The sequence below is a fragment of the Triticum aestivum genome, chromosome 6B, assembly GCF_018294505.1.
Source record: "Triticum aestivum cultivar Chinese Spring chromosome 6B, IWGSC CS RefSeq v2.1, whole genome shotgun sequence".
In the NCBI taxonomy this organism is placed as follows: Eukaryota; Viridiplantae; Streptophyta; class Magnoliopsida; order Poales; family Poaceae; genus Triticum; species Triticum aestivum.
In genome coordinates this window covers 257,510,122-257,582,210 of record NC_057810.1, presented here as the reverse complement: position 1 = coordinate 257,582,210, position 72,089 = coordinate 257,510,122, and the positions used below count along the sequence as shown (strand labels likewise).

At 43.2% G+C, this 72,089-nt stretch overlaps 1 protein-coding gene and 1 long non-coding RNA gene across 20 annotated transcripts; one reads left to right on the top strand and one right to left on the bottom strand.

The window, feature by feature from the left end:
- The first annotated feature begins 35,536 nt into the window (after positions 1 to 35,536).
- On the top strand, positions 35,537 to 38,243 carry LOC123134049 (uncharacterized). The gene is made up of 5 exons (XM_044553400.1): positions 35,537 to 35,674; positions 36,240 to 36,717; positions 36,807 to 37,008; positions 37,675 to 37,745; positions 37,900 to 38,243. Exons 1-5 carry the CDS (start codon positions 35,605 to 35,607, stop codon positions 37,901 to 37,903), a joined length of 825 nt encoding a protein of 274 aa, XP_044409335.1. The 5' UTR covers positions 35,537 to 35,604; the 3' UTR covers positions 37,904 to 38,243.
- A 1,513-nt stretch (positions 38,244 to 39,756) lies between these two features.
- LOC123136852 (uncharacterized) lies at positions 39,757 to 45,731 on the bottom strand. 19 transcript variants are annotated; one of them, XR_006467355.1, is made up of 12 exons: positions 45,617 to 45,720; positions 44,125 to 44,187; positions 43,404 to 44,009; positions 43,237 to 43,305; positions 42,924 to 43,027; positions 41,922 to 42,073; positions 41,120 to 41,819; positions 40,823 to 40,888; positions 40,603 to 40,730; positions 40,405 to 40,476; positions 40,112 to 40,172; positions 39,757 to 40,020 (listed from the first exon to the last, which is right to left on the bottom strand). It is a non-coding gene; the product is annotated as an uncharacterized lncRNA (long non-coding RNA). The 19 variants fall into 19 exon arrangements; XR_006467358.1 differs by having other exon boundaries at positions 40,603 to 40,888; positions 41,120 to 41,312; positions 41,455 to 41,819; XR_006467361.1 differs by having other exon boundaries at positions 41,455 to 41,819; positions 45,617 to 45,719.
- Between the last annotated feature and the right edge of the window lie 26,358 nt (positions 45,732 to 72,089).

The following is a 72,089-nucleotide window of genomic DNA, read 5'->3' as shown; positions in this document are numbered from 1 at the left end:
TACTAATTGTGCACACACTTCACCCATACTCACATTATTGTTTTTTATGCATGGGTATTTCAGAGTCTGACGCAGTGTTGATGAATGCAGAAAAGAAAATATAGAAGTCGCTCCAGTGTAATTTGAAGATAAGCACTAAGCATTTCAGCACTCTAATGGGTGCAGTGTCAGCAGTTGGAGACAATAAACATAGCTCTGTAGTTGATGATCTCAATTGCCACACACAACCATCCCAGGTGCTTGCTTTAACTTTGCGCTGTCAAATGTGGTTGCATGTTGCAAATGGTGTCTAGCTTGTATTGCTTCCAATTTGGTTAAATTGCATCTGTTTACTTTACACATTATACCTTTGATAATGACATGCCTTCCTGTTTTTGATACATACTACATATGTGTATTAAGCATGTTCATACATAAAACTAATGCTCTTTTGTATCCCTCGTCAATCACTTATGATGAGACAGTCACCCGAGTGTGTTACTGTGAGACGCCCTACCCGTTTAAAGACTGCAGTGTCATCCTCCCCACATGATTCTCAAGAAACAACAAGGCTAAATGAAGATAGTCAACATAGCTCTCTAGTTGATCACCGCAATTCCCCCACACCACCATCGCAGGTGCTTTCTCTTACTTGGCACTGTGATATGTGGTTGCATGTTGCATATGGTATCTACCTTGTAATGCTTCTAATTAGGGTAAATTGCATCTTCTTAGTTAACACATTATACATGTGAATACGACATGCCTTCCTGTTTTTGGTACACACTACGTCTTTCTATTAACCATGTTCTTACATCAAACTACTTTTCTTGTGTATCCCTCATCAATCAATTCTGATGATACACCTTCAAGTTGACTATGTAATATTGGTTGCATCTTGCATATCATTTCAAACATGTATTGCCTCTAATTTGTTGAAGTGCCACTTATAATAAGACATATCTAACTTGGTAGAGTGATTTTGGTTGGATCTTTCATATGGTCTCTAGATTGGATTGCTTCCAATTTGTTGAAATGCCTTCTGCTTTGCGTTTTTCATACATATGCCATCATCCTATAATGTGGTTGCCATACATAAAAGTTGTGTTCGTCAGTATCATGCATCAACGAATTTGGAAGTGCGAATTTCATTCCTTTTTCTTGTGTGTTTACTTGACAAGGCAAAATCTGAAAGGACGAAGGCACAGAATGATGGTGGTCCTCTAGAGCAACCGAAACATATGATCTCTGCAGATTCTCCTGCTACTCATACTGCAGTGATAGTTCCAAATCTCATCTCCCCTAATCCACAACCCAAAGTGCTTGCTCTAACATGGCAGTGTGATATCTGGTTGCATGTTGCATACGGTGCCTAGCTTCTATTGATCCTAATTTGTTAAATTGCATCTCCTTATCTTACACATTATACATGTGAATATGGCACACCTTCCTGTTTCTGGTACATACTACATCTGCCTATCACACCATGTTCTTACATCAAACTACTGTTCTTGTGTATCCTGCATCTATCGCTTATGATGAGACAGTCACGTCCATGGGTTAATATGAGACACAATACTCTTATAAAGAATGCAATTTCATCCTCTCCACATGATTCTCAAGAAATAGCAAGCCTAAATGAAGATATTGAACGTAGCTCTGTACTTGAAGCCCGCACTTCCCCTACACCACCATCACAGGTGCTTGCTCTAACTTCGTAGTGTGATATGTGGTTGCATGTTGCATATAGTGTCTAGCTTGTAATGCTTCTAATTAGGGTAAATTGCATCTGCTTAGTTTATACACTATACCTGTGAATATGACATGCCTTCCTATTTTTGGTACACACTACATCTATGTGTTAACCTTGTTCTTTCATGAAACTACCTCTCTTCCGTATCCTGCATCAATCACTTACGATGAGTAACCTTTATTCGTTGCATATTGCATATTATTTCTAGCCTATTGCCATGTATTTCTTCTAATTTGATCAAATACATTTGTTAGGGCACCCTTTTTATTTGGTAGAGTGATATTGGTTTCATCTTTCATATGGTTTCTAGCTTGCATTGATTCTAACAAGCTCAAGCACCTTATGCTTAGTTTACACTTTATACATCATACATGTCAATATGTCATGTCGTCTTGTTTTTCATACATATTCCATCCTCCTATCATGCGGCTGCCTTACATGAAAGGAGTGTTCGTCAGTATCATGCATCAATGAGTTCTGAAGAGCAAATTTTATTCCTTTTTCTTGTGGGTTTGACTTGACAAGGCAAAATGAAGAAAGAGGAAGGAAAATAGTTAGAAAGGCGATGATGGTGGTCCTCTGCAGCAACGTAAATGGGGCATCTGTACTGGTTCTCCTTGTACTGATAGTTTATTACAAGTTCTAAGTCTCCGCTCCCCTACTCCACCATGCAAGGTGCTTGCTCTAACTTGCCAGTGTGATATCTGGTTGCATGTTGCATATGGTGTCTAGCTCGTATTGCTCCTAATTAGTGTAAACTGCATCTGCTTAGCTTACACATGATACAAGTGAATATGACACGCTTTCCTGATTTTGGTACATACTATATCTATCTATCACACCATGTTCTTACATGAACCTACTCTTCTTGTGTATCCTGCATTAGTCACTTATGATGGGACACCTTTAAGTTGGCAGTGTGATATTGGTTTGCGTCTTGAATATGATTTCTAGCATGTATTGCTTCTAGTTTGATGAACACCACCTATGACGAGACAGTTTTAACTTGCCAGAGTGATATTGATTGCACCTTCCATATGGTGTGTAGTTTGCAGTGCTTCTAATTTGTTGAAGTGCCTTCTGCTTAGTTACCACATCATAGGTGTGAATATGTCAAACCGTCTAATTTTTCGTACATATTCCATCCTCGTATCATGACTTTGCCTTCCATCAGAGTAGTGTTTGTCAGTATCATGCATGAATGAGTTCTGAAGAGCAAATTATATTCCTTTTTCTTGTCGGTATGACCTCACAATGCAAAATCAATAAAGCTGAAGGAAATGGCAAGGCATTGGATGATGGTGGTCCTTCCGAGCAACTAAAATGGAGGTTCTCTACAGATTCTACTATGCCATCCTCCCAACTAGATCCGCAAGACAACGCGAGGCTAAACAGTCAACGTAGCTGTGTAGATGATGAGCACATCTCCCCTACTCCACCATCACAGGTGATTTCTCTAACATGGCACTATTATATGTGGTTGCATGTTGCGTATGATGTCTAGCGTGTATTGCTTCTAACTTTGTTGAATTGCATCTGCTTACTTTACACATAATGCCTATGAATATGACATGTGTTCCTGTTTCTACATCAGACTACTGTTCTTGCATATCCTGCATCAGTCACTTATGATAAGGCACCTTTAAGTCGCCACTGTAATATTGGTTGTGTCTTGTATATGATTTCAAGAATGTACCGCTTCTAATTTGTTGAAACACCATACAGTTTGAACTTGGCAGAGTGATATTGGTTGCATCTTTCATATGGTGTCTAGCTTGTAGTGCTTCTCATTTGTTGAAATGCCTTCTGCTTAGTTACCACATCATAGGTGTGAATATGTCACGTCATCCTGTTTTTCATACATATTCCATCCTTGCATCATGTGTTTGCCTTTCATCCGAGTAGTGTTTGTCAGTATCATGGATGAATGAGTTCTGAAGAGCGAATTTTATTCCTTTTTCTTATCGGTTGACCTCACAATGCAAAATCATTACAGCTGAAGGAAATTAGTCCGGCAATGGATGATGGTGGTCCTTCGGAGCAACTCCAACAGGGGGTCTCTACAGATTCTACTCCGCCATCCTCCCAACAAGATTCGCAAGACAACACAAGGCTGGACAGTCAACGTTGCTGTGTAGATGATGAGCACATCTCCCCTACTCCACCATCACAGGTGCTTGCTCTAACTTGGCACTATTATATGTGGTTGCATCTTGCGTATGATGTCTAGCTTCTATTGCTTCTAACTTGAGTTGCATCTGCTTACTTTACACATAATGCCTGTCAATATGACACGTGTTCCTGTTTCTAGAACATACGTGTACATGATGAGCACATCTCCCCTACTCCACCATCATAGGTGCTTGCTCTTACTTGGAGTTGTTATATGTGGTTGTGTTTTCCGTATGCTGTCTAGTTTGTATTGCTTCTGATTATGTTGAATTGCATCTGCGTAGCTTACAACTTATACCTGCAACGATCACTTACCCATAACCTTCAAAAAAACGATCACTTACCCATAAGACACATTTAACTTGGGACTGTGATGTAGGTTGCATCTTGCATTTTCTTCTAGCTTGTAATGCTTCTAATTTCTTGAAATGGCACTTACGACGAGACACTTTTTACCTGATAGAGTGATATTGGTTGCATGTTCATATGGTGCCTAGCTTTCATTTCTTCTAATTTTGTTGAAATGCCTTCCGCTTACTGTTTTTTCATACATATTCCATCCTCCTATCGTATATGTGAATATGAAACGCTGTCCTTTTTTGTATATATTCCATCCTCCTATCCTGCGCTTGCCTTACATCAAAGTAGTGTTCGTCTGTATCATGCATCAACCAGTTATGCAGAGATAATTTTATTCATCTTCTTGTGGTTTTGACTTCATAAGGCAATATCAGAAAATAGGAAGGAAAAGAGTAAGTTAGGGATGTTGGTGGTCCTCCGCACCGACGCAAACAGAGACTCTCTAGATTTGCCACTACTACTGTTAATGAAGTTGAAGTCCCAAGTCTACATGATGAGTTCATCTCCCGTACTCCACCATCGTAGGTGCTTGCTCTAAGTTGATAGTGTGATAATTGGTTTCATGTTGCATATGTTGTCTAGCCTGTATTTCTTCTATTTTGATTAAATTGCACCTGCTGAGTTTATACATTATACATGTGCATATGACATGGCTTTCTGTGTCTAGAATACACTGCATCTATCTATCATACCATGCTCTTACATCAAAGTACTGCTGTTGTGTATCCCGCATCAGTCACTCATGATTGGATGCTTTTAACATGGTAGTTTGATAGTGGTTGCATCTTACATTGATTTCTACATTGTACTGCTTCTAATTTTTCGAATTGCCACTTATGACAAGACACTTTTAACTTGGCAGAGTAATATTGGTTGCATCTTTCGTATGTTGTCAAGCTTGCATTACTTCTATTTTCTTGAAAATCCTTCTGCTTAGTTTGCACATCGTAGCTGTGAATATTTCATGCCATCCTGTTTTTTTTACATATTCCATCCTCATACGGTTGTCTTACATCAAAGTATTGCTTGTCTGTATCATGCATCAATGAGTTCTGAAGAGCGATTTTATTCTTTTGTGTTGTGGGTACGGCTTGACATGGCAAAGTCAAAAAAGAGCAAGGAAAATAATACAGTAGGGAGTGCTGTTACTCGTCGGGTGAAACGGAAAAGGATCTGCCGTCGAGATTCTGCTGGTACTTATAGTGCAGTAGAAGGTCCAAGTCCACCGGCTAAATCTACAAACACAGTATCACCTGCTCCACCAGCTGCAGCATCCGCTTCAACTGTACTAGCATCTCAACGAGTTACTCGTTCGTTTGCTCCGGAACTGGCCAGTTCCCAAGCTGCCTTCACAAATAACACTACTTCCGAAGCACTGCTGACACAACAGGACTTGGCAAGATCATATGAACCTCATGAGCATCAACACCAAGATGGTACCTGACCGAGTCAAGTTGCAGTTGCATGCTCCTTTATATGTACTCTCACAGTTTGATGTACACTAACACTTTCCATATTCGTTGTTGAACTAGCACGACGGTGCAAGCGGAAACAGACATCAGGGATAATGCTTGATAGATTAATAAAATCTAAAGGAGGAAGAATGGAGAACCATTTTGCGGCAGGTTTAAAAAGGCCACGTGATGCTACAGAGTCAGCCAAGTTAGTAACAGAGGCAGCCGTTGTTGTTAGGTGTTATGGACGTATCCTCCCAATGTGGATCCAGTACAGGAATGAGAAAGACAATACCCAGTTTAACACCTTCCTTGACCATTTATCTGTAAGTAATGTTATTCATCGCAATTAGTAATATTGTCTTGCTCTGTCCCATACTTTCTAGCTTCCTCCTAATAAGACTCACATTCTTTTTTCAACAGATGAGGTTCAAGTTGGATCCGAAAGATGATGCAACTAAACAAGCATGCACTCAAGTTTTTCAGTCTGCTCTACGACAGTATCGGTACCACCTTAGAAAATCTCACTTTGAAGGCAAGGCTAACAATGAAATCACCAAACATCTCCAGTGGAATATATTACAGATGAAGACTATACAGCCCTCGTTAAACACCGGTCTGATCCAAAGTATCAGGTAGGCTATATATATTTGATCAAACCACATATTGAACTTGTATTTATGTATGTGCCTTACAAGTGTATCTTCTTCTAGGCTAACTGTTTGAAGAACAAAACCAACCGTTCTAAAGTGATATTCCAACAGACAACAGGATCTCGTAGCTATATTGCACACTGCGAGGCTCTTGTAAATAGCTGCTACTTCCTTCTTTTTTTGTGCCATATTATCGTATCTATATTGACTTGTTCCAAATACAGAGGAAAGCCCGTACAGACCAAAAAGAACCTGAACGGAATGCAGTGTAAATCTTCAAGAATTGCCACACCAGCAAGATGAAGGGCATGAGCACACCAGTTCAAGCCGCTGTTGTAAGTTCTTACTCCTCCTCCCTTGAACTGATTTTGTATTGTGATGTGTTCATTTAACTACTTGGTTTGCAGCCAATGTCAGTTACTCTGTTCACTTTTATACACAGTTGTCTTAACGTATCATTTCACCTTACATGGTTTAAAAGAGATGAAGGATATTCTTTTGGTCTTGATCTGTAACCTAGTTGTTATGTTCACGTGCGCACATAATGATAAAATAGCCTGCTTGTCTTATATCTGTTTGCCCATGATATGAATGATGTCATACTATGTTCATCCTACTTTAAACCATGTCTCTTTATCCTTAGATATCAATGAATGTGAGGAAATAGACAATAGAGTAGGCATGCTACATGGACATATGTTCCAAAAGTGATTTTATTATGTAGTTGGCACTACAATACATGCTAATGTATTATAGTAGTTCACCAAAATAAGTTATGTATAAACGTTTAACCTACTTTGTTTGTTCTTGTCTCATTAGTAACTTATCTGGTACACTAATCTACAAGTTCAAACTTTAAGGAAGCTATGGAACAAATGATTGAACAACCACAACCACCTCTAACAGTGCGTCAGTATCTCTTGCTGCACAATGTCACCTCTTGCTGTAGTGCATCAGTATCTCTCCACTAACAGTGCAAAAAGCACCTTCCTGCGTAATTCTGGGTTGGTTGTCAAGGTAACCTTGTCCAAATCGCCTACTGAACAAAATCTTCCTGCTAGATAAAGTGATATATCTGTCCTCCAGACACAAGTCCAATCCCTAATGGACGTCATTTCGGAAACAAGAATAGTGGTTGACAGATGTCGTCAAGATATGAATGGTTTTGAAACCATACTTTCAGACATTCACTTCGTTGTTCAAGAGCAGTGGCGGAAAATAGGTGAAGATCGTGCTGCTTCATCAGATTCTACAGCCTGAAATATTAGCACTCAGGTCAAATGATCTGTGCTTCTATTCATCTGATGGTGCTTTTATTTGGGAGGACTGTAAACTTTATGCCAACAGGCCTTTTGTTGTATGGTTGGAATTTATTTTGTTGTGATACAACATTTATGATGCTACCACGGGCTGCAGTAATTGCGACGCTATTTTTGTATAGTGTAGGTTTATCTTAGTAATGTATTCGGCCGAAAGCTTCGTAGGAGCCCAACATGCCAACATTCGTTGGGCCCATTCCAATTGGGCTAAAAACGATTACGGGCCGAAATTGGCCTGTAGCCCACTCAAAATATCTGGGCCTAAATCAGCATAAGCTTTCATATTTTTTTGGTAGGCATGTGCCCATAGTGGGCCTTTAACATGCTTAAACATAATTTGGGCCCTAAGTAAAAATAGGCCATTTATAGGTGTAAATATCTCGAGCCCATAAAAACATGGGCCTTTAATAGACCGAAAGTGAGATTGGGCCCTGATTGTGCCAAATAACCCACTGATCTTTGCAGGCCAAAATGGTGGCCCATTTACGATGCAGATCTTTGACAGGCCAAAATTCGGACGGGCCGTAAATGCGCCGACCTAATACACGGGCCCTTAACAGGCCGGAACTTCGGTCGGGCTAGTTTATCATCATTTTTATATGGGTCGTTAATGGGCCCGATATGACGTTGGGCCACATATGGCCCATGGTTTTCGTTCGGCGTTAACAAGATGAAAATGACAACAGGCCGAAAGTGCCCCAAATCTGTAGTGGGCCTCTAACAGGCCGAATGTCGGACATGGCCAAATATGACCCAAATCATTCATGGTCGTTTATGTGCCGAAAGTTTTGTTGGCCTGTAAATGGGCCCAAATAAAGCAGTGCCTTTAACAGGCCGGAAAATACACCGGGCCGTAATTCGGCCCAATTACTGAGCGGACTGTTAATGGGCTAGAAGTGACCATGGGTCGCGTTGATGACAAGTTTAGGACAGGCCGTTGACAGGCCGTTTTGACAGAGAATGTTGGGCCTTTAGCCGGGCCTGCCCATTATGGTCTGCAGAATCTTGTGGGCCTTTAGCTGGGACGGCCCATTATGGTCCACAAAATCTTGTGGGCCTTTAGCTTGGCCGGCCCATTATGGTCTACAAAATTGTGTGGGCCTCTAGCTGGGCCGGCCCATTATGGTCCGCTAAATTTTGTGGGCCTTTAGCTGGGCCGACCCATTATGGTCTGCAAAATCTTGTTGGCATTTAGCAGGGCCGGCCCATTTGTTGGGCTCTACGGTAGGGTGCGTCGACTGCAAATTTAAATTTCCTACGCGCAGAACAACCAAGAACATGCTACTGGAGATGGATCACAATTCGTTACCACTAGACGCGCAGTGCCGTGCAACGGAAGAAGAGTTGGGGCAGTGCGTCCGCGTGGATCGTCTCCTCCTCGTCCGATCTCCCTTGAACAGCCGGTCGTCTGATCCCACGTACAAGTTCGCCGGTGCGGCACAAGTGCACCACCTCTAACGGTATCCGCGCGTGCAGGAGGAACACCATGCGGCGGACTGCTAGGTCCAATCACATAGTCGGCGACGAGTGGAGGAGGCTATTCGCAACACATGCAAACCCTACTAATAGCGCCAAAGCGATCAACCGCATGAGTGTGCCGCACCTCCACTTTATATAGGCGTCAGTCGCAGGCTCAACACTTGGGCCTCGCACGGACCCTAAAGCCCAAAGTCTACTCGGTCATGTTCCTAGTCCAGTTCGGATCACATCCGACCAGTGTCCTATGAACCGACCTCGTAGGTTCCTTCCCTTAAGCGCGCGAACCCTTAGGTTCAAGTCGGCTTGGTCGCAGTTCGGATCACCTCCGACCTGCACGGCTGGTAGCGGCCTCTAGCATGGCATGCCGACCACCAAGCAGACTATGAAGCTGGTTAGGCGAACCTGTACAACGTATCACACTTCTGTTCCCTTTGCCGCACGATATATGTTGTCGGGCTCAAGGCGAGACTGTCATCCTTGTGCTAGCCCGACCTCTTTCTCGTTCCAGTGATACGGACCAAAAACCAGATTATCTCATAATCCCTGTCGCATGGCCATGCTTATCCTGGTCGGATCACACGAGGGGCCCAGAGTATATCTCTCCTGATCGGAGGGGCAAATCCCATCTTGCTCGACCACGTCTCGCAGCATGGGTTTGGACAAGCCCCAACCTACCTTTGTAACTACCCTGTCACGAAATAGCGTTTGGTCGGCCCAAAGCAAGTCTGTCACCATCCCGAGTAGATGCGTCAGCTCAGGTCTTAGGACACAGATGGTATGTTGTACTAGAGACTCATAGATGACATATCACTGCGTCTCATAGTTGGGTCTGTCCAACTCAGACCTTATCTCGACTCGGATCCGACTATGTCGAATCTGAACAGACCTTTCCAATTCCATATTATCCGGTTAGCATCCAATGCTCCATGGCTAGTGAGACCAAGCCATCGACCGTGTCATATGCTAGTCTAGTCGGCTGCGCGTCCACACAACCCTTTCGACTAGGGACCTTTTAGGATAGTCATCATACAATGCATAGTCCCACAAACAAGTCACGTACTTGCTGATACACATCATTGATAATGTCCAAGGACTATCTTTATTCATAAACACATAGGAAATATCATCATACATGATTGCCTCTAGGGCATATCTCCAACACCATTATGGTCCGCTAAATCTTATGGGCCTTCGGTTGGGCCGGCCCATTTAAGCTTTATGGGCCATTTTTGGGCCGGTCCACGTGTCAACATATCATAGGCCCATCTCGATCATTGGATGAGTGACACCTGCGCCAACGTGGAGCCGACACGTTTTTCCTCCAGCCAATGATGATTTTACACATGGAAAATCGGCATTGGTCGTGGCTGTTAGCGGGTTATCGGACCCAATAGGTTAACGGCGGTTAACACCGTCCTGTTACGGTGGATGCCACGTGCCGGTCACCCTTGACCAAAGCACTTCTATGACGCGCGATTTATCATCATGGAAGTGGACACTTCTGTGATGATAATTTTGGTAATGTCATGGAACACTTCTACGACAGCATATGTATGCATATCTTGATTCTGTCATAAAATCGTCATGGATGTACATGCATGATAGAAAACGCGACCTACTGTGACAAACACGTATCATCATGGAAGTCTATTTTTTTTTGTAGTGTATACCTTGAAATTTCAGTGAGGGATCATCTTATAATGCTACCGCCGTACCAAGCAAAATAAGATGCATAAAAGATAAACATCACATGCAATCAAAATATGTGACATGATATGGCCATCATCATCTTGTGCTTTTGATATCTATCTCCAAAGCACCGTCATGGTCTTCATCGTCACCGGCTTGACACCTTGATCTCCATCGTAGCGTCGTTGTCGTCTCGCCAACTATTGCTTCTACAACTATCGCTAACGCATAGTGATAAAGTAAAGCAATTACATGGCATTTGCATTTCATACAATAAAGGGACAACCATAAGGCTCCTGCCAGTTGCCGATAACTTTTACAAAACATGATCTTGTCATACAATAACGTATATCACATCATGTCTTGACCATAGCATATCACAACATGCACTACAAAAGCAAGTTAGATGTCCTCTATTTTGTTGTTGCAAGCTTTACGTGGCTGCTACGGGCTTCTAGTAAGAACCGTTCTTACCTACACATACAAAACCACAATAGTGATTTATCAAGTTTGCTATTTTAACCTTCAACAAGGGCCGACCGTAGTCAAATTAGATTTAAATAAAGTTGGAGAAACAGATACCTGCCAGCCACCTTTATGCAAAACAAGTTGCATGTCTGTCGGTGGAACCGGCCTCATGAACGTGGTCATGTAAAGTTGGTCCGGGCCGCTTCATCCAACAATACCGCCGAATCAAAATACAACGTTGGTGGTAAGCAGTATGACATTCACCACCCACAACTCTTTGTGTTCCACTCGTGGATATCATCTACACATAAACCTGGCTTGGATGCCACTGTTGGGAATCATAGCATGCAATTTCAAAAATTTCCTACACTCACGTAAGATCTATCTAGGAGATGCATAGCAACGAGAGGGGGAGAGTGTGTCCACGTACCCTCGTATACTAAAAGTGGAAGTGTTAGCTTAACATAGTTGATGTAGACGAACGTCTTCGCGATCCAACTTATCAAGCACCAAACGTACGGCACCTCCGAGTTCTGCAAACGTTCAGCTCGATGAAGTCCCTTGAACTGTTGATCTAGCAAAGTGTCGAGGGAGAGTTTCGTCAGGACGATGGCGTGGTGACGGTGATGATGATGTGATCCGCGCAGGGCTTCGCCTAAGCACTACGACAATATGACCAGAGGAGTAAACGGTGGAGGGGGGCACCGCACACGGCTAAGAAACAATTGATGTGATTTGGGGTTCCCCTGCCCCCGTATATAAAGGAGGAGAGGGAGGAAGCTGGCCATAGGGGCGCGCCATGTGGGGGAGTGGGGGGAAACCGACTTGAACTCCTAGTCCTAGTCGGCCCCCCTTTCCTTCTTTCGGATGGGGAAAGGGGAAAGGAGAGGGAGGGGAGAAGGAAAGGATGGCTGCGCCCCCTTCCCTTGTCCAATTTGGACTGCCCAGGGGGGGTGGGGGCGCCACCCCTTGTGGGCTGCCCTCTCTCTCCCCTATGGCCCATGTTGGCCCATTACTTTCCCCGGGGTTTCAGTAACCCCTCGGTACTCCGATAAATATCCGAAACCCTCCAAAGCCGTTCCGGTGTCGGAATACTATCGTCCAGTATATCAAACTATCGTCCAATATATCAATCTTTACCTCTCAACCATTTTGAGACTCCTTGTCATGTCTGTGATCTTGTCCGAGACTCCGAACAATCTCCGGTCACAAAAACACATAACTCATAATACAAATCATCATCGAACGTTAAGCGTGCGGACCCTACGGGTTCGAGAACTATGTAGACATGACCGAGACACATCTCCGGTTAATAACCAATAGTGGAACCTGGATGCTCATATTGGTTCGTACATATTCTACGAAGATCTTTATCGGTCAAACTGCAATGACAACATTCATTATTCCCTTTGTCATCGGTATGTTACTTGCCCCAGATTCGATCGTCTGTGTCTTCATACCTCGTTCAATCTCGTTACCTGCAAGTCTCTTTACTTGTTCCGTAATGCATCATCCTGTAACTAACTATCGGATATCGGGTTCTGCCAAAACCCTTAAGGTTTGAACACTGGAGTGCGCACGAAGATTTATTCCTATCGAAACATGCCTTCAGCCTCGCTGCGATCCCTAAGCTAGATCGATGAACTCACAGCACAAGAGACACAAGATTTATACAGGTTCGGGCCACCATTGTGGTGTAATACCCTACTCCTATGTGTGGTGGTGGATTACCTCTTGGGCTGATGATGAACAATACAAGGGAAGAACAACCTCGCGAGGAGAGGTGTTCTTGAGCTGGTGTGGTGTGCTGCTTCGGAAGGATTCCCTCCATCTCCAGATGAGATGCCTTTTTGCTGTGATGGCTAGCCCTATTTATAGAGGCCCTAGTCCTCTCCCCATGGCACAGCCCTAGAATTTGGTTGCAGATAGTGGCATTGCATCCATGCATCATGTTTAAATTCAAGAAACTTGAATTGAGGTGTCGGTGTCAAAACCGGCGGATCTCGGGTAGGGGGTCCCGAACTGTGCGTCTAGGCGGATGGTAACAGGAGACAAGGGACACGATGTTTTTACCCAGGTTCGGGCCCTCTCGATGGAGGTAAAACCCTACTCCTGCTTGATTGATATTGATGATATGGGTAGTACAAGAGTGGATCTACCACGAGATCAAGGAGGCTAAACCCTAGAAGCTAGCCTATGGTATGATTGTTGTAATGGTTGTTGTCCTACGGACTAAAACCCTCTGGTTTATATAGACACCGGAGAGGGCTAGGGTTACACAGAGTCGGTTACAATGGTAGGAGATCTACATATCCGTTCGCCAAGCTTGCCTTCCACGCCAAGGAAACTCCCATCCGGACACGGGACGAAGTCTTCAATCTTGTATCTTCATAGTCTTGGAGTCCGGCTGACGATGATAGTCCGGCTGTCCCGACACCCCCTAGTCTAGGACTCCCTCAGTAGCCCCTGAACCAGGCTTCAATGACGATGAGTCCGGCGCGCATATTGTTCGGCATTGCAAGGCGGGTTCCTCCTCCGAATAATTCATAGAAGATTGTGAACACCAGGATAGTGTCCGGCTCTGCAAAATAAATTCCACATTCCACCATAGAGAGAATAATATGTACACAAGTTCAATCTGCTGACGTATTTTGTGGCATGACGTCACACCACTACCAAGCCTTTACTTGAATCGTTTTCTACTATACCACCTCAGCGCATTTAGCGAAGCGGTTTCCTTGGCACGTCTTGTCGAAGCAGAGATCGTGTTCCCCTTATTCCGGGATTCTCATCAATACGGACGTGGGTAACCCAACCGCGCCATTGATGGTGGCGCTTGGGAGATAAGCGATTTTACCAGGCTGGTGGGGACGCATAGTCTTCGTCCGCCCATATATAAGGGGATAAGGATCCACCCTTTTTACCTACGCCTTCTTCCTCCTTTGCTTATCCATCTCCGCGCACTCGAGCTCCAGCGCCCAAGTCTGCACATCTCGTCTCGACCTTCTCCGACCATGTCCGGAGCGGGAGGCAAATGGTTGGCCTCCTCCGTTACGGAGGAGCACATCGCAAAACTGCACAGCGCCGGATACCTTTCCGGCGACATCGCGCACCGGCTGCCCGATAAGGGGCAGCTCATCCCCACCCCCAGGCCCCATGAGAGGGTCGTATTCCTTCCCCACTTCCTCCGCGGACTGGGCTTCCTGTTGCATCCTTTTGTCTGGGGGCTCATGTACTATTACGGCCTAAATTTCCATGATTTGGCGCCAAACTTCATCCTCAACATCTCGGCGTTTATCGTCGTGTGCGAGGCCTTCCTCTGCATCCAGCCCCACTTCGGCTTGTGGCTCAAGACCTTCAACGTCAAGCCGAAGGTAGTGAAGGGGAATCAGGCGGAGTGCGGAGGCGCCATGTTGGGTAATATACCCAACGTCGTCTGGCACGAGGGTGCCTTCGTGGAAACCATCAAGGGATGGCAATCGGGGTGGTTCTACATCACCGAGCCGCGTGACCCTAAATGGGTAGCGGCCCCCGAATTTAGATCTAGTATCCCGATGCAGCTCACCTCCTGGAAAGAGAAGGGCTTGCTATGAGGCAGTTCGGAGGAGCTGACAGGACTCCAGTCCTGTCTTCAGACCCTGGTGAACAAGAAGCTTAGGCTTGTCAATGTGATCCAGGTCATGCTCATCCGCCAGATTCTCCCCTGCCAACAACGGGCCTTCAACTTGTGGGAGTTTGATCCGGCACAGCACCGGACTCTGAGTGGGCTCTTCGACACGACGTATGAAGCCGTCTGGAGGGTGCTATTCAAGGGCGGAGAAGCCCCCGCGTCTGCGACTGAAGATCGCGGATTCAGCACCAAGCGCCCGGCCGGTGAGGTAAGCTTCATTATCCTCTATGGGACATTTGTTTTCTTTCATAGTTTGACTCTATGTGGGATCTAAAACTCTGAATACCTTTGACAGGACTGGCAGAGGACATCCGGACAGGTAGACTGTCCGGCTCCCCTTCTTGAAGACCCAGCGGATGCCCGCTTAACGGGGCTGCTGGTCCCGGCACTCTATGTGGTGCCAGAGAAGAAGGCCAAGAAGAAGGCCACGGGAACTCGAAGAAGTTCCCGGCGCCAGGTGATATCGGACTCATCGTCTGATGGCTCCGAGGTGGACTCCTCCCCCGAAGACGAGGAGGAGAAAGAGGACTCTCTCCCAGAGGAAGGAGAGAGGAAGAGGAAGGCTTCCCCAACAGGGGAGGCCGAAGGGTCCAAGAGGGGAAGGACTATTCCCCCGGACAGCTCCGCCAACACCAACGTTGGCGATGAAGAGTGGCCCTCAAGGGCCAGGCCTCCGGCAAGATTGTAAGTATCCGGATTCCTAAATGATTTATAATTTCTCTTTTGCTTCACATAGTGTCCTTCTAATGCCGCACACTGCCTGTAGTCCGGCCGACGATGATCTCCCCGCTTCATCGAGCAGGTCGTTGGCTCCGTCGGATGTAGATTCCATCCCGACTGCCTCCACCCCTCGCGACGCTAAGGACGCCGAGGTGGGATCCTAGGAAGGGACCCATCAGGAGGAGGCTCCGGAGGCGCCACAAGGCAGCCTCCCGGACTTTGCACCAGACTCCACGCCGGAACCCGCAGTGGTTCCGGAGTCCGGCAGGCGGCCCCTTCGCAAGAAGGGCAAGACCGTGACGCCGGCGGCTTCCGTCCAACCGGAGGCGCCGGATAACTTGTTGGAGGCGCTCAAAGGCGCTTCCATCGAGGAAGAACACCGCACTATCATGAGTGCGGTGATTCAGAAGGTTCAGCTCGCCAAGAGCGGGCTGACCGAAGCCTGCAGTAGCCTTCTAGCAGGCTTTGAGGTAAGAAATTTAAAATATGTAATGTAATACCGCATAGACAGTAGCCCCTGATGCTCGGTTCAGTGTTCGGGAAGAAAAACCGGATTGAGGATCTAAAAAAGATATACGCAGGAGTACTAAAAATTGTGTCAATATGGGTTTGCAGGCTATGCTGCTGACCTCTGCCGCACTGACTGCGGAGGTCGGTGCTTTGAAGCAGGAACTCGAGCGGTCCGAGCAATAGCTCGGCCTTGCCAAGAAGCAGCTCGAGGACAAAGAAGGTGAGTAACACCACTTTAAAATTTGTACCTTACAGAAAAGGATTTTGGTTGCAAATAAAAATAACAAGGATAACGTGGGTACTGCAGGGGCCACGAACGAGGTGGCAACCCTGAAGGAGGCTGTATCCGCGGCCGAACACAATGCGGCCGCGGAACGGGCAGAGCGAGAGAAGCAGGAGGCGCGGGTGGCGGAGGTGCGGCAAGAGCTCCAGGCTCTCATGGAAAAGCATGAGAGTTTGGAGCGCGACTCAAAGACTCGAGAGTCCGAGCTTGCCTCGGCTCTCGAAAGTGCCAAATCCGCCAAGGCCGAGGCCCGTAAGGCCCTTCAGGAGGTTGAGGATGTGAAGAAAATAGCGGCGGGCAAGGCATTTTTCATGCAAAGCAAGCATGTTAGTGTAAATTACCTGTTACTTACCCAAATTCGGAGCTCTCCAGGGGCATTTGCAGATCTGCCTCGCAGCGTGTCTGATGCCGCCGTGTTCTACCGTGGCGAGGAGGGGATCTCAACGGAGAAGGTCTTCTGGTCTCAGTACGCTGAGGCCGGACATCCGGTGCCCCCTAGCGACCAGCTGAAGCAGCTGATCGAGCTCCACAAGGTAGCCGAGCAGGCCATGAAGGGCCTCATAGCCCGGCTGTGGCCTGGAGAGGCCATGCCTAGGAGCTACTTCGGCCTTGTGCGGCGGCTGGTGGATGCGTGCCCCTGGGTGGAGGTCATCAAGCGCTCCGCCTGTATTGAAGGTGCTCGTCGGGCCCTTGCCCGCGCAAAGGTGCACTGGGGCAGGCTGGATGCGGAGAGGCTTATCACTGACGCGCCGCCAGCGGGCAAGGAATATCATACGCCCGAAATGTACTATAAGACTGTCCTGAAGGGTGCCCGCAAGATTGCGGATGAGTGCCCCGGAGATGTAATTATTGAGTAAACTCGCAATGTGTTATCCTGTGCGCTGAAAACTTTGTTCATATGCGCTAAGCAACACTTATTGATTTAAAATATTACCTTCTGTGCGGCCGTTTATAAAATCTGAGAGATGGCAAGTCGTCGGCTTCAGCCCCCATGCCACTAATGCAGGGGTGTTCGGGATAAACTTGAGCACTCTTGTTCCCATTTTTGGGTCCATCTAGGGAGGCGCTCAACACAATGAACAAGGCAACCGGACTTATAATGCTTGAACACTCTCACTTAGCCATAGAATTCTATAATTTTAAATTTCGGCGAAGCCCCTAGTATTCGGAAGACCGAGTTCGGGGCGCTATCCACGCCTTGGCCGGACATTATCCGGTTCTTCGCTCGAGTGGGCATAAGTCTTTAGGGACTCAAAAAGCCCTCTCGAACAGCGACCAGTCTCTTGCCTTATCATGACAGTCAGTTTTAGCTTTCTCCACTGAGGCGCTCGCCCAGCTCAACTGGGGCGCAATCGCAGTGGTTCTCCCAGTGCTACCTTAGCCGACAGGATGGAACGTAAGGTACCAAAACATGGGAGCCGGGAAAACCCAACTATTGACCCAAGACATGATTCGGAGCCGATTCATATAATGCTATAAGTTCGGGGTGCCGCACTTGTGAAAGTGTTCAGACTTATCACATGGAACATAAGCCCCTGGTGTATTCGGCCGTACCAAAATATACGGATGCGAGATGTCAGTGATGAACATATATATAACGTAATGCAATTATAGGCAAAAAGTGCTGCATTGTTTGTTCAAAAAAAAATTCTGCTATTAGCGCAGAGCGATACAAATAGTGCGGTAAGCAAAGGATTGGACTAATTAAGCGTGTCCCCCTCCAGGGGTAGGCTGCGGAATGGTGTATTTAACAAATTTAATGCTCGTAATGGAGACCACCTGAGTGTTCGTCGCAGCCTTTGTCCCTCCCTGGCTGTTGCATCGTGAGTTCGGCAGGTTCGCCGCCGGACAGAGCCTCTGGTGAACGGAGTCCTGTGTATAAATAGAAGGAAAATAAAAATAAAAAGAGCGACACACTTGGGAGCCACTGGTGTGGTCGAGCCGCACTCTTGGTCTGTTGTGGTCGTGCCCCTCCCCCTATGCCCATGGTATCTCCAGAGCGTAATGATGTACGCGGAGGGCTGGACTTGCAATCATGCGAGGGCTGGGGTTGGGGTCGCATTGCTACGCATGCTCGGAACGTGCCAGGTGGTCTTGATTGATGTTGCTCCGGCGCGTTTGGCCGTGTCCGGTCGTTTAACGGCCGGACTCGAAAATTGCCTTAGAAGGCTGCTCTGTGCTTCTGCCGCGAGAGCCGCTGTATGTTGCTCCGTTCGGAGGGAGCGTTCCGTATTTTCGTTGACCGTGATGACTCCATGAGGGCCTGGCATCTTGAGCTTGAGGTATGCATAATGCGGCACCGCGTTGAATTTTGCGAACGCGGTTCGTCCGAGCAGAGTGTGATAGCCGCTGCGGTACGGGACTATGTCGAAGATTAACTCCTCGCTTCGGAAATTATCCGGGGATCCGAAGACCACTTCCAGTGTGACTGAGCCTGTACAATTGGCCTCAACACCTGGTATGACGCCTTTGAAGGTCGTCTTTATAGGTTTAATCCTTGAGGGGTCTACGCCCATCTTGCGCACTGTATCCTGATAAAGCAGGTTCAGGCTACTGCCGCCGTCCATCAGGACTCTCGTGAGGTGAAATCCATCGACGATTGGGTCTAAAACCAATGCGGCGAATCCGCCATGGCGGATACTGGTGGGGTGGTCCCTTCGATCGAAAGTGATCGGACAAGAGGACCATGGATTGAACTTCAGGGCGACTGGCTCCATCGCATATACATCCCTTAGTGCGCGCTTCCGCTCCCTTTTGGGTATGTGGGTTGCGTATATCATATTTACCGTCCGCACTTGTGGGGGGAAACCCTTCTGTCCTCTACTGTTCGGCGGTCGGGTCTCTTCCTCGTCGTCGCTGTGCAGCCCCTTGTCATTGTTTTCGGCAATTAACTTGCCTGCCTGCTTAAATACCCAACAATCTCTGTTAGTGTGGTTAGCTGGCTTTTCGGAGGTGCCATGTATCTGGCATGAGCGGTCGAGTATTCGGTCCAAATTGGATGGACCCGGAGTAGTTCTTTTGAATGGCTTCTTCCGTTGACCGGGTTTAGAGCCTCTGAATCCGGCGTTAACTGCCGTATCCTCATTGTTATCGCCGTTAACGCGGCGTTTGTTTTTGTTTCGACGCGACCTGCCATTGTGGTCCTTGATATCCGGACTGCCAGCATTTTTGCTGAGGTTGTTGCTGCGAGCTAGCCAGCTGTCCTCTCCCGCACAGAAGCGGGTCATGAGTGATGTGAGGGCTGCCATGGATTTCGGCTTTTCCTGTCCTAGGTGCCGGGCTAGCCACTCGTCGCGGATGTTATGTTTGAAGGCTGCGAGGGCTTCTGCATCCGGACAGTCGACGATTTAATTTTTCTTGGTTAAGAACCGTGTCCAGAACTGTCTGGCCGATTCATCTGGCTGCTGAATTATGTGGCTTAGGTCATCGGCGTCTGGTGGTCGCACATATGTGCCCTGGAAGTTGTCGAGGAATGCGGCTTCCAGGTCCTCCCAACACCCAATTGACTCTGTGGGCAAGTTGTTAAGCCAATGCCGAGCTGGTCCTTTAAGCTTGAGTGGGAGATACTTGATGGCGTGGAGATCGTCGCCGCGGGCCATATGGATGTGAAGGAGATAATCCTCGATCCAAACCGCGGGGTCTGTTGTGCCATCGTAGGATTCAATGTTGACGGGTTTAAACCCTTCAGGGATTTGATGATCCATTACTTCGTCTGTGAAGCATAGTGGGTGTGCGGCGTCTCTGTATTTACCGTCCGCACTTGTGCCTCTGCAAATACGGTGCTAATCCTATTCGTGGATGTAAAGTGTGCTGACATGACATTCTATTTTGCTGACGTGGCATGGGTCCACTTGTAGAGACGAAACATGATTTTAGTTGAATATATACTATGTCTCTATGACTGACAAGTGGGCCCTGTATGTCAGGGCAGAAGAAAACTAAAATAAAAAATTGTGAACAACAGGGTTCAAACCTGCGAACTGAAGAGTGCGTGCAAGCTATGCTAGCCACTACACCAGATAGAATAATATCCATACATTGCCCCATCATATTTAATGTACAGTGGAATTAAAAGTTTGTGCTATTTAAATTGGTTGGAGCTATTGCGGTCTATTTAGCACATTGTTCATTTAAAAAAACTGGAAAAAAGTCTGTAAAATATAAATCACAGCAATACAATTAAAGGTCAGTTATTTGTGTGGTATTAATAGTTATAAATATTATACATATAACTAAAATAACTAAATTTTAAAAAATGTTCATATACCATTTAGAATATTCATGTATCATTTAAAAAACTTTAACACAATTGAAGTAATAGATATGAATTATAACAATGTTTGTATAATATAATATAATACAAATAGTTTTTAAATTATACTTCATAAATATTATTTTAATCATTCAACATTTGAGTAACTATACAAACATTTTTATATTTCATAAGTATGTTGTTTAAGAAAAGGTTTCTATAATTAAATATTATTCATAATTTAAAATTTAAAATGTATATATGAATATTTACTCGTGGATTATTTTTATATTATATAAAAATTAATAATATAAGCCATGAGCGAAATTATACACCAGTGAATATTTGTAAGTATTTAGTAAATGTTCTTATCCTTAAATTCCTTCAAATTAAATATAAGCCATCCATGTACAAAAATGTTTGTATTCACTATATTTAAAATAGTATTTTATAAATAATATATTAATATTTCTTAAACTTACGGGATCATTTTTAGTAAGTTAGTTTATTGCATACATCTATATATTTATTTTGTGTGACACGAATATTTGTGTACCACGAGGTTATTATTTATGTAACACAAATATTTATAACCCGTGATATGTTATGGGGCTTGGTTTATAATTTTTTTAAATTGTATATGTACATAAATATTTGTATACCATGAGGTAACTATTAATACCACACAAATATTTGAATCAAACTTTATTATTACGATTATAATCTACAGACGTTAACGTGTGCAAAATGCAGAGTGGTAGCATGTGTATTAGTGTGATTATTTTTTCAAAAATAATATGTGCTAAACGGGCCGTACTGATTGCAGCTCACTTAAGTAGCACAAGCATTGAAGTTGAGGGGCAAACTTTGGCTACATTAAGGCTGAGGGGCAAAATTGTAGACATCACGTAATCGGGTGGAGTGGCTGGCACATGGCCACCGCACGCTTCAGTTCATGTGTTCGCGGTATTTTTCATTTCGGTTCTCTTCTGTACTGACAGACGGGCCTTCTAGTTATAGAGACATAATATTCAACTAAAATCCTATTTCATCGCTACAAGTGGATCCTATGCCACATCAACCAAATACAGTGCCATGTCAGCACAATTTACGTATATGAATGACATTAGCACCGTATTTGCATGCTCGCGTAAGTTTTAGAACCAGTTCGGTGTATTTTTCAAGTTCAAGCACTAAAGTGAACATCCGTGGCAAGTTCAAGCACCACCAGTGTTATTACCTCGCTAGGGTTTGGTGACGCATCGGGGTTAAGAAGGGGGGCGGCCGGGCGATGGCCGGCGCATGGCCGGCGTCACCAGGGATGGTGGGCTGCTGGGCCAGCTGGCCAACTGCCCCAAGTGGCCCAGGGGAGGGGAGGGGCCTTTCTCTCTTATTTTTATTTTTGTTTGCTCTGTGTTTTTTTCCTTTCCTTTATTTATTCTTTTCTGTTTTCATTTATAGTTTCTTTTATGTTTAGTATCATAAAGTAAAAAATAGTCTCTAAGTTAGCATTACTAAATATAATACTGCCACTACAATTTGGGTGCCCAATAGAAAATAGTTTATTATTTTATAAATTATAAGAGGCTTTTAATAATTGTTGTGTTGTTGTTTTATTTATTTTAAAGCATTTAAGCATTTTATAACAATGTGGTTTCTTCACCATATTTACTTATGAATTATTTGGCACATCCAAAACATTTTAGTTTTAATATTTGAAAACTTTACCGCCTGACTTGATTTTGAATTTTTGGATCTGAATTTGAATCGGTTTCGTATCATCGCGAGATTAACAACAGTAATCGTGGTGACGTGGCATCATTAGCAGGGAATTTCTGTAAACGCGCGTGTGATAATGTTGTGTCGGTTGAATTAGTACTTTCTGTAAATGGTACCGTTAAACTTTTGTAACGGTAGTTAATTAGTTGGGGTACGATGAACCTGTGTACATCTAGTTAATTAGTTTGGGTACGATGAACTTGCGTTGATTATGTTTACTATATGTTGCGTATTTTTGCTAACTCTTTCTTTATGTGTTGCTCAAGTATATTATGTTGCATAATATCCTTGAATTCTCTTGATGAAGATGCACACATCTCTAACAGGTACATAGGTCATGGATGGTAAAGAAGTGCTATGTCGTGTACATAGGGAGGGTAATGGGAGTTTACAACGAGTGGCTAGAGTGTCAGGGTTCTCGTGTGGCAGCCAGAAAGGGTTCAATAGAAGACAAGAAGCGGAAGCTAGTTACTTGAGGTTCAAGCTAGCGCGAGAGAGGAATACCGGCGCCTCATGTACTGCATAATTCTGCTCTTGCTCATAGTCATAGCTCTTTTCCTATATATCATGATATAGACGGATGATGAAACATGTGTATATTCGAGACATATCATAACTTGTATTGCTATTTCCAAATCGATGATGATGGGAGACATCACTTGTGTTGGATGATGATGACATGATTTAATGAGACTATTTGTATCTGTATGATATGACGAGATATTGTGTTTATGATATGGTAGAGACTATTTTATAAAACCTATACAAAAATAGAGTAAATATGATGCAGAAAAATACATAAAACAATAACAGTAACGTGGGATATGTGTGAAGAAGCAGCGCTGCCTTATCAGTAGAGCGTGTTAAAGAGGGGCATTGCAGCTTTTAGCAGTAGGGAGGTTATGCCACGCTACTGCTAATCATGGATAGCAGTAGCGATGGGCCACTACGCTACTACTAAACGTTAGTTGTAGCATCATAGCAGTAGCGAGGGCACCCGCGCTATTGCTAAGCGTTAAACCCGCGCTACTACTAGGGTTTTCCCTAGTAGGGTTTTCCCTAGTAGTGTTATGGGTTGTGGCCGTAAACAGGCAATGTGCAGACATGCCATTATTGGGCCATCCTTTGTAACTAATGAGGCTACCATTGGGCCCTACCACGTGTCGTCGTTTCAATGGCGCATATCATCCATTGGATGGGCGGCACCTGTTGCAACGCAGAGTTGATGTGTGGTTCTGTTGGCGAATGAGAATTCGACACGTGGAAAATCATCATTGGTTGGAGCTGTTAACGGGTATTGGGTCCAAAACCCCCGCCCAATGGCTTAATAGCGTCCTGTTACGATGGCTGCCACGTGTTGGTTACCCTTGATGAAAACACTTCAATAACGCGTCATTTATCATCACGGAAGTGAAAACCTCAGCGAGAATGGATTATTGTCATGGATCACTTCCGTGATAGCACACATGTATGACCATCTTGAGTTTGTTATAAAATCGTCACGGATGTATATACGTGACAGAAAACGTGGCATACTATGACAAATGTGTATCATTACGAAAATGTTTTTTTAGTGATACCCTCGAGAAAACTCTACTTCCTGAGTAAAATACCGAAATACCTATGAAACAACCGGCTCGCGCGAGCAGAGGACCAAAACGTGATAACGCTCACACTCCAAGCAGTCTCGTGCGAACAAAATAACCTACCAGAAACCGAGTGTGCTGCCACGTCGCCTACCCAGGCCGAGTGAAGAAACAACCCAACGTGTTGCGACCGACAGGGACGTTGAGCCATGCACTGGTGGAAAAAAGGCCTTTGGTCGCGGTTCGCAACTGCCATTAGTCGCGGTTGCGCAACCGCGACCGACCGGGCGCGACTAAAGGCCCCCCCCCCTTTAGTCGCGGTTGCTTAAGAACCGCGACTAAAGGCCCGTCCACGTGGGCGCCAGGTGGCCGTCGGGGCGGAGGACCTTTAGTCGCGGTTCTTCTGGCCAACCGCGACTAAAGGCCGCCGCAGGTTTAGGGTTTTAGCCCCCCCCCCCTAAACCTCCCCCCTTAAACCTGTTTTCTGTTTAATTTGTATTGTTTTATTTCTTTTGTGCTTTATTTTAATTTAGAAGGAGTTTCATATATTCTACGGTACTACATACATGCATATGAATGTACAATTTCAAATAAATTTGAAATTAGAACCGAAAAGAATTCAAGAGGAATATACAATATATATTCAATATCATCGGATGACCATATACAATTTTGAACAAGTTTCCATACATGATTTAATGCATATAAAGTTCTACGTCCTCGTAATAGTGTTCTCCTTTAGGATGGAGGACTTCCCTGCTGAACCATCCAGCTAGTTCCTCTTGAAGTGGTCGGAAGCGAGCTTCTGGACTAAGCATCCACCGGAGGTTATTCCTCTTAGCATTGGTATCACTCGGAACCCGCTCAGAGGTGTATCTCCGGATCATCTCACAGACATAGTATCCACATAGATTGGTCTCCGGTGGCTGAATATCCCCAGCATTCTTAGCCTTTAACATTTTGAATTCTAGCTCTTTTTTGAATTCACCGACCTTTGTATCTACGAACCGTCTCCAAACCCTACGAGGCAAAGAAAATTAAATGAACAAGAGAGTTATTAATTAGTTACTTGATATTAGGAAATGAACGAAATAGGCCGATCGATATAGAGCGCAAATGAATGAAAATAATTACTTCTGCAGCATTCTTCTCATGCCGCCCCAAAGCTTTGGATCCATATTCACAGAGTCGTGGACGAGACATTCTGAGGTGTTAACTTTAATTACTAGCAGAATCCAGTGGAACCTGCGGACACGATACATGCACAGTACGTCATGCATAACTCATCGATTAGCCGGCCACATACCATGCATGGAGTAAACAAAAGAGAATGTGCTCAAGACAGAAACACTCACTCAAAATGGTAAGGAAATAGAATATCACTTTTGAGTTCCTGCTTTGTAAGAAACTGCCACAGGTCTGCCTCCACGTCGGCGGGGTAACGCTCCAACACATGTCCATTAACGATGTGTGGGTCAATGAACCCAACATCATGGATGTTCCTTACTCTGCATTCCTTAATCTTCATTCTGCATGTATAATAGCGGACACAACAATATAGTTAGGACATATATATAGTGCAGGCAATATGAACGAGATGGGGTAGAAATTAATAAATCACTTACAGAACGTAGCAACTGATGATAGATTTATCGAGCTCGCGCAGATTGAAAAGCTGGAACAATTCACTCAGTTCAATTTGTACATAGTAATGTTTGAAGTGATGCTCATGTCTAACTTCCGCATAAATATATTCTTTGGCGTTTTTATTTTTTATGTAACCCTTGTACCATTTCAGCAGACCTTTCATTTGTGGAGGTAGATCCTTTTCCTCCGCAGGCTCGACGAGAGGCCCATTCTTGACATATGTAATTACTACCTCCTTCACTGGCGCCTCATCAAGGCCTAACAGTTCACGAAGAGTAATACCTAAGTTGGCCGCTTGTTCTCTGGCACTCGTTACAGTCAATCCCTGTGCTGCCGCAGCTTGTATGATCTCGGGGTCATCCGGACAGAAGGCTTCCACTATAAGCGGGGCAATCGATTGTTTACTTTGTTCCCCGAGCTGGGCAACTTGTTTCCCGCTTTTTTTACTTTCGGCCTTCTCCCGCTCTTTGTTCTCCTTGAACATGAGTGCCTGCCTGCGAAGTTCACGTGCATAGTCGTTAGGCAGATTCTTCGCGGCTTGGGACGGTGTGCTCAAAAATGACTTAGCCCACTTCTTTTGCTCATCAGAAAATACTGGCTTGGGCTCGGGCTCTGTTTTCTTCTTGCAGTCCGCCTTCCATTTCTCCAAATCAGCAGCCGCGGCCGCGTCGACTTCCTCGGCACTACGTTCCCAAGGCCTTGTGGGGAGAGGCTTCAGTGATGGCTCCGGTACCTTTGTGGTCTTAGGTACATAAGGGTCCGGGTTAATAATCCAGGACTGCTTCTGCTTCTTTGCCGGAGGTGGATTGGGGGGCGGCGTCTGATCACCCGCCGGACGAGGACTGGGGGGCGGCGGCTGATCACCCGCCGGACGTTGTGGACTGGGGGGCGGCGTCGGCTGACGTGACGGAGGTGTAGGTGAACCGCCACCACCACCACCACCACCACCACCGCCACCGCCACCACCACCACCGTAGGGTGGTGGACTTGTTGTCCTTGGCGCCTCGCCTGGAAACTTGATAAACTTCTTTTGCCATAGAATGAAATGGCGCTTGACATCTCCAAGTCTTTTCTCCCCTTCAGGTGTAGCAATGTCAATCTCCAGGTCCTCAAACCCTTGGACTATGTCCTCCACCGTGACACGAGCATAGCCATCTTGAATGGGGTTGTTGTGGTGGAGTGCTCCAGGTAAACATGGTAAAGCACTGCCGATGGCTACCTTCATGGACATGTTCCCGATAGGATAATACAGATGACATTCTTTCATCTCCTTTATATCGTCCACGGGGTAGCGAGGAGGCTCCGATGAAGTAATTTCGACCACCAGAGGCTCCGGTGCAGTAATTTGGACCACCAGAGGCTCCGGTGGGGCCTCCGTGGAAGCCACGCTGCTTCTCCGCTGCTGGCTTCCGAGATCCGCTGGATGATCTTCATGCTGCACCCGAGCTGCATCTCTTTCGGCTACTAGTACACTCATGGTTTTCTTCATCACCTCCATTTCCGATGCCAACCGCGCCACAACATCTGCTTCCTGATCCATCTTTCTCTTACGGCTTCTGTAACCGTACGGGTCATCGTTCTGGGGGAACCCTATTTTCCACGGAATGTGCCCCATGCCTCGTACACGTCCTCCGTGTTCAGGATTCCCGAGGGCTTTTGTCAGCGCGTCGTTCTCTCTGTTGAACTTGATCTTCCCCTGTTGAGCATCCCTCATTGCGTTAATAAGGGCTTGGGTGGGTTTAATTAATTTGCCCCGGTAAACACACTCCCCTGTCTCCGGGTTCAGCGTTCCCCCATGCCCGTACCACCAGCTTTTGGCCCTTGGGTCCCATCCCTCCGTACCTGGACGGATTCCTCGCGCCCTCAGCTCGTTCTCCATCTTCTCCCACCTAGGCTCCCAAAGGCGATACCCTCCTGGCCCCATAACATGATTGTACTCCTTCTTAGCCGCATTTTCCTTATTTTTTTTCGATATTTGAATGAACTGCTCCGATTTCTTTTGCTTCACAAATTCTGGCCAATCATCTTTCAGTTTCTCATATTGTCCTTTGAAATCCGGAGTCTTGTTCTGCTTGACAAAGTCGTGGGCTAGATTTTGCTTGAATTTCCGGAATGCGTCGGCCATCTTATGAAGAGCGAACTGTTTGACTAGCCTCCTCCTCTCCTTGTTTTCCTCAATCTTGTTACCCTCCTCATCGAATTTGTTGTATTCCGGAGGTAGAACGAAATGTTCCATAAGCTTCTTGAAGCAATCTTTTTTTGTTCTCTTATCGACAAAAGTGAAACCATCAATTCGTGCCTTCTTTGGCTCATTCCACTCCTGGACGGTGATCGAGACGTTGTCTCTAACAATGGCTCCGCATTGGCTGACAAACTTGGTGGCGTTCTTGCGGGGCTCCAGCGGCCTGCCGGTTGCACTGTCGACAACCTCGATGGTGCATGTTTCTCCTTGTTTCATCGTCTTGGTTGCGCCACGCTTTGACGACGTACTCGATTGTTTCGACGATCCGGCCGAGGGCTAAAATAAGAAAGAGTCGCGCGCGTTAGTACACACATATTTATTCAAATCAGTTAGTTTGTATCACCAGAGGCTCAATGTATATATATACCTCGGCGCCGGAGGTGGTTGCTACTTCCATTTGAAGATCGTCGTTTATCGACGTTTGTTCGGCATCATCTTGCTGACGGCGCCCTTCATCTTCACCGTCAAGGTTCAGATAAGAAGAGATATCATCTTCTTCTTCTCCGGTCGGCACATATTGAATATCGCCGTTTATGATGCCGAACATATGTGCTTCACCGTCCGGATCATAGTTGTCCATAATCGGGTCAGCTCTATCGTCCGCCATTATGTCAGTCCTGAAAACATGTAGTAAAAACAAATTAATTAAGTGAAGAAGGGGGGCGGTGGCGGTGGCGGTGGCGAAAGGGCGGTGGCAAAAGCCGGGGGCGAGGAAGGGGTGGGAGAGGGTGTCGCGGTAGAGCGCGAGACGGGGCGGCAGACGACGGCGTCACGGAGAGGGGAGGCGAGGACAACACATTTATAACCCTCGCCCGTTGTACTGCTGCTAATGCACCGGCCCGTTGTAGCCGACGCCGAAACTGTCGAGCGAACGCACCTACGAGGGTTCCCAACCATTTTTTTATTTTCATTTCTTTTCCTTTCTTTTTCTGTTTCGTTTTTCTTTTCTTTTTTTGTTTATTGTTCTTTTTCTTTTCTTTTCTTTTAAAAAATGTTCTCCTTTGTTTATTTTCTTTTTCTTTTTCTTTTTTTTATTTTCATTTCTTTTCCTTTCTTTTTCTGTTTCGTTTTTCTTTTCTTTTTTTGTTTATTGTTCTTTTTCTTTTTCTTTTTAAAAAATGTTCTCCTTTGTTTATTTTCTTTTTCTTTTTCTTTTTTTATTTTCATTTCTTTTCCTTTCTTTTTCTGTTTCGTTTTTCTTTTCTTTTTTTGTTTATTGTTCTTTTTCTTTTTCTTTTTAAAAAATGTTCTCCTTTGTTTATTTTCTTTTTCTTTTTCTTTTTTTTATTTTCATTTCTTTTCCTTTCTTTTTCTGTTTCGTTTTTCTTTTCTTTTTTTGTTCATTGTTCTTTTTCTTTTTCTTTTTTTTACAAAATGTTCTCCTTTGTTTATTTTCTTTTTCTTTTTCTTTTGTTTATTTTCATTTCTTTTCATTTCTTTTTCTGTTTCGTTTTTCTTTTCTTTTTATTAGACACAAAAAATTCTTCTTCCTTTTTTTTCTTCTTTCTTTTTTCTTCTTCCTTTTTCCTTTTTCTTTCTTCTTCTTCTTCCTTTTTCTTCTTCCTTCTTCTTCTTCTGCCGGCGCACGGGCGGCGGGCAAGGGCAGGGCGGCGGCGGCGGGCAAGGGCGCAACGCACGGCGGGCAAGGGCAGGGCGGCGGCGGCGCTCACTGGGGACGGGGGCGGCGGGCAAGGGCAGGGCGGCGGGCAAGGGCAGGGCGGCGGCGGCGCTCACTGGGGACGGGGGCGGCGGCGCTCACTGGGGACGGGGGCGGCGGCGCTCACTGGGGACGGGGCGGCGGCGCGCAGGGCTTCGGCGTCGGCGTCGGCGTCGGGGCAGGGCGTCGGCGTCGGCGTCGGTCGGGGCAGGGCGTCGGCGTCGAGAGAGAGGAGAATGGGAAGTGGCAAAACTGCTAAGTGCAGTATATATAGACGCACCTTTAGTCGCGGTTGGAGAGACGGACCGCGACTAAAGGTACCCTTTAGTCGCGGCCCGCCACACCAACCGCGACTAAAGGGTTTTGGCGCCGCCTCCGTCCCCGCGCAGAAAGACCCTTTAGTCGCGGCTGGGAAGGCGGGCCGCGACTAAAGGTACCCTTTAGTCGCGGTCCGCCTCCCCAGCCGCGACTAAAGGGTTTTGGCGCCGCCTCCGTTCCCGCGCAGAAAGACCCTTTAGTCGCGGTTGGAGAGGCGGACCGCGACTAAAGGGTACCTTTAGTCGCGGCCCGCCTCCCCAACCGCGACTAAAGGTCTGTGCTAGAACTGGCGCGGTGCGGTGGGATGTTTAGTCCCACCTCGCTAGCCGAGAGGCTTCGACAGTGGTTTATAAGCGCGGCTGCGCTCACCACTTCGAGCTCCTCTCAAATGCAGGCTTACGGGCCTATTCTGTCACTATGTGCATGTGGGCCTACTGGGCCTTCTGCGGGCCTGAATCCTGGCCCTTTAATGGGTTTCTAGTCGTATTCAGGCCGTGGTGGCCCAGTAGGTGGCATTTTTTTTTCCTTTTTTCCTTTTTTCTTTTTTCTTCTGTTTTTTTCTTCTGTTTTTTTATGTTTTTCTTCTGTTTGTTTTTTTCTTTTGTTTTTCCATTTTTCTTCTGTTTTTTTCTTCTGTTTTTTTCTTCCTTATTCCTTCTTTCTGCTTCTTCCTTTTTCCTTTTAAAATCAGAAAAATAAAACTAATTCATTTTAAAATCTTAAAAATACAATTATATATCAAAAAAATCAGAAAAATAAAACTAATTCATTTTAAAACCCCTTGAAGGTTTGACAAAAGGTTTGATACAATAAATTATTACACATCATTTCTTCCCTTGTGTCCCTGCTTGCTTACGATTGTGCCGTATCCATGGAGCATCCTCATCATTTAACTTAATGCTTGGGTCGGTGTTCACTTTGAAGGGCGGAATTTCAGCAAACATATTATAATCTTCTGACATGTCTGTCTTGTCCTCCACTCCCACGATGTTTCTTTTCCCTGAAAGAACAATGTGGCGCTTTGGATCATCGCATGATGCACTGATCGTTTTCTTATCTTTCCGTTTCCTCGGTTTGCTACTCATGTCCTTCACATAGAAAACCTGAGCGACATCTTTCGCTAGGACGAATGGTTCGTCAAGGTAACCAAGATTGTTGAAATCCACCATTGTCATTCCGTATTGCTGGTCCACCTTTACCCCACCTCCTGTTAGCTTGAACCATTTGCACCGGAACAAAGGGACCTTAAAGGAGGGTCCATAGTCAAGTTCCCATATCTCCTCTATGTAACCATAATATGTGACCTTTTGCCCATTCTCGGTTGCTGCATCAAAGCGGACACCACTGTTTTGGTTGGTGCTCTTTTTATCTTGGGCGATCGTGTAAAATGTATTCCCATTTATCTCGTACCCTTGGAAAGTCGTTATAGTCGAAGATGGTGTCTTGGCCAACATGTACAGCTGATCTACAACATCATTGTCATTCATTAAATGTTTTCTCAACCAACTGCCGAAAGTCTCCATGTGGGCCTTCCTAATCCAGGATTCAGGCTTCCCCGGGTTCTCCGAGCGTAAAATATTCTTGTGTTTCTCAAAGTACGGAGCCACCAAGCTGGAATTGGTCAGTACAGTGTGGTGTGCTTCAGTCAGAGAATGGCCGTCCATACATATCGTTGATTTCCTTCCGATCGTGCCTTTTCCACTTAGTCTCCCCTCGTGCCGCGATCGAGGAAGACCAATCGGCTTAAGGTCAGGAACAAAGTCAACACAAAACGCAATTACCTCCTCATTTCCATAGCCCTTGGCGATGCTTCCTTCTGGCCTAGCACGGTTACGAACATATTTCTTTAATACTCCCATGAACCTCTCGAAGGGGAACATATTGTGTAGAAATACAGGACCGAGAACGAAAATCTCTTCGACTAGGTGAACCAGGAGGTGCGTCATAATATTGAAGAAGGATGGCGGGAACACCAACTCGAAACTGACAAGACATTGGATCACATCGTTCTGTAACCGTGGTAGAACTTCTGGATTGATTACCTTCTGAGAGATTGCATTGAGGAATGCACATAGCTTCACAATGGCTACTCGAACATTTTCCGGCAGGAGCCCCCTCAAAGCAATCGGAAGCAATTGCGTCATAATCACGTGGCAGTCGTGAGACTTCAGGTTTTGGAACTTTTTCTCCGCCATGTTTATTATTCCCTTTATATTGGACGAGAATCCAGACGGGACCTTCATACTGCTCAGGCATTCAAAAAAGATGACCTTCTCTTCTTTGGTCAGAGCGTAGCTGGCACGACCTTGAAACCATTCCGGATGCCGGTCATCAGGGTCTTTCAAACGTTGCTGGTCCTGCCGTGCTTCCTTTGTATCATTTGTCTTCCCATACACGCCCAAGAAGCTTAGGAGGTTCACGCAAATATTCTTCGTAACGTGCATCACGTCGATTGCAGAGCGGACATCTAGGACTTTCCAATATTCTAGCTCCCAGAATATAGATTTCTTCTTCCACATGGCTGCGTGCCCGTCAGCTCCCTTCGGAACTGATTGTCCGCCAGGACCCTTTCCAAAGATGACTTTCAAATCCTTGACCATATCAAATACCTCAGCACCAGTGCGTTCCGCAGGCTTCGGCCGGTGATCTGCCTTGCCGTTGTAATGCTTGCCTTTCTTTCTTACTGGATGAATTTTCAGAAGAAATCGACGATGCCCAAGGTACACGTTCTTCTTACAATTTGGCAAATGTACACTTTCAGTCTCATGTAAGCAGTGCGTGCATGCATTGTATCCCTTATTTGACAGTCCCGAAAGGTTACTAAGAGCAGGCCAATCGTTGATGGTTACGAAAAGCAACGCTCGTAGGTCAAATTCCTCTTGTTTGTGCTCATCCCACACACGGACACCACCCCACAGCTGTAAAAGTTCATCAACTAATGGCCTTAGGTACACATCGATGTCGTTGCCGGGTTGCTTCGGACCTTCGATGAGCACTGGCATCATAATGAACTTCCGCTTCATGCACAACCAAGGAGGAAGGTTGTAGATGCATAGAGTCACGGGCCAGGTGCTATGGCTGGAGCTCTGCTCGCCAAAAGGATTCATGCCATCTGTACTTAGAGCAAATCTTATGTTCCTTGCGTCAGCTGCAAAATCTTTGAACCATCTGTCGATCTTTCTCCATTGCGTTCCATCTGCGGTGTGTCTCAACTCCCCGTCCGACTTACGGTCCTCTTTGTGCCATCGCAACAACTTGGCATGCTCTTTGTTCCTGAACAGACGTTTCAACCGTGGTATTATAGGAGCATACCACATCACCTTGGCGGGAACCCTCTTCCTGGGTTTCTGGCCCTCAACATCGTCACCAGGGTCATCGCCTCTGATCTTATAACGCAATGCAGTGCATACCGGGCATTCATTCAAATTCTCGTATTCACCGCGGTAGAGGATGCAGTCGTTGATGCATGCATGTATCTTCAGAACCTCTAAACCTAGAGGGCAGACAACCTTCTTTGCTTCGTACGTACTGGCGGGCAACTCGTTATCCTTTGGAAACATATTCTTCAACATTTTCAGCAAGTTTTCAAATGCCGAGTCAGCTACACCTGCCTCTGCCTTCCATTTCAGCAAATCCAGTGTGCAGCCCAGCTTTTTCAGACCATCATCGCATCCGGGGTACAGCGCCTTTCTGTGATCCTCTAACATGCGATCCAAATTCTCCCTCTCCTTTTCAGTTTCGCAGCGTCTCCGTGCATCAGCAATGGTCCGACCAAGATCATCAACGGGATCATCACGTGCCTCTTCTTCACCTTCCCCTTCACCTTCAGCATCCTCCATGAAAGTATCACCGAAATGAGCAAGATAGCTTTCATCGATGAAATCATCCCCTTCTTCATCTTCTTCCATTATAACCCCTCTTTCTCCATGCTTGGTCCAACAATTATAGCTTGGCATGAAACCGTGCCGAAGCAGATGCATGTGAACATCTCTTGAGGAAGAGTAACCCTTCTGATTCTTACAGATAACACATGGACAGATAACAAAACCCCCCTGCTTGTTCGCATTAGCCACTACGAGGAAATCTTTCAAACCCGTAGTGAACTCGCCGGAGAGTCGGTTACCGTACATCCATTGCCGATTCATCTGCATTATTATAATATAAAATATATAATTAACCATCATGCATTTGTTAAACTAACTAGCTACAAATAATATAAATTAAACAATGAACTGCACACATGCATATTTTATCAATGACACATCAAAGGTTCATCAAGTTGCTAACCGCGATCGAGGAGTGTGGCTCCAACACTTCATGTCATGTTTGTTTCGCGGTTGGCCTGGCCAACCGCGACTAATGCCCGCGAGCGCCCTGGGCCCAGGCATTTGGTCGCGGTTCATCTGCCGAACCGCGACTGAAGACTTCATTAGTCGCGGTTCCTACAGTTTCGCGACTAATGAGGCTGGACGGAAGTCTCTTTTTCTACTAGTGATGAAGCAGGGTGTGAAAGATGCGCGTGCACAACTCTCGCGAACGACACATACCGACCCGGTTGCGGGCACGTGGCCATCTTGTGCAAGCGACGGAGTTCGTGGGAGGTGAACGAGGCTAATAGGAGGACTCATGTTGGCCAGGCGTCCATGGGCCATCGCGCGAGACCTCAGACGCAGGTGTGACCAAAATCACCACATGACGGTGGCACCCTCAGTCCGCCCGTCATGCACCCCCGGGGCAGGCCGCCCTGGTGCACACCATTCGAGCAAATCGGACGACAGAGCACAGGGAGCAATCCGCCCGCCTGGCATGAACAAACTAGCCGACACGTGACGAAGGACGTCAACAGGCTGGTTCGGCTAAGCCGTCGCACGCGACCAAGAACACCACAAGACGGTGACCCCGCGTGTGCTGGTGATCCACCTGTTGTGGACCCCCGTGGCGGGCGCGCGCCGGCCGTGCAGGTAGGATGGCATGGAGAGCCCCTGAGAGGCCCATGCAGCACGCCACCAGGAAAGAGATGGCGCAGAGTGCACTCTCACCCATGAAGCACCCCAGGAGGTGGGTACTCCAACATCCTTTCTAGGAGTAATTGTAGCATATGTATTCCTCATCTCATGGACATTATTTCATTTTTTGCGGTTGCATGTACGCTTTTATTTAATTAAACATTAATTTTTAGTGATGATACTAATAGATAATCATTATAGCCTGACAAGAGAAGAATTTTTTTTTTGGGGGGGCATGAGAAGAGAAGATTGTTACATGCACGTCTTATAGGAATGATAAGGGGCTCAACACCAAACGACTAAATGTGTCCGTTCATAGTCCACGAATAATATCCGGCTTTCATCAAATAGATAAAAGCTTGGCTTGTAAAAAATAGAGTGAATATGCAAGACCTACCGCCCTTCAATGCCCTTGCGATATTTGGATGCATTATAAGCGCAGATAGCCAGAAGCAGTAGCTGGACTTTTCCCAAATGGGAAACCATCAGTAAATGTAATATTAACTTCTCTTCCGGTGAAGGACGCTGTCCGGTGCATCACTATACTTCAGTCCCTAGCTGCCCTCCTTTCTCCCCGCACTGGTGTTCAAATCTAGAGAAGAAGAAAAATGGAGGACAATGGTGGAGGTGCAGTTGCCGCGGGTTCAAGTGGAACAGCAGCCGGTAGTTCGTCGGCCGGTACGTATATAATCTCAACAGATGTGTTTTCGGAGGTAATAGTAGGTGTTCATTGGTGAACGATGTGGGAAAAGTGTTGTTTTTAGGTGGTCTGTATATCCTTGCAAATCGGACTTTCTTGTTTTTCTGGTCAAATTGCTTGCATGTTCTTTCTTCTCTGTTTCGATTTGTGTGGTGTAGAATGCCGGAAAACATTTCTCTGTTCCATGTATGGACGGAAGACTGGATTTTCTTGAGATTAATTCTCAAAGATTTTACAATATTAGCCCGCAAAAAAGAAGATTTTACAATATTACATGCAACTTCGTATGACTAGGTCTAGCAGAAACGGGGACTGATTCCGTATTTTGTAGAGAGCCCGCAATTTTTTTGATACGCCCCCGGTACTATTAGGTGTGGGCGTAGGATTACCACGACTCCATGTTTGACTTGATCCAAAAAATATTTGCTGGCCTATTTTTTTTTTGCCTTTTTTTGCTGGGTTTGCCAGTAGTTATGATACAACTTGCACTACTTAGCTCATTAGCTTAAGAGATTATATATACTTTTTTCACATCATATGTAGGTACTCGTTCTTGCTTGACAGAAGATGAATACCAAAAGCTGGTCAACGCAGTACGCCCATGGTTTCGTAGTGTGGTGAGGATTATCCGGACAAGGGGGACTAAGAAAAAGAAGGAAGCTATATACACTAGCAATGCTCTCGTGGTGCTTTCACGTGCAGAGAGGAGTTTTTTTGTCACGTGCAACCATAATCTGGGTCGCAATCCAAAAGATGCAACAATTAGATTGTACAATGGAACAAAAGACTATCCCATTGACATGATTCACTACCGAGATTCAGATCTTGACCTTTTATTATTTTCGGTCAAGAATGTTCCCGTATTACAAGAACTTCCCATGTTCTGTCCCAAATCGGAAGAACCATCGCGTTTTGACCTGGTTGCAGTACTTGGGTTCAGCTGCCCAAAAGTACAAGTCGATCAACCACTGGAGGACCTGGTATTGGTGAAAGAACCAACAATCCTTCCAGGAGAAATAGTGTAAGTACACTTATGACATCCGATGACCAGTTGGTTATCATCACATAGTGAGACTGTAGGAAAATTACATTCGTTTCTTTTGATTGCAGAGATGAACCATTTCATGAGACGAAGTACAAGCTGAACCTTATAAATAGTTGTAGCACCACAGCAGGTATATCAGGTTCCCCATTGTTTAATGAAATGGGTAAGGTCGTTGGCATACACCTAGCTACTGACAAAACTATGAGGGAGGCTGCCTCTGCTGATACACTGCTGGTACGGCTGAAAAGATGGCTTAGAGATGGAGAAGTAAGTACTTTCCCAATTATGAAAATGAAACCCTCTGTTCGGTCAATCTGAAACTCAAACTCCCTACGTTCCTAAATATGAAGCTTTTAGGGATTTCAATATGAACTACATACGAAGCAAAAATAGTTGAATCTACATTCTAAAATATGTCTATATAGTCCGTATTGCAATCTATAAAAGGGGTTATATTAGAAACTGAGGGAATACATTGGACAAAAGCGTGACACCTTGTGAGCTTGAGGGCTTGAGGTAAACTTGTGCATGCCTAAGAGCAATAGTGTCCTCTCTTTGGTATATTTTTTCCATCTCAATTATAATTTTATATACTGTGATATCCCGACACTATGGCGTAGCTATGTCGTTTGGAGAGGCATCACCCTAAATGCATCGTGTATGATTTCGCATGTTGTAGCGCAAATTTAGCGTCAAACATAGAACGTCATAGCCCGCTATTAAAAGATTAGTTTATACAATTTTCGCATGTGTCTTGTTTTACAATTTCTGATAATGTTAAAGATCTTGTGTTAGAATTTCTGGAAATGGTAAAAAAATGTTTTCTTCAGGTGTTGGTACACAATGGTTCTTTACATTCTTTTTAATATGCAAATAAATAATTAATTCCATGCCTCTTTTTTGATAAGATCCCTCTGTTTAAATTTTTTTTAGGATAGCAATACCATTGAGCAGTTGGTTGAAAAGGTCTATGAGAAGTTCAGCCATGGTGGCAAAAGCAAACGGTACGTACTTCTTCCTACTACAATACATAAATTATGTACAGATATTCTCTTTCGTGAAGCTGATACTCGAGTGTACATGTTTCTTACTAGTCTTATGACCAGTTCCTGCTTTTTTTCAACAAATGCATCACTAGATACTACACTATTTTCGCAGTTGAGCTGTCAACTTAAGAAGTTAACAATGAAGAGCAAACAGATAAGAAGAGGGCTAGTGAAGACAAAGAAGTGGGGAAGACTCACTCGCTCTTTCTTTGTGCTAAGAAGATGAAGATTAATTTATGTTCTTGTTCTTGTAAAAGTAATGAACCTTCTGTTGGCTGTCGCACTGAAGTTCGTGTAGTTGGTGTCGTGGAACTTTAGCAATGTTGCTGTGTTGTACTAGTACTTCTTTTGAACTTCACATTGCTTCTGACGCTATTTGAAAGAACAATGAGTATGATGTAACTTCAATAACTTCATTAGTTATAGGTTTGTCGCAGGGCGGAGCAGTGAACCCAACGATTTTTTGCTGCCATGTACTTGTATGTTGGTCATCGTGTGCTTGAACCCATTAGAAAATTGAAACTTCAAATTCACAAACGAAAAGCCTTTTAGTCCACAAATCTTCACGCGAGTTGCCCAGCTAAGAGCATGTACGGCGGGCACACCAAACCGGCCTCAAATGCCCGGACGACACGCCCGGTCACGAAAATCAGACACAGACGAGCGTCTCAAACGTGTCTCAAACGCCCAGGCTGACCGACACCCCCTCATATCCAACCTAAATATATGGCAGATATGAGGGCGGCCGGCACGCCCGCCACGTCGGACTGACGACGGGGTCCCACGTGGAAATGCCCAGAAAACTGGCGGTCCGAAGCTCGTCTCCTTCGTCGGAATGATGTCGGCATGTGGCGCCGCTCCGGCGGGCCATGTAGTGCCTAGCCCGGCTATTTAAATCAACCAGCGGCACCGAAACCCTACCATCCAAATTTTCCTCCGCCTGTCCGCCACCGCCGCCACTTTCCACCCCCCCATCCACCTAGTAGCCATGCCCCCCATGCTTTCGGGTAAGGAGGCAGCCATTTCTAACGCCGGAGCACTGACTCAAACTTCTTGACCAGATCCGGGCAAGGCGCGAAGCCCGGATCGCCGCGGGGCTATCTCTGGATGCAGTGGATCCGGAGGAGGAGGAGGAGGAGGTGGAGGAGGAGAAGGAGGAGGAGGAAGAGGATGAGCCGGGGGATGAGGATGTGGGGGACGCTTGCGACGCGCATCTGCAGGCGGAGCAGCAGACCATCCTCGATTCCCTCCGCTCGGAGTCGCCTGCAGAGGCCAGACGCTGTCGCCGCCAGGAGATGGAGGCCGCGGAGGAGGCGGAGATGCTTGCCTACATGGATGAGGTCGGGTAGGAGGAGGATGAGCCGGAGCCCTCCTACCCGCCCGTCTCGCTGACGCCCGGCACCGCTGCCGTCGATATCTTCGACGACGAAGATTAGCTAGGGTAGTACGTAGTATGTAGTATGTAGGATTTCTTTTGCATGCTTTGTATGGATTTATGGGTTGAAATATGAGAGACTAGGATGCAGAGTGGCTAATTTGAGGCGTGACCGTTCACTGTCCGTGGCGCGTCTAAACGCTTGAGGGGCCAGATTTGCAAAGTCCGGCTGTAGATGCACTAAGGCCCAAACGTAAGCTGCTACTGCCCCGTGCGTGCATTAGATGACTCGTGACGCGAGAGTTCCTACGCGCCGCATTCTACGTTAGAATGCTAGGCGATCACACTAGGGACCTTGTTCCTGGGCTTACTGGGCCGCGTTGGCGGGAGTTCAACTGTTTCTAGCGCGTTGGCGGGATTGTTTCTCCTGTCTACTATTTCTGCTGGCGGGAGTTCTACTGTTTCTCCAGCCTCTGTTTCTGTTGTCTACTGTTTCAACTGTTTGAAATGATTCTGTTGTTTTAGTTTGAAGCTATTTTTGGTGCCAAACAATTTGTAAGAAATAAGAAAGGACTTAGAACAAGTTTGTTCAACTTTTTCCAGAACTAATTATCAGTAGGATGAAATTGTATGGTAAAGGTATATCAATTACAACTTCTTCAGTAATTCTTTCTGTTGTTCATATGCAAAAAAGTATCACTAGGGTAAACATCAAAACAAGCAAGAAACAGAAACAAATGGTTTTTTTCTTAGGATGAAGCATTTTCGCCATGGTTTTTTCCTTTCAGTGCAAATTCAGGAGAACTTCTTCTAGTGCAGATTCCATTATACTTGACAGTAACGAATGGCAATGAATGCCTGCATAACAAGAAAGGAAAAATGTTAGTTGGGATTAGGGGAAAAGTTCATTAGGATTCTTCAGGGGGGAAACTAGAGATCATGAACTTACCTAAAAGCTTTGTTCATATGCAGAAATCATGTTGAATGCTTCCCTTGAAAATGCGGAAACCCTGTTGAGATAGAGATGTGATGAGGAGGAGGCCAAGGATTGTGGCAATAAAAAGAAAGCTGGATTTCATTGTCCTTGCAAGTTATGATCTCAAAAAGAAATTTCTCTCGTAGAGCTTGTAAATCGTCCTTCAAAATGTAAAAAAAAGGAGTAGCTGCTTAAAATGATATATTTCGAACAAAGCTAAATAAGGAAAACAAGTGCTCTTAATGAATGAATTGGTAACTACTTACATTGGAGAAACCTTCCATTCCGAGACCTTTGTACTTGCTAAGATACTAAGGAGGGAAATTCCTGAGTCGTACCTGAAAAAAGAAACAAAGTTGCAAATTCCGGTTAACTTTAAAAACTTTCTAACTTCTTCTTGAGAAGTAGAAGAAATAAATTGCTAATGAATCATAAAAGGCGTGAGCTCGATGGAGAAAATTCACTTTTGGAGCTGGCAAATCTTGACTCAGAATTTCCTATGTTGAAAGAACTAGTATTTCCATATGATGCAGTGAATAAAGTCTTGAAGTTGTAGATTACTGCACTAATTGTTGGTAGAAATGCATTGTCGCTGTAGTGCGGGTTCATAATATCAAAAAATTTGGCTCAAAAATTAGCAACGATTAATAACAATTGTTTTTCCTTGAACACATGCACTTTTACCTAGATAAATTGAAGGAACGGGAATATTAGTCAAACCTCTATGTAAAAGTTCAAATTCTGTATGATCTGTTTTAACAAAAAAAGAAATTGTTACCAAGGAAGCGTTCAATAAACTGAATCCAACATTACATTCCCGTAAAATCAATTTGGTTTGCAGGATCTGAATGATTTAGCATTAGGTTCATTAGCTTCTCCTACATATTTTATTTGAACGAAATGATTGAAAGTTAGGAAAAGAAACAAAAATTGTTGTACCGTAAATGAAAAGTAAGAAAAAGAACACAAATATAGGCTCACCATGTCATCAATGCTAACTATATGTTCTACTAAATTGCTGCTTGGAAGCAGGCCTTTTATTCCTCGGTTGAGCTGGTCTTTATTCCTTAGTTTTGAAAAATACTCAACAACCCGAGGATTTATCCAACCGCCAATCTTGAATGATAGTGTTATAGTTTTCTGTTCTACCCAAACTCGTTCAATCTCATAGATCCTTTGGGTGTTTTATGGGAGAAGAGCAACATTAACACAAGTAGAAAAAAACAAAGAAGAGAAAGCTTAAAAAGCATACATTTGTTTATGTCCAAAACATGTAGAAAGATGTATGATAAATTTCATATGTCATTTTTACATACCTATAGGTTAACTTGGAAAGATGTCCAACCAATGATTGGTAGAAGGCATTATCTATTCCAGTTGAAAAAATGACCTCCTTATTTCCCTTCTTCTGATCTTGGATTACTACTGTCCCAGATTTGAAAGAATTGTTTACGCGTTGCTGCCAAGATGAACCTTCTGGTTTATAGAACTTACTGGAATGTGTTTCATGTTGTTCAAGTGCTTGAACTAACAAAGGATCTTCAAGGGGTGTGCCAATAGTGCTTGGGTATACTTTTGGTGACAGGAAGTCCATCATCCTTATTGGGCTCTCACTTGGAAGAACAATGGTGTTGGCATAATTATGATGTTGGTTGTTATATTGACTTGGTGGGAGGCTGAACTGAGTAGACAAAGGAGATGCAAAAGTTTTAAATTGTTCTGATGCAATTCTTTGAGAATTAGAAGGAACTTTCTGTACTATGTCAATTGAATTGGTAATTACATCAAAGGAAGGATAATCTGATTGTGCGTATTGAGTGCTTGAACCAGCTTCTCCATTTGAATTGCCATGCGGTGTACTGTTGAGAGACTTGTCAACTGGATATGTGATTTCAGGAAGCAACCTACCTTTATTTAGTTTAGGCTCAACAAGATCTGGTTGGAAAAGAAGAAAGCAGTACAGAAACAGTTAGAACAATAATCTGCACCCTGTAAAGAATCAATGTAAAAAAACGAGAAATGGTAAAGAGAAATGACATTCCAGGCGCTCTCCTGGTAATAAGAATCTGAAGGGTGGAAAGCTGAACTTTGTTTCTTCTACTCTTCTCTCTGGGGATGTTGTTTCAGACAAGTATTGTGTACAAGAGAAAAATATATATGGTACGAGTTATTTCATTATTTATTTGGGCACTGAGAAAAAAATATATTGAGTAACAGCTATAGAGAAGAAAAATACGATGTAACAGTGCTGAAACATCAATGCTGGGTGTTACTTTTGGAACTGATCTCTTGACAAAAAGCTTTGGGCAAGCAAGTTGTTCAAAAGATGGTAGATTACCATACAAAGAGAGAGAGAGAGAGAGATTGGTACTTGTTATGTTGACAGACTGCGGGAAATCATTGACCAATGAATCAAGAATTTCATGTATGTTGACTCGTTTATCTTTATCAATTATTGTTGGAACATCTAGCATTGGTAATATGCGAGGTGATTGTATAGCCAACAATTCTTTAGACATAGGAACTTTGAATGTGTTCTCTGAAAGTGTTGGTTTAATTTGCACATTTTGGCTGCTGGAAGTTGTCATGGTTTTCAGAAATGAAGAATGGATGTCATCTGCATATGTTTTCATGGTAGGAGTTGCGTTCCGAATGATATTTCTATAGAAATCTTGAGCTTTCAATTGAAGAATGATTTTATCCTTTTGTTGTAAAGAAGGACTCAGAATCATATAAATAAGTATTCGTTACTTTGAACAAAACTAGAGGCATGAAGAGAACTTACTTGTGTTAGACTAATATCTGAGAATTTGGATTCAATGTACTCCGCAATTTCTTCAGGCAGATGTAATTTCAATCAATGAATGGAGTTGAGGACATGTGTTTTATCTGTTTGATAAGAAGATGATGTCAAAGATAAATATAATATTTTCAGTGTATAGAGAAGCAATAAAATAAGAACGAACTGAACAAGTAAAACTATCTTCTATGCAAAAGTGGATCTCTGGAGGAGAATGGCATACGGTAGTCTGCCATACTCATTTCTTTTGCCATGCACAACATCAAGTGCCATATATGAATTTAGCATGTTTCCTTACCATAATGGTAGTCTTGTTTCTAGTCGGCATCTTGATTTCAGTTATTATCAGGAATTCAAAGTAGGATATCTATCATTGAAAAAGAAAAGCGGTCATAATAAAAATAAAAATAAGAAAATTGAATTCATGAATTTTGTAAGAAGTTATGTTGTGGCTAAAACTATTACCACCATAAGTAACTTGCTTCCACTAGGAATGATTTCTTTGCTCACTGTGTTCTTCAGCCTTGTTTTCTTTATTGAACAAACCATGTAGCTCAGACATAGCAGACACCAATCATACTGAGAAATTCTGTCAATGTCAACTATTGCACTATACACAAACTTGCTAGAAACTCCACTTGAATTAGGGGCAACAAACAATGACAGGAGTATGAGAATGAAGATTCTGCAGTATTTTTCTTCGGGGATATCATCATTGATAATTGAGGAAAGGTATTCAATTGTTGGTACTCTTGTTCCTAAATCTTGTTGAATGAACTCATAGGTTGCTTCTGATGGTTTTGTGATTACAAGATGTCCACCAATTGGAATGCCAAAAAATTTGTGAATAGTTGTAGGTGTAATTCGGAATTTGAAGCCATTTTGTGTTTCAATAGAGCACGAAGTTGTGTTGAAATGATTTGCAAGCTAGAGGTAAATAGAGTATATATTGGACATGCTAGTTATTTGTAGGAATGACCTGAAACCCATTCTGTGTATATGTTTCTTGCAATTATCAGATATTTTAGATGTGAGCTTCAGAAATGCTTCAACATGCTGAAGTTGATTGCACTGCATGTAAAGAAAGTGAAACAAAACATAAAACGAAATGAACAAACCCGTTGTAGCTCAGTAGAGGATTTTACTAATTGTGAAAAAGGAATAGTTGCAACGATATGTATAAAACCTTTGTTCTTTTCCTTGCATGTACTACTTGATCCACTTCTCTTTTTTTACATCCTTGTTCCATCTACAAATGAATGCAAACATTAATATTACTTTTTGTCACACTAAGTTCAGAGCGAAATAAGAACTGTAGGAAGTACTTTTTGGAACACATCCAAGGATACTAAGATAATAAAAATGGAACATCCATATGTAGTAACTTAATTTAGATGGTCATGCCAGCAAATTCAGGTAGAATGACAGTATATCAATGCATACATGCTTGTAGTAACAACTACAATGTGTCAAGAGAAGACGCTTCAGAAAAAATTTAATGTACATGTATTGAAATAAATTGTTGTACGAACTCTAAAAGTTTATATAAATGTGTTTCATGCTAGTACTAACATGAACCATCTTCCATGAACTAAAATATGTTATTTCAGGCGATAATGGAAGGCAACATGAAAGTGTTGTCTGTTTCATGAGCAGTGACTAATGGTAACTTAAAGTGTACAACTGAATCCAGCCCACTATTTCTGACATGTTGAAACAATGTGTACCTCCTGAAATCCAAGAAAAATAATTTGGATAAATACAATTGTCATAGCAAGAACTTTCTACATATGATAATGAACATGACAAGGATATCAGCCACTCATGAAACTAGATTTCTTAAAAAAATATGCTACTGTTTTGGAACCAACTTAAAAAAGTGGGTTATTGATTATAGGGAGTACCATGAACTTCCTAGCATATAAAAATGTATGAGTTTTTTGTTGTGCAACTAACTTAAGACGGGGGGTTATGATTATAGGGAATATCATGAAGCTTCTAGTATAAATATTTGTCAATTATCTACTGCAGGAACACTTCAAATTTAGTGTATCACAGGAACAATCTTGGGAAGCAACTAGTTGAAAGATGAAAGCTGTGAGGCTCGCTTGAAAGGGATTAACAGATTATACATTGCTCTTCTCTAAAATCGAAACAACCATGAGCATGCACGGAACATGTTTGACCGTGGGAAACAGCATTAGAAGAAGCAATTATGAACTGATTACCCCGGTCAAGATTTCATATGCATGTTCAAACAAACGCAACCAAATGCAGTACTGCATAACGAGGTCTTGTTTACTTTTTTCTCTTTCTGAGAAATGGCGACATGATTACTGCTATAATAAATTAACTAAGGCACATACAGATCCTACTTGGCCATCTATATACACTTGAAAGACAGTAGTCCAGATCTAGCACTAGTAGCAACCAACTAATTAGACATGAAACAGCCAGTCCTCCACAGAAGCTCTAATCTAAGACAGTGGAACTATAGGGAGGGCAAGTGGTACGTGAGTTCTAATCTAAGACAACCAACGGAGGACACACCATTTCCCATTAAATTGTTGCTGCTCCTGCGCTGATCTAGCCACTGAATAATTCTCTTCTCGGGGAGAGACGAAGAGGCTTTGAGGGAAGAAACTACATAGGAAGATGGAAGAGGGAAGGGAGCGAACCTTTTGAGTAAAGACGATGAAGTGGTCGCCGGTGATTCTCCAGTGAAAACCAGATCTCAGGAGCCACCAGAGGGAGCAGAGGGGGAGAGAGGAGAGAAATGTGTATGCGGGTGGGTTGGGGAAAGTGTACTGAGTGAAGGGCCCCACTTGTCTATTTGTGAAAAGGAAAAAATCAAGGAAAAGAAAATAAACAAAAAAAGAACGATGCCGACCAGATAAGACATGGGGCTACGTGGCTCGATCTGTTCCACCAATCCTCCGCAGCACGCGTCGGTGATACGTCCATTTTGCATCATGCTTTTATATCAATATTTATTGCATTATGGGCTGTGAGTACATATTATGATTCAATACTTATGCCTTTACTCTCTTATTTTATAAGGTTTACACGAAAAGGGAGAATGCCGGCAGCTCGAATTCTAGGCTGGAAAAGGAGAAAATATTAGAGACCTATTCTGCACAACTCCAAAAGTCCTGAAACTCCACAAAATCAGTTTTGGAATATATTAAAAATATCGGGCAAAGAAAGCACCAGAGGGGGGCCACCCACCAGCCGCGAGGGTGAAGGGCGCGCCCTACCCCCTGGGCGCGCCCCTGCCTCGTGGGCCACCTGGTAGGCCCCCGACGTCCATCTTTTGCTATATGGTGTCTTTTGCCCTGGAAAAAATCATAAGGAAGCTTTCGGGACGAAGCGCAGCCGTCTCGAGGCGGAACCTGGGCAGGACCAATCTAGGGCTCCGGCGGAGCTGTTCTGCCGGGGAAACATCCCTCCGGGAGGGGGAAATTGTCGCCATCGTCATCATCATCGATCCTCTCAATGAGAGGGGGTCAATCTCCATCAACATCTTCACCAGCACCTCCTCTCAAACCCTAGTTCATCTCTTGTATCCGATCTTTGTCTCAAAACCTCAGATTGGTACCTCTAGGTTGCTAGTAGTGTTGATTACTCCTTGTAGTTGATGCTAGTTGGTTTATTCGGTGGAAGATCATATGTTCATATCCTTAATGATATTCAATACCCTCTGATTATGAACATGAATATGATTTGTGAGTAGTTACGTTTGTTCCTAAGGACATGGGAGAAGTCTTGTTATAAGTAATCATGTGAATTTGGTATTCGTTCGATATTTTGATGAGATGTATGTTGTCTCTCCTCTAGTGGTGTTATGTGAACGTTGACTACATGACACTTCACCATGATTTGGGCCTATGGGAAGGCATTGGGAAGTAATAAGTAGATGATGGGTTGCTAGAGTGACAGAAGCTTAAACCCTAGTTTATGCGTTGCTTCGTAAGGGGCTGATTTGGATCCATATGTTTCATACTATGGTTAGGCTTACCTTAATTCTTCTTTCATAGTTGCGGATGCTTGAGAGAGGGGTTAATCATAAGTGGGATGCTTGTTCAAGGAAGGGTAGTACCCAAGCACCGGTCCACCCACATATCAAATTATCAAAGTAACGAACACGAATCATATGAGCATGATGAAAACTAGCTTGATAGTAATTCCCATGTGTCCTTGGCAGCGCTTGCTTTATATAGGAGTTTGTCCAGGCTTGTGCTTTGCTACAAAAAGGATTGGGCCACCTTGCCGCACCTTAGCTACTTTGTTACTTGTTACCCGTTATGAATTATGTTATCACAAAACTATTTGTTACCAATAATTTCAGTGCTTGCAGAGAATACCTTACTGAAAACCGCTTGTCATTTCCTTCTGCTCCTCGTTGGGTTCGACACTCTTACTTATCAAAAGGACTATGATAGATCCCCTATACTTGTGGGTCATCAAGAATCTTTTCTGGCGCCGTTGCCGGGGAGTGAAGCGCCTTTGGTAAGTGGAACTTGGTGAGGAAACATTTATATAGTGTGCTGAAATTTACTGTCACTTGTTACTATGGAAAATAATCCTTTGAGGGGCTTGTTTGGGGTATCTTCACCCCGACCAGAAGTGCAAAGAGTTTCTCCTCAACCTACTGAACATATTGAAAATATTTACTTTGAAATTCCTTCAGGTATGATAGAGAAACTGCTAGCTAATCCCTATACAGGAGATGGAACATTACATCCCGATATGCACCTAATCTATGTGGATGAAGTTTGTGGACTATTTAAGCTTGCAGGTATGCCCGAGGATGTTTTCAAGAAGAAGGTCTTCCCTTTATCCTTTAAGGGAAAGGCATTGACATGGTATAGGCTATATATGTGATGATATTGGATCATGGAACTACAACCGATTGAAATTGGAATTTCATCAGAAGTTTTATCCTATGCATCTGGTTCATCGTGATCGTAATTATATATATATATATATATTTTGGCCTCGTGAAGGAGAAAGCATCGATCAAGCTTGGGGGAGGCTTAAGTCAATGTTATACTCATGCCCCAGTCATGAGCTCTCAAGAGAAATTATTATTCAAAAATTTTATGCTCGGCTTTCTCTTAATGATCGCTCCATGCTCGATACTTCTTGTACTGGTTCTTTTATGATGAAGACTATTGAATTCAAATGGGATTTATTGGAAAGAATTAACACAACTCTGAAGATTGGGAACTCGACGAAGGTAAGGAGTCAGGTATAACCCCTAAGTTTGATTGTGTTAAATCTTTTATGGATACCGATGCTTTTCGTGAATTTAGCACTAAATATGGACTTGACTCTGAGATAGTAGCTTCTTTCTGTGAATCATTTGCTACTCATGTTGATCTCCCTAAGGAGAAGTGGTTTAAATATCATCCTCCCATTGAAGTGAAAGTAGTAGAACCTATTAAAGTTGAAGAAAAACTATTACTTATAATGTTGATCCTATTGTTCCTACTGCTTATATTGAGAAACCACCTTTCCCTGTTAGAATAAAGGATCATTCTAAAGCTTCAACTGTGGTTCGTAAGAGTAATGCTAGAACACCTACACCCCCTAAGAAAATAAAGTTGAACCTAGTATTGCTATGGTTAAATATCTCTTGGTAGATAATATTGATGGGCATGTTATTTATTTCTGTGATGAAGCTGCTAGAATTGCTAGACCCGATACTAAAAGTAAACATAGACATGTTGTTGGCATGCCTGTTGTTTCTGTTAAAATAGGAGATCATTGTTATCATGGCTTATGTGATATGGGTGCTAGTGTGAGTGCAATACCTTATACCTTATATAAAGAAATTATGCATGATATTGCACCTGCTGAAATAGAAGATATTGATGTTACTATTAAGCTTGCCAATAGAGATACTATTTCACCGATTGGGATTGTTAGAGATGTTGAAGTTTTGTGTGGGAAAATAAATACCCTACTGATTTTCTTGTTCTTGCTTCCCCACAAGATGACTTTTGTCCCATTATATTTGGTAGACCCTTCTTGAATACTGTTATGCTAAGATAGACTGCGATAAGGATATTGTTACTATAGGTTTAGGGGTATGTTTCATGATTTTAATTTTGCTAAATTTCGTAGATAACTCCATGATAAGGAATTGCCTAGTAAAGATGAAATTATTGGTCTTGCTTCTATTGCCGTGCCTCCTAATGATCCTTTAGAACAATATTTGCTCGACCATGAAAATGACATGTTTATGAATGAAAGAAGGAAAATAGATGAAGTATTCTTTAATAGGGACCTATTTTGAAACACAACTTGCCTGTTGAAATCCTAGGGGATCCTCCTCCTCCCAAGGGAGATCCCATGTTTGAGCTTAAACAATTACCTGATACTTTGAAATATTCTTATCTTGATGAAAAGAAGATATATCTTGTTATTATTAGTGCCAACCTTTCAGAGCATGAAGAAGAGAAATTATTGAAAACTCTGAAGAAGCACAGTGGTGCTATTGGATATACTCTTGATGATCTTAAGGGCATTAGTCCTACTCTATGCCAGCACAAAATAAAACTAGATAAAGACGCTAAGCCAGTTGTTGATCATCAACGACGGTTAAATCCTAAGATGAAAGAAGTGGTAAGAAATGAAATACTAAAGCTTCTGGAGGCAGGTATAACTTATCTTGTTGCTGATAGTCAGTGGGTAAGTCATGTCCATTGCGTCCGTAAGAAGGGAGGTATTACTGTTGTTCCTAATGATAAGGATGAATTGATCCCACAAAGAATTGTTACAGGTTATAGAATGGTAACTGATTCCCACAAATTAAATAAAGCTACTAGAAAAAGATCATTACCCTCTACCTTTTATTGATCAAATGCTAGAAAGATTATCCAAACATACACATTTTTGCTTTCTAGATTGTTATTCTAGTTTCTCACAAATACCTGTGTCAAAAGAGGATCAGGAAAAGACCACTTTTACTTGCCCTTTCGGTACCTTTGCTTATAGACGTATGCCTTTTGGTTTATGCAATGCACCTACTACCTTTCAAAGATTTGCGACTGCTATATTCTCTGACTTTTGTGAAAAGATTGTTGAGGTTTTCATGGATGATTTCTCCGTTTACGGAACTTCTTTTGATGGTTGCTTAAGCAACCTTGCTTGAGTTTTGCAGAGATGTGAAGAAACTAATCTTGTCTTGAATTGGTAGAAGTGCCACTTTATGGTTAATGAAGGTATTGTATTGGGCATAAAATTTCTGAAAGAGGTATTGAAGTTCATAAAGCTAAAGTAGATGCTATTGAAAAGATGCCGTGTCCTAAAGACATCAAAGGTATAAGAAGTTTCCTTGGTCATGTTGGTTTCTATAGGAGGTTTATTAAAGACTTCTCTAAAATTTCTAGGCCTTTGACTAATCTCTTGCAAAAAAGATGTCCCTTTTGTCTTAGATGATGATTGTGTAGAAGCATTTGAAATACTTAAGAAAGCCTTGATTTCTGCACCTATTGTTCACACATCTGATTGGAATTTACCCTTTGAAATTATGTGTGATGCTAGTGATTATGCTGTTGGTGTTGTACTAGGACAAAGAGTTGACAAGAAATTAAATGTTATCCAATATGCTAGTAAAACTCTAGACAGTGCCCAGAGAAATTATGCTACTACTGAAAAAGAATTTTAGCAGTTGTGTTCGCTTATGATAAGTTCCGACCTTATATTGTTGATTCCAAAGTAACTGTTCACACTGATCATGCTGCTATTAAATATCTTATGGAAAATAAAGATGCTTTAACCTAGACTTATTAGATGGGTTCTCTTGCTACAAGAATTTGATTTGCATATTATTGATAGAAAGGGAGCTGAGAACCCTGTTGCAGACAACTTGTCTAGGTTAGAAAATGTTCTTGATGACCCACTACCTATTGATGATAGCTATCCTGATGAACAATTAGCTGTCATAAATGCTTCTCATACTGCTCCATGGTATGTTGATTATGCTAATTACATTGTTGCTAAATTTCTACCACCTAGTTTCACATACCAGCAAAAGAAAAAGTTTTTTCATAATTTAAGACATTACTTTTGGGATGACCCACACCTTTATAAAGAAGTACTAGATGGTGTTATCAGACGTTGTCTACCTGAGCATGAACAGGAACATATCCTACGCAAGTGCCACTCTGAGGCTTACGGAGGACACCACGCTGGAGGTAGAACTGCACATAAGGTATTGCAATATGGTTTTTATTGGCCTACTCTTTTCAAAGATGCCCATAAGTTTGTCTTGTCTTGTGATGAATGCCAAAGAATTAGTAATATTAGTAGACGTCAAAAAATGCCCATGAACTATCCACTTGTTATTGAACCATTTGATGTTTGGGGCTTTGATTATATGGGACCTTTTCCTTCCTCTAATGGGTATACACATATTTTAGTTGTTGTTGATTTTGTTACTAAGTGGGTAGAAGCTATTCCGACTAGTAGTGATGATCATAACACCTCTATTGAGATGCTTAAAGAAGTTATTTTTCTGAGGTTTGGAGTCCCTAGATACCTAATGACTGATGATGGTTCACATTTTATTCATGGTGCTTTTCATAAAATGCTTGCTAAGTATGATGTTAATCATAGAATTGCATCCCCTTACCACCCTCAGTCTAGTGGTCAAGTAGAATTGAGTAATAGAGAGGTTAAATTGATCTTGCAAAAGACTGTTAATAGATCTAGAAAGAATTGGTCCAAGAAACTTGTTGATGCATTATGGGCCTATAGAACTGCATATAAAAATCCTATGGGTATGTCTCCGCATAAAATGGTTTATGGAAAAGCATGTGACTTACCTCTGGAACTAGAACATAAGGCATATTGGGATATTAAAGAGCTCAATTATTTCAAACTTTCCGGTGAGAAGAGGCTATTTGACATAAGCTCACTTGATGAAAGGAGAACCCAGGCCTATGAGAACGCCAAATTGTTTAAATAAAAAGTTAAAAGATGGCATTACAAAAGGATACAAAAGCGTGAGTTCAATGTAGGTGATTATGTTTTGCTTACAACTCTCGTTTAAGATTTTTTGCAAGAAAACTTCTCTCTAAATGGGAAGGTCCTTACGTTATCAAGGAGGTCTATCGTTCCAGTGCCATCAAAAGCAACAACGCCGAAGGCACAAATCCGAAGGTGGTGAATGGTCAAAGAATCAAACATTATATCTCAGGTAATCCCATAAATGTTGAAACCAATGTTATTGACACTGTAACCCTGGAGGAGTACATAAGGGACACTTTCCAGAATGTTTCAGACTCCGAAAAGGAATAGGTATGTGGTACGGTAAGTAAACCGACTCCAAAACTGCTCAAATAGCAATTTTTCTCTATTTTGGAATATTTAAAAAATTAGGAAAATTAAAAGTAGTCCGAAAGAGACACGAGGCGTCCACGAGGGTGGAGGGCGCGCCCCTGCCTCGTGGCCACCTTGTGTGCTGTCCGGAGTCTATTTTCTTGCATGATAGTTCTTTTGGTTGGTAAAAATTCATTATATAATCTCCCGAAGGTTTTGACCACCGTACCATGACAAAATCCTCTGCTTTTGTTTCGAGCTATTTTTCTGATAGATCTAGATCACCATGACGTCTCCAAGTGCCCTCAAGGACAAGTTTTTCTAGAAGGTCATCAACCCTTACCTCGCGGAGGTGCTGCAACACCCTCAAACCATTGAGATGCGTGAGGGGGTGCTGCACATCCACGATGTTGAGGGGCCGAGGAGGACCGGAAGCGTGGAGCAAGACTCGAAGCAATGGAGCAACAAGTTTTCAAGTACCAAGGGATGGTGGACGCGGACTCAACACCAACCACATGATGATTGCGGACTTCACCAACAACCACAAGCTGGATGCCAAGAACATCGGGGATACCATCTTCAAGCTTCACAAAAAAATCACGGATCTCCAAGCCCAGATCTATGACCTGCAAAACCAAAACTGTGAGTATGAATATAGATTCAAGAGGATGAGTTTGGCTGCAGGTTTGAGGATCCGGGAGACTCGATCATCCTTTTATGATGGTGAGCCTCTGCCTTGGAAGATTGATTACACACTTACATCATCAACAACTCCATCATCACCACCTCCGAAGAAAGAGACATAAATACATGGGTATGAGCACTCCCCTTGGCAACTGCCAAGCATGGGAAGGTGCCCCGGTATCATATCACCATCACACTTCTATCTTTACCATTTTTCTTAGTTTGATCCTTTTGGTTATATCTTGATCTAGTAGAATAAAGTTTTAGTTTGATCTATCTTTGAGTTTTGTTTTGATCTCTACCTATGTAATCGAGTCCGTGAGTTATATATAATATGATTAATTTTGAGTCGAGGGCTTTGCTATTTTGCTTTGATCTTGAAGGAATAAAAGAAAAAATTAAAAATAAATAAAAAGATCACATTGATCTTATGGAGAGTAATGACTTCACATATAAAAAGTATGATGAGTAAAAGTTGTTGAGAGTTAACAAACATAGTTTTGGTCATCGTTGCAATTAATAGGAAGTAATAAAGAAAGAGAGGTTTCACATATAAATATACTATCTTGGACATCTTTTATGATTGTGAGCACTCATTAAAATATGACATGCTAAAAAGTTGATATTGGACAAGGAAGACAACATAATGGGTTATGTTTTCTTATATCTGAATAAGTTATATTGTCAAGGATCATACAACATGTTGAGCTTGCCTTTACCCCTCATGCTAGCCAAATTCTTTGCACCAAGTAGAGATACTACTTGTGCTTCCAAACATCCCTAAACCCAGTTTTTCCATGAGAGTCCACCATACCTACCTATGGATTGAGTAAGATCCTTCAAGTAAGTTGTCATCGGTGCAAGCAATAAAAATTGCTCTCTAAATATGTGTGATCTATTAGTGTGAAGAAAATAAGCTTTATACGAGCTTGTGATATGGAAGAAATAAAAGCGACAGATTGCATAATAAAGGTCCTTATCGCAAGTGGCAATATAAAGTGACGTTCTTTTGCATTAAGATTTTGTGCATCCAACCATAAAAGCGCATGACAACCTCTTCTTCCCTCTGTGAAGGGCCTATCTTTTATTTTTATATTCTACCTTCATACAAGAGTCATGGTGATCTTCACCTTTCCCTTTTACACTTTATCCTTTGGCAAGCACTATGTGTTGGAAGATCCTGATATATATATATATATATATATATATATATATATATATATATATATATATATATATCCACTTAGATGTAGGTTTTCATAAAGTATTATCGTTGACATTACCCTTGAGGTAAAAGGTTGGGAGGCGAAATTATGAACCCCTATATTTCTGAGTGTCCGATTGAAACTTCATATCCATAAGTATCGCGTGAGTATTAGCAATTGTGAAAGACTAAATGATAGTTGAGTATGTGGACTTGATGAAAAGCTCTTATATTGACTCTTTCCGATGTTATGATAAATTGCAATTGCTTCAATGACTGAAATCATAGTTCGTTAGTTTTCAATGAAATTTCTGATTCATACTTTACATTGTGAATCGATTGTTACTTTAGCATAAGAAATCATATGACAATATATATGTTGTTGTTCTAAGAATGATCATGATGTCCTCATGTCCGTTGAGGGAGTCCTGGATTAGGGGGTGTCCGGATGGCCGGACTATGACCTTTGGCCAGACTCCCGGACTATGAAGATACAAGATTGAAGACTTCGTCCCGTGTCCGGATAGGACCTTCCTTGGCGTGGAAGGCAAGCTTACTGATACGATATGTAGATCTCCTCCCATTGTAACCGACTCTGTGTAACCCTAGCCCTCTCCAGTGTCTATATAAACGGGAGAGTTTTAGTCCGTAGGATGAACAACAATCATACCATAGACTAGCTTCTAGGGTTTAGCCTCTCTGATCTCGTGGTAGATCAACTCTTGTACTACCCATATCATCAATATTAATCAAGCAGGAGTAGGGTTTTACCTCCATTGAGAGGGCCGGAACCTGGGTGAAAACATCGTGTCCCTTGTCTCCTGTTACCATCCGCCTAGACGCACAGTTCGGGACCCCCTACCCTAGATCCGCCAGTTTTGACAACAACATTGGTGCTTTCATTGAGAGTTCCTCTGTGTCGTCACCGTTAGGAAGGATGCCGCACCCCGTCTTTAAAGACGGTGCTGTTGCTAAAGGAGCTTTTGCTATTGGCCAAACTCTCCGGCTAGGCGGTTTTCTAATGACCGCATGTTCGGCCGCCGCGCCGACGATGACTTCTCGGGTCATCGAAGGCAATCTCCACATCAACTCGGAACTCGCCGAGAAGTTAGATTCGATGGAGCTCTCTTCCTTAAACGAGCTCTTGGATTGCATCGCCGCCCTGGGAGTCGCTACAGACTACGATCAGATTGGGCTTAAACCCGATTCAAGAGAGATTGACTCTCCCGAGGTCACCCACCACGTCGAAGTGGTGGAGGAACAATGCGGCGAATCTTCACCCATCCTAAGGACCAGATATGTCCAGATTCCTGATCCCTCCAAGCCGGATACTCGCGCAGGGGAGGACGTCACTCAAGCCCAGAACCTAAAGTCAGGCAGCGGGCCTGATTCATTGGACAACATCCAAGAACCCAAGTTTCCGAATTCGGAAATTTCTTGGCCCCTAAGTCTCAGATTGGGTGAGGTTCCGAATTTAACTCCACCCGCCCACCCAAATATAAGGGAGCTATCCCAAATTCGGCAAGAGCACAGAGAAATAGTACACCATTACTGGGCCAGATTCCTCCTGGTTATGGACAGGATAGAAAACTGCCGCGAGGGGGATACAATTTCATTCTTCTGCAATAACTTCATGGACATCGGGATCCTCAACGACATAAGTTGCCGTGAAATTACACGCTTCGCCGACTTGGCATCCATAGTACGAAAATACTGTGTGACAGAAAGCGTTCGAAAAACCGAAACAAAATTCTGGGACAATCCTGAAGGAAATATGCCCTAGAGGCAATAATAAAGTTATTATTTATTTCCTTATTTCTTGATAAATGTTTTTTATTTATGCTAGAATTGTATGAACCGGAAACATAATACATGTGTGAATATATAGACAAACAGAGTGTCACTAGTATGCCTCTACTAGACTAGCTCGTTGATCAAAGATGGTTATGTTTCCTAACCATAGACATGTGTTGTCATTTGATTAACGGGATCACATCATTAGGAGAATGATGTGATTGACTTGACCCATTCCGTTAGCCTAGCACTTGATCGTTTAATATGTTGCTATTGCTTTCTTCATGACTTATACAAAGTTCCTACAACTATGAGATTATGCAACTCCCTTTTACCGGAGGAACACTTTGTGTGCTACCAAACGTCACAACGTAACTGGGTGATTATAAAGGTGCTCTACAGGTGTCTCCGAAGGTACATGTTGGGTTGGCGTATTTCGAGATTAGGTTTTGTCACTCCGATTGTCGGAGAGGTATCTCTGGGCCCTCTCGGTAATACACATCACCTAAGCCTTGCAAGCATTGTAACTAATGAGTTAGTTACGGTATGATGTATTACGGAACGAGTAAAGAGACTTGCCGGTAACGAGATTGAACTAGGTATTGGATACCGACAATCGAATCTCGGGCAAGTAACATACCGATGACAAAGGGAACAACGTATGTTGTTATGCGGTTTGACCGATAAAGATCTTCGTAGAATATGTAGGAGCCAATATGAGCATCCACGTTCCACTATTGGTTATTGACCGGAAACAGTTCTAGGTCATGTCTACATAGTTCTCGAACCCGTAGGGTCCGCACGCTTAACGTTACGATGACAGTTATATTATGAGTTTATGAGTTTTGATGTACCGAAGGAGTTCGGAGTCCCGGATGAGATCGGGGACATGACGAGGAGTCTCGAAATGGTCAAGACGTAAAGATCGATATATTGGACGACTATATTCGGACTTCGGAAAGGTTCCGAGTGATTCGGGTATTTTCGGGGGTACCGGGGAGTTACGGGAATACGAGGAAGAAGCAATGGGCCTCATGGGCCAAGTGGTGGAGGAGAGGAGGTAGGGCGCGCGGCCCCCCTAGCCCAAACCGAATTGGACTAGGGGGCCGGCCCCCCTTTCCTTCTTCTCCTCCCTCTCCTTTCTTCTCCTTCTCCTCCCCTTCCTTCCCTTCTCCTAGTAGGACTTGGAAAGAGGGGGGAATCCTACTTGGAGTAGGATTGCCCCCCTTGGGCGCGCCTCCTCCTCCTTGGCCGGCCCTCCTCCCCTTGCTCCTTTATATACGGGGGCAGGGGGGCACCCCATGACACACAAGTTGATCTACGGATCGTTCCTTAGCCGTGTGCGGTGCCCCCCTCCACAATATTCCACCTCGGTCATATCGTCGCGGAGTTTAGGCGAAGCCCTGCGCCGGTAGAACATCATCATCGTCACCACACCGTCATGCTGACGGAACTCATCTCCGATACCCTGCTGGATCGGATTCCAGGGAACGTCATCGAGCTGAACGAATGCTGAACACAGAGGTGCCGTACGTTCGGTACTTGGATCGGTCGGATCGTGAAGACGTACGACTACATCAACCGCGTTGTCATAACGCTTCCGCTTATGGTCTACGAGGGTACGTGGACAACACTCTCCCCTCTCGTTGCTATGCCATCACCATGATCTTGCGTGTGCGTAGGAATTTTTTTGAAATTACTACGTTCCCCAACAGTGGCATCAGAGCCTAGGTTTTATGCGTTGATGTTATATGCACGAGTAGAACACAAGTGAGTTGTGGGCGATACAAGTCATACTGCTTACCGGCATGTCATACTTTGGTTCGGCGGTATTGTTGGATGAAGCGTCCCGGACCGACATTACGCGTATGCTTACGCGAGACTGGTTCTACCGACATGCTTTGCACACAGGTGGCTGGCGGGTGTCAGTTTCTCCAACTTTAGTTGAACCGAGTGTGGCTACGCCCGGTCCTTGCGAAGGTTAAAACAGCACTAACTTGACGAACTATCCTTGTGGTTTTGATGCGTAGGTAAGAACGGTTCTTGCTAAGCCCGTAGCAGCCACGTAAAACTTGCAACAACAAAGTAGAGGACGTCTAACTTGTTTTTGCAGGGCATGTTGTGATGTGATATGGTCAAGACGTGATGCTATATTTTATTGTATGAGATGATCATGTTTTGTAACCGAAGTTATCGGCAACTGGCAGGAGCCATATGGTTGTCGCTTTATTGTATGAAATGCAAACGCCCTGTAATTGCTTTACTTTATCACTAAGCGGTAGCGATAGTCGTAGAAGCAATAGATGGCGTAACGACAACGATGCTACGATGGAGATCAAGGTGTCGCGCCGGTGACGATGGTGATCATGACGATGCTTCGGAGATGGAGATCACAAGCACAAGATGATGATGGCCATATCATATCACTTATATTGATTGCATGTGATGTTTATCTTTTATGCATCTTATCTTGCTTTGATTGACGGTAGCATTTTAAGATGATCTCTCACTAATTATCAAGAAGTGTTCTCCCTGAGTATGCACCATTGCCAAAGTTCGTCGTGCCCAAACACCACATGATGATCGGGTGTGATAAGCTCTACGTCCATCTACAACAGGTGCAAGCCAGTTTTGCACACGCGGAATACTCAGGTTAAACTTGACGAGCCTAGCATATGCAGATATGGCCTCGGAACACGGAGAGCGAAAGGTCGAACGTGAATCGTATAGTAGATATGACCAACATAGTGATGTTCACCATTGAAAACTACTCCATCTCACGTGATGATCGGTTATGGTTTAGTTGATTTGGATCACGTGATCACTTAGATGACTCGAGAGATGTCTGTCTAAGTGGGAGTTCTTAAGTAATATGATTAATTGAACTTAAATTTATCATGAACTTAGTCCTGGTAGTATTTTGCAAATTATGTTGTATATCAATAGCTCGCGTTGTTGCTTTCATATGTTTATTTTGATATGTTCCTAGAGAAAATTGTGTTGAAAAATGTTAGTAGCAATGATGCGGATTGGATCCATTATCTAAGGTTTATCCTCATTGATGCACAGAAGAATTATGTCCTTAATGCACCGCTAGGTGACAGACCTATTGCAGGAGCAGATGCAGACGTTATGAACGTTTGGCTAGCTCACTATGATGACTACTTGATAGTTTAGTGCACCATGCTTAACGGGTTAGAATCGGGACTTCAAAGACGTTTTGAATGTCATGGACCATATGAGATGTTCCAGGAGTTGAAGTTAATATTTTAAGAAAATACCCGAGTTGAGAGATATGAAGTCTCCAACAAGTTCTATGGCTAAAAGATGGAGGAGAATCACTCAACTAGTGAGCATGTGCTCAGATTGTCTGGGTACTTCAATCGCTTGAATCTTCCAGAGTTAATCTTCCAGAGTTCTGGACTCTGCGGTGGCTGGAATTGATTTTTGTTGACTCCCCTAGGGTTTCTGGAATATTGGGGTATTTATAGAGCAAAGAGGCAGTTCAGGAGGCCACTACACATCATCTCTTCCCATTGCAAGATAAATAGATGAAGTTGGCCAAACTAGACCCAAATATCGGAGAAGAAATACGAGGCTATGAGCAATCATGCATATAAGAGATCAAAGAAGACTCAAATAACTTTCATGGATAAAAACAAAGATCTGATCATAAATACAAAGTTCATTGGATCCCGACAAACACACCGCAAAAAGACTTACATCATATGGATCTCCAAGAGACCGTTGTATTGATAATCAAGAGAGAGAGAGAGAGAGAGAGGAATCCATCTAGCTACTAACTACGGACCCGTAGGTCTACAAAGAATTACTCACGCATCATCAGAGAGGCACCAATGGAAGTGGTGAACCCCTCCATGATGGTGTCTAGATTGGATCTGGTGGTTCTGGACTATGCGGCGGCTGGAATTGATTTTCGTCGACTCCCCTAGGGTTTCTGGAATATTGGGGTATTTATAGAGCAAAGAGGCAGTTTAGGGGGCACCCGAGGTGGGCACAACCCAACAGGGCGCGTCTGGGCCTCCTAGCGCACCCTGGTTGGTGCTGCTCACACCCAAATGCTTTCTTCGCCCACTGGATTGCTTCTGCCCCCCAAAAAAATTCTCCAAGAGTTTTGTTGCGTTTAAACTCTGTTTGATATTTATTTCCTGCCATGTAAAAAACATGCAGAAAACAGCAACTGGCACTAGGCACTATCAATAGGTTAGTACCAAAAAATGATATAAAATGATTATAAAATGATTGTAAAACATCCAAGAATGATAATATAACAGCATGGAACAATAAAAAATTATAGATATGTTGGAGACGTATCAAGCAGCTTCTCCGAGGTCATTCATTGAAAAACTCTTATTCAAGTATCCTTTTATGCTATCCAGAAATTCTATATCATTTCCAATCAACAATATGTCATCCACATATAATATTAGAAATGCTACAGAGCTCCCACTGTAAATACAGGCTTCTCCAAAAGTCTGTATAAAATCATATGCTTTGATCACTTCATCAAATCATATATTCCAACTCTGAGATGCTTGCACAAGTCCATATATGGATCGCTGGATCTTGCACACTTTGTTAGCACCGTTAGGATCGACAGAACCTTCTGGTTGCATCATATACAACTCTTCTTTAAGAAATCCATTATGGAATGCAGTTTTGACGTCCATTTGCCAGATTTCATAATCATAAAATGCGGCAATTGCTAACATGATTCAGACAGACTTGAGCATCGCTACGGGTGAGAAAGTCTCATCGTAGTCAACCCCTTGAACTTGTCAAAAACCTTTCGTGACAAGTCGAGCTTTGTAGATGGTAACATTACCATTAGTGTCAGTCTTCTTCTTGAAGATCCATTTATTCTCTATGTCTTGTTGATTATCGGGCAAGTCAACCAAAGTCCATACTTTGTTCTCATACATGGATTCCATCTTAGATTTCTTGGCCTCAAGCCATTTCGTGGAATCTGGGCATCTCATTGCTTCCTCCTAGCTCGTAGGTTCATCATGGTCTATTAACATGACTTCCAGAACAGGATTATCGTACCACTCTGGCATGGAATGTACTCTGGTTGACCTACGAGGTTTGGCAGTTACTTGATCTGAAGTTTCATGATCATTATCATTAGCTTCCTCACTAGTTGGTGTAGGCATCACGGGAACGGTTTTCTGTGATGAGCTACTTTCCAATTTGAGAGAAGGTACAATTAACTCATCAAGTTCTACTTTCCTCCCACTCACTTCTTTCGAGATAAACTCCTTCTCTAGAAAGGATCCAATTTTTAGCAACAAAGATCTTGCCTTCGGATCTGTGATAGAAGGTGTACCCAACAGTTTCCTTTGGGTATCCTATGAAGACGCACTTCTCCGATTTGGGTTCGAGCTTGTCAGGTTGAAACTTTTTCACATAAGCATCAGAACCCCAAACTTTAAGAAACGACAACTTAGGTTTCTTGCCAAACCACAGTTCATACGGTGTCGTCTCAATGGATTTAGATGGTGCCCTGTTTAACGTGAATGCAACTGTCTCTAATGCATAACCCCAAAACGATAGTGGTAAATTGGTAAGAGACATCATAGATCGAAACATATCTAATAAGTATGGTTACGAGTTTCCAACACACCATTACACTGTGGTGTTCCAAGTGGCGTGAGTTGTGAAACTATTCCACATTGTTTCAAATGAAGGCCAAACTCGTAACTCAAATATTCGCCTCCACGATCAGATCGTAGAAACTTTATTTTTTGTTATGATGATTCTCTACTTCACTCTGAAATTATTTGAAGGTTAGAAAATAACGATGCCCACCACGAGCCTCAACACTCATCGGACCGCATACATCGGTATGTATTATTTCCAATAAGTTGGTATCTCACTCCATTGTTCCGAAGAATGGAGTCTTAGTCATCTTGCCCATGAGGCATGGTTCACAAGCATCAAATGATTGATAATCAAGTGATTCCAAAAGTCCATCTGCATGGAATTTCTTCATGCGCTTTACACCAATATGACCTAAACGACAGTGTGACAAATATGGTGCACTATCATTATCAACTTTGCATCTTTTGGCATCAATATTATGAATATGTGTAGCACCACGATCGAGATTCAACAAAAATAGACCACTCTTCAAGGGTGCATGACCATAAAATATATTACTCATATAAATAGAACAACCATTATTCTCTGAATTAAATAACCGTCTCGCATCAAACAAGATCCAGATATAACGTTCATGCTCAACGCTGGCACCAAATAACAATTATTTAGGTCTAATACTAATCCCGTAGGTAGATGTAGAGGTAGCATGCCGACGGCGATCACATCGACCTTGGAACCATTCCCGACGCGCATCGTCACCTCGTCCTTAGCCAATCTTCGTTTAATCCGTGGTTCCTGTTTCGAGTTACAAATATGAGCAACTGAACTGGTATCAAATACCCAGGTACTACTACGAGCATTGTAAGGTACACATCAATAACATGTATATCAAATATACCTTTGTTCACTTTGCCATCCATTTTATCTGCCAAATACTTGGGGCAGTTCTTCTTCCAATGACCAGTCCATTTGTTGTAGAAGCACTCAGTTTCAGGCTTGGCTCCAGATTTGGCCTTCTTCCCGGGAGTGGCAACTTGCTTGCCATTCTTTTTGAAGTTCCCCTTCTTTCCCTTGCCCTTTTTCTTGAAACTAGTGGTCTTGTTAACCATCAACACTTGATGCTCCTTCTTGATTTCTACCTCCACAGCTTTGAGCATAGCGAAGAGCTCAGGAATCGTCTTATCCATCCCTTGCATATTATAGTTCAACACGAAGCCTTTATAGCTTGGTGACAGTGATTGAAGAACTCTGTCAATAGCACTGTCATCCGGAGATTAACTCCCAGCTGAGTCAAGTGGTTATGGTACCCAGACATTCTGAGTATGTGTTTACTGATAGACCTGTTCTCCTCCATCTTACAGCTATAGAACTTGTTGGAGACTTCATTCTCTCAACTCGGGAATTTGCTTGAGATATTAACTTCAACTCCTGGAACATCTCATATGGTCCATGACGTTCAAAACATCTTTGAAGTCCCGATTATAGCTGTAAAGCATGGCACGCTGAACTATAGAGTAGTCATCAGATCAAGCTTGCCAGACATTCATAACGTCAGCATCTTCTCTTGCAGCAGGTCTTTCACCTAGCGGTGCATCAAGGACATAATTCTTCTGTGCAGTAATGAGGATAATCCTCAAGTTACATACCCAGTCCATGTAGTTGCTACCGTCATCTCCCAACTTAGATTTCTCTAGGAACGCATTAAAATTCAAGGGAACAGAAGCACGGGCCATTGGTCTACAACATCGATACGCAAAAACTATCAGAACTAAGTTCATGATAAATTAAGTTGAATTAATCATATTACTTAAGAACTCCCACTTAGATAGACATCCCTCGAGTCATCTAAATGACCACGTGAACCATATCAACTAAACCATGTCCGATCATCATGTGAGATGGAGTAGTCTTCAATGGTGAACGTCTCTATGTTGATCATATCTACTATAAGATTCACATTCAACCTTTTGGTCTCTAGTGTTCCGAGGCCATGTCTGTACATTCTAGGCTCGTCAAGTTTAACCCGATTTCGCATGTGCAAAACTGTCTTGCACCCGTTGTATGTGAACGTAGAGCTTATCACACCCGATCATCACGTGGTGGCTCGGCACGATGAACTGTCGCAACGGTGCATACTCAGGGAGAACACTTATCACTACAAAAAAAGACACATCCGTGACATTTTGGGCCGAACGAATTTTTTTCTGTCATACTTATGACACTTCTATGATGATAATTGTGACAAAACCCAGTATCAACATAGATGTGGTGGGATCCTACTTATATGACAAAAAATCATGATAGAAAATGGGCTTTTTGTCCTGGGCGGGCCGGAGACGCAGCTGCATGACATTCTTTGGGCCGTCCATGACGGAAAAAACCATGGTAGAAGCGAGGGCGAGGAAAATTTCGGGGAGTTCCCGGTTACGGTGGGTGGTCGGGGGCCGAGCGATGCGCGTTTCTCTCGTACACGTACGCGCGTGTGTGCGAGGTGTTGGCTCTAACTGAACCCGAGCGAGGCATTAGGCTCTAACTGAACCCGAGCGATTACACTGCAGGCTACGCGTTACTGAACCTGAGCGATCGATCGATGGCTGTTAACTGAACCCGATCGAGCGATTCCTTCACTACTACTGCTAACTGAAGCCGATCGATGCTGCCTCTCTAAATGAACAGTGAGCGTTGCGGGGGGGGGGGAGGGGGTGGATGAACAGTGAGCGGTGGGGGTGGATGAGCAGGACCCCGTGGCATTGCCTCTGGATGCACAGGACCTCGATCGATCGAGCCGGTTGGGGCTGGATGAACAGGACCCCATGGAAGGCTGGATGAACAGGATGACCCCGTGAAGGGCTGGATGAATAGTAGACGGTGGAGGGGTTCTCGTGGAGGGGTGGTTGAATAGTATCCAGTGGAGTAGCACATAGTGGAGGCTGGATGAACAGGAGCCCATGGAGGCTGGAGGAGGTCCACGGTAGCTCGTGGAGACTGGAGGAGGTAGACGGTGCAGATGAATAGTATCATGTGGAGTCCTGTTTTGCGGTACTCCACACCACTCCCGATGAACAGGACCCCCGTTTTGACCATAGCGCTCCAACACAAGTCCGTTTTGTCCGTTTTGCGGTACGACACACCCCTCCCGATCAATAGGACCCCATTTCGACCGTAGGAGGTCCGTTTCCTCTATTTTGCGGTATGCCAAACCCCTCCCGATGAACAGGATCCTGTTTCGAATGTGGCCGGTCGAACACAAGGCCGTTTCCTCCGTTTTGCGGTACGCCAGGCCTCGTTTCCATCGCCTGTTCCATCTAAGCCCTCCCGATGAACACAACGATGCATTCCGTTCCGACCCAGCCAGTTGGCTCCCCAGGAACATGACGACGATGCTGTTTCTCCATTTCGACCCAGCCATGTACACGAGCCCTGGCCGTACGTATGCACGAGTAGGCGTTCGGGACCCCGCCCGTATGTACATATACGTGGCCGTATTTTCTTTCTTGCACACTAGCCACTATACGTACGTGTATATGCTACGTGCGCGCCTCTACTACGACACGTGCGCGCCTCTACATCCACCAGTATATCTGTACGTACACGTTCGCGACCAGAATGACAACGCTACGTACGCTTCGACAAGGTGGGTCCCGACTGTCAGGCACTTCCTTGCGTGCGAAGATGTAGCTGGTGGGTCCCAGCAGTCAAGGGGCGAATCGTTTTTTTGCCCAGACGCACTTCCTTGCATGCGAAGGTGTAGCTGGTGGATCCCAGCAGTCAGGGGGGAAACATTTTTTTCGTGAAATATGGTGGCCCATCCGGTCGGTCCCGGCTGTCAGGTGGAGGAATAATTATTTTGCGTGTAATAAGGAGGCACTTCCTTGCGGCCGTCGTGGACCCAGTTGTCAGCCTCTCCATGTACAGTACTCATCCAATGGAAATCGTTCCTTGACCTCGTTGACCACGCCACACGGAGAGCACCACGGAGGTGGACGAAGGCGAGGCTTAGGAAGGGGACGACGCGGGAGGTAGGAGCATGCGGCACGACCGGAGCTGCGTTTGGCGGCTGGAGCAAGAAGACCAGAGGTTGAAGAAGCACTACGGCCGTTGGATGGACATCGTACGGTCACGGGAGGCAGAATCGTTCATATTGACTAAGTTTACAAAGCTCTCCGTCCCCGTAAATTTAGTAGGCCCACAAGTCAGCCTCCCACCAAGGTGGGTCCTAGCTAGCCGGGGGAGTATTCATTTTTTTTGTGCGTAATAAGGAGGCACTTCCGGTGGGTCTGAGCTGATAGTGGGGGAACGTTTTTTTCGCGAAATATGGTGGCCCGTCCGGTGGGTCCCAACAGTCAGGGGGAAATGTTCTTTTTCGCAAAATACTAGTGCCTGTTGATACGTCTCCAACGTATCTATAATTTTTAATTGTTCCATGCTATTATATTACCCTTTTTGGATGTTTATGGGCTTTACTTTACAATTTTATATCATTTTTGGGACTAACCTACTAACCGGAGGCCCAGCCCATATTGCTGTTTTATTGCGTGTTTCAGTATTTTGAAGAAAAGGAATATCAAACGGAGTCCAAACGGAATGAAAGCTTCGGCATCGTGATTTTTTGGAAGAATATCATCCTGGAGGCTTGGAGATCAAGTCAGAAGGTACTCGAGGAACCCAGGAGATAGGGGGTCGCCCCCCTACAGGGCGTGCCCCCTGTCTCGTGGGCCCCTTGAGCACCTCCCGACCAACTTCATTCTCCTATATGTGCCTACATACCCTAAAACAATCAAATATCAAGATAGATCGGGAGTTCCGCAGCCGCAAGCCTCTGTAGCCACCAAAAACCTCTCGGGAGTCCAATCCAGCACCCTGCCGGAGGGGGAACCCATCACCGGTGGCCATCTTCATCATCCCGGCGCTCTCCATGACGAGGAGGGAGTAGTTCACCCTCAGGGCTGAGGGTATGTACCAGTAGCTATGTGTTTGATCTCTCTCTCTCCTGTTCTCTCTCGTGTTCCCTCTATGGCACGATCTTGATCTATCCCGAGCTTTGCTATTGTAGTTGGATCTTATGATGTTTCTCCCCCTCTACTCTCTTGTGATGAATTGAGTTTCCCCTTTGAAGGTATCTTATCGGATTGAGTCTTTTATGAGAACACTTGATGTATGTCTTGCCGTGCTTAGCTGTGGTGACAATGGGATATCATGTGCCACTTGATGTATGTTTTGGTGACCAACTTGCGGGTTCCGTGGATGAACCTATGCATAGGGGTTGGCACACGTTCTTGACTCTCCGGTAGAAACTTTGGGGCACTCTTTGAAGTACTTTGTGTTGGTTGGATGAATCTGAGATTGTGTGATGCATATCGTATAATAATACCCACGGATACTTGAGGTGACAATGGAATATCTAGGTGACATTAGGGTTTTGGTTGATTTTTGTCTTAAGATGTTATTCTAGTACGAACTCTTGAATAGATTGATCCAAAAGACCAACTTTGAGGTGGTTTCGTACCCTACCATAATCTCTACGTTTGTTCTCCACTATTAGTGGCTTTGGAGTGACTCTTTGTTGCATGTTGAGGGATTGTTATATGATCTATCTATGTTATTATTGTTGAGAGAACTTGCCCTAGTGAAAGTATGAACCCTAGGCCTTGTTTCCTATCATTACAATACCGTTTACGCTCACTTTTACCATTAGTTACCTTGCTGTTTTTATATTTTCAGATTACAAATACCTTTATCTACTATCCATATTGCACTTGTATCACCATCTCTTCGCCGAACTAGTGCACCTATACAATTTACCATTGTATTGGGTGTGTTGGGGACACAAGAGACTCTTTGTTATTTGGTTGCAGGGTTGCTTGAGAGAGAGCATCTTCATCCTACGCCTCCCACGGAATGATAAACCTTAGGTCATCCACTTGAGGGAAATTTGCTAATGTCCTACAAACCTGTGCACTTGCAGGCCCAACAACGTCTACAAGAAGAAGGTTGTGTAGTAGACATCAAGCTCTTTTCTGGCGCCGTTGCCGGGGAGGTGAGTGCTTGAAGGTATATCTTTAGATCTTGCAATCGAATCGTTTTGTTTCTTGTTTTATCACTAGTTTAGTTTATAAAAGAAAACTACAAAAAATGGAGTTAAGTTTGTCTCATACGCTTCGTCTTTTTAATATCTTTCGTGAGTTTGATGGAAAAGAAAATTGTGCTCAAGTGCTAGAAGAAGAATGCATTAAAATGCTTGGTACTAAATCTTTGAATGATGAGCATGATTGCAATGTTGTTAGTATGAACTCTTTGAATATCCCTAGTACTAATGATGATTGCACTATTTATGATGAAAATGTCTCCTATAAGCATGTTGATTTTTGTGGAGTAGATTGGATTTGCATGGACACACCAAATAGAGAAAATAGATATTGCAAGAGCCATAAGTATTTAAAAACTAAAGGTTTGCAAGAAAGTCTTGATGAGTGTGCTAGAAGATTCAATATTTTTTGCGCTCCTTGTGAACTTTGCAATGAACATGGTCATTTAAATCTCCAATGCAAATTGTTTTATGATAAAATCGTGTCCAAAAATTGTGATAGCTTGATTACCCTTGGGCATCATAAAGAGCTTAGTCTTCTTTTGGGGTATGAAGAAATGAAACGTATAACTGAGGGTATTCCAAAATTTAATCTTGATATTTTTCTTGATTTTGATCTAGAGGATATTTATGTGTTTTGTGTGGAGAATTGCATTGAAATCCTTATATTGCCAATTACATAAAGAAAAGAAAGCAAATAGAAGATGATCAGAATACTAATGAAAGGGAAGAGACTTCCCAATCTCCTCCTATTATGTCTTATGATGATTCAGGTAATGAAGAGGAGCTTTCTATTCAACCAATCTCATCAATAAGGAGCTCAAAGAGGAAGGTTGAACCCACACATAATGTGAAGAATAAAAAGAAATGAAGGAGCAACAAAGGTAAAAAGGTATCCCTCCCAAATGATGTTGCTCCTACTACTCATTGTGATGATGATAATTGCTTTACTATTGGTGCTATCCATATTTTTAATGATGAGAGTTATTATGCTTATGATATGAAAAAGACCAAGCTTGGGGAAGCTATGTTTGATAAGGATGAAATATTTGAGAATATATTTGCTGAAATTAATGTTTGTCCCAAGCTTGGAGATTCTATGTTTAGTGAAGATGATATTTTTAGCATCCCAAGTTTTGATATGCAAAGTTATTATGATGATAGCATGCCTCCTACTTTTGATGATTATATTGATGAAAGTGGGTTTGGAAGAGTGTCAACTTTAGGAAGTAGTTGTCCCACTATTTTGGAAGATATTGAATCTTATTGTGATGAATATGAAAGTGGATTTGGAAGAGTGTCAACTTTATTTAGTAATGATTCCACTATCTTGGAAGAGGCTTCAATCGATTATGATGAGAACGAAGTTGCTACTTATGATGATTATTGTGATGGAACTTATGCTATAAAAAGTAGTGATGATTATATTTACAAATATTGTCATGATTATGATTACCATTTTTCTGAACATTACTCTTTTAATGTAGAAACAATTTTTAGTGTTCAAGTCTCTTATGATACTCCCGCTATTCCGAATGAAAAGAATTCTGCTTATGTGGAGAGTAGTAAATTTTCTATGCTTGTAGATCATGAAAAGAATGCTTTAGGTGCTGGTTATATTGTTGAATTCATTCATGATGCTACTGAAAATTATTATGAGGGAGGAATATATGCTTGTAGGAATTGCAATAATGTTAAGTTTCCTCTCTATGTGTTGAAAATCTTGAAGCTATGCTTGTTGATTATTGTTCAATAAGTTGTTTTCTCACAAAATCCCTATGCATAGGAAGTGGGTTAGACTTAAATGTGCTAGTCATATGCTTCATGATGCTCCCGTTATGCTTCAACTCCTATCCTTTATGTGAGCATCATTGTCATCTTCATGCCTAGCTAGAAAGGCATTAAGGAAAAGATCTTGTTGGAAGACAACCCAATATTTATCCTTACTGTTTTTGTGTGTACATATAATTATTCTACTCTATTAATCATGTTTTATAGCTTTTGTTTCAATAAAGTGCGAAGTAAGACCTTTAGGATAGCTTACGGTGATAGTTGTGCTGATCCTGCTGAAAATCAGAAACTTTTGCACCCAGTCAATTAGTTTTTGTAATTCACAGAAATGTGCTTCTGATCTGATTCTTTTTTCTAAGGATGGGTATACAAATTTATTAGGACTTCCTAATTTGGTAGAATTTTTGGAGTTCCAGAAGTATACGTTTGATACAGATTACTACAGACTGTTCTGTTTTTGACAGATTCTGTTTTCTATGTGTTGTTTGCTTATTTTGATCAATCTATGAGTAGTATCCGAAGGTATGAACCATAGATAAGTTGGAGTACAGTAGATATAACACAAATATGAATTTATAATGAGTTAATTACAGTACCTAAGTGGTGGTTTTAATTTCTTATACTAACGGAGCTTACGAGTTTTCTGGTGAGTTTTGTGTTGTGGAGTTTTCAAGTTTTGGGTAAAGATTCGATGGAATACGGAATAAGGAGTGGCAAGAGCCTAAGCTTGGGAATGCCCAAGGCCCCCCAAGGTAATATTCAAGTACAAACAAGATCCTAAGCTTGGGGATGCCCCGGATGGCATCCCCTCTTTCGTCTTCGTTCATCGGTAACTTTACTTGGAGCTATATTTTTATTCACCACATGATATGTGTTTTGCTTGGAGCATCATTTTATTTTGTTAGTATTTACTTGATGTTATTTATAATAGTGTTTTTCATCTTTATTTTCAATAAAAAAAAGTCAAGGATAGCCTTTGCCATGCTTATTTTGCTAGTATACATGTTGCTGTTTGAAAACAGAAAGTTTACCGCTATTGCAAAAATTCCCTAGAAAAGTCAGAGAATGGTATAATGTTGAAACCTTTTGAATATTGAGCTCTGATCAATTTATTACAGTGGGAATTTTATTTCATAATTTTTGGAGTTAGGAAAGTATGATGAATCTTGCATTCTTTACAGACTGTACTGTTTTGACAGATTGCTGTTATGTTTGCATTGTTTGCATATGTTTGCTTGTTTAATGATTCTATTTGAGGATAGGAGTCTTAAATATGAAGAGGAATTTAGTATGCAATGTGGAATAATAATTTTAGTGATTTGTTACAGTAGAGAATGATACGGTTTTGCATTGGTTTATACTAACCTATCTCACGAGTTCTTGTTGAGTTTGGTGTGGATGAAGCTTTTGATAAAAAGATAAACCATGATATGAGAGGAATTAAGAAGACACAAAAGTTCAAGCTTGGCGATGCCCAAGGCACCCCAAGATAATATTTCAAGAAGTCTCAAGCATCTAAGCTTGGGGATGCCCCGGTAGGCATCCCACCTTTCTTCTTCAACAACTATCGGTTAGTATCGGTTGAGACTAAGTTTTTGCTTCTTCACATGAGTTGTGCTATCCTTGCAATGTCATTTTATTTTGTTTTGCTTGATGTTTGAATACAATACCAAGATCTGAAATTCTTAAATGTTAGAGAGTCTTCACATAGTTGCACAATTATTCGACTACTCATTGATCTTCACTTATATCTTTCGGAGCAGTTTGTCATTTGCTCTAGTGCATCACTTATATCTTTTAGAGCACGGTGGTGGTTATTTTTTTGTAGAAATTGCTATTCTCTCATGCTTCACTTATATTATTTTGAGAGTCATTTATAACAGCATGGTATTTGCTTGGTCCTAGAATGATGAGTATCCAAGTTGGGTATAATAAAAACTATCATAGAAGTGAATTGGATGCTATGATCAATTTGATACTTGATAATTGTTTTGAGATATGGAGGTAGTGATATTAAAGTCATGCTAGTTGGGTGATTATGAATTAAAAGAATGATTGTGTTGAAGTTAGCAAGTCACGTAGCATGCACGTATGGTTAAAGTTGTGTAATAAATTTGAAACATGAAGTGTACCTGGCTTGTGCATCCTTATGAGTGGCGGTCGGGGACGAGCGATGGTCTTTTCCTACCAATCTATCCCCGTAGGAGCATGCGCGTAGTACTTGGTTTTTGATGACTTCTAAATTTTTGCAATAAGTATATGAGTTCTTTTGACTAATGTTGAGTCCATGGATTATACGCACTTTTACCTTTCCACCTTTGCTAGCCTCTTCGGTACCGTGCATTGCCCTTTCTCACCTTGAGAGTTGGTGCAAACTTCGCCGGTGCATCCAAACCACGTGATACGATACGCTCTATCACACATAAACCTCCTTGTATCTTCCTCAAAACAGCCACCATACCTACCTATTATGGTATTTCCATAGCCATTCCGAGATATATTGCCATGCAACTTTCCACCATTCCTTTCATCATCATCATGACATACTTTACTTTTGTCATATTGCCATTGCATGATCGTGTAGTTGACATCGTATTTGTGGCAAAGCCACCATGCATTAATTTTCATACATGTCACTCTT

Excerpts from the sequence above, each read along its gene's own strand:
- LOC123134049 (XM_044553400.1), top strand. The coding sequence starts at position 35,605 with ATGGAGGACAATGGTGGAGGTGCAGTTGCCGCGGGTTCAAGTGGAACA. Across the intron at positions 35,675-36,239 it reads AGCCGGTAGTTCGTCGGCCG|GTACTCGTTCTTGCTTGACA; the intron begins GTACGTATATAA and ends CATCATATGTAG. Across the intron at positions 36,718-36,806 it reads ATCCTTCCAGGAGAAATAGT|AGATGAACCATTTCATGAGA; the intron begins GTAAGTACACTT and ends TTTTGATTGCAG.